The 60822-nt window shown below is 51.2% G+C and overlaps 2 protein-coding genes across 2 annotated transcripts; both read right to left on the bottom strand.

Annotated features, from left to right (window-relative positions):
- Window positions 1-92: 92 nt before the first annotated feature.
- Window positions 93-25124, bottom strand: LBP (lipopolysaccharide binding protein). Its single transcript, XM_060617440.3, has 15 exons — window positions 24932-25124; window positions 23141-23255; window positions 21894-22022; window positions 18435-18590; window positions 17534-17597; window positions 13498-13561; window positions 12775-12866; window positions 12088-12264; window positions 10684-10743; window positions 8532-8699; window positions 7173-7240; window positions 6341-6383; window positions 4022-4085; window positions 3144-3220; window positions 93-1557 (listed from the first exon to the last, which is right to left on the bottom strand). Exons 1-15 carry the CDS (start codon window positions 25053-25055, stop codon window positions 1513-1515), a joined length of 1446 nt encoding a protein of 481 aa, XP_060473423.3. The 5' UTR covers window positions 25056-25124; the 3' UTR covers window positions 93-1512.
- A 7103-nt stretch (window positions 25125-32227) lies between these two features.
- On the bottom strand, window positions 32228-60612 carry BPI (bactericidal permeability increasing protein). The gene is made up of 15 exons (XM_060617432.3): window positions 60444-60612; window positions 57658-57772; window positions 56250-56378; window positions 54679-54840; window positions 53410-53473; window positions 51214-51277; window positions 49718-49809; window positions 45538-45714; window positions 44602-44661; window positions 42611-42778; window positions 41545-41612; window positions 39326-39368; window positions 36852-36915; window positions 35725-35801; window positions 32228-34154 (listed from the first exon to the last, which is right to left on the bottom strand). Exons 1-15 carry the CDS (start codon window positions 60571-60573, stop codon window positions 34116-34118), a joined length of 1452 nt encoding a protein of 483 aa, XP_060473415.3. The 5' UTR covers window positions 60574-60612; the 3' UTR covers window positions 32228-34115.
- Window positions 60613-60822: the final 210 nt, after the last annotated feature.

Genomic DNA, 60822 nt, shown 5'->3' with positions numbered 1-60822 from the left:
TTATAACCGCCCCAGGAAGTGGCTACTGTTATTATTATCCTTATTTGATTTATTGATTTATTTATTATTAAAAAATTTTTTTTTAACATTTATTCATTTTTCAGAGACTTTCTCGAGAGAGACAGAGCATGAGTGGGGAAGGGGCAGAGAGAGAGGGAGACGCAGAATCTGAAACAGGCTCCAGGCTCCGAGCCGTCAGCACAGAGCCCGGCGTGGGGCTCGAACTCACGGACTGCAAGATCCGGACCTGAGCTGAAGTCGGACGCTCAGCCGACTGAGCCACCCAGGCACCCCAATCCTTATTTTATAGATGAGGATCCCGAGGCAGGGGGAAGGGACCTGACCGAGGCCACGTGGCTAGGAATAGACGAAGCCCACGTCTGTCACCTGTGCAGCATAGGGATGGGTGATGCAGGCAGACAAGTGAACAAAAGGAAAGAGGAGGGGGCACGTGAGACCATGGCCCACCCTGCCAGCAGCTGGGTGACAGAGCATTGTCCCATCTCGGAACGCAGCTCTGTCACACACAGGGTAAATGGGTCTATTCCCCGTGAATTATCTCTTAGCCGGCAGCTCCATCCATCTGCTCATTAACCCAATAAAAAAAATATATCAAACGAGCCTTCTGATTCCCAGTCCCCGGGGGCCCAACTACATAACTTGGAAATGACTCTTTAGTAAGTCTGATTAAGGGCTGGTTGTTCAGTGATTAGAAATCATGGCCTCTTCCTCCAGGCTGGGGGCTCGTAAACAACAGTTGGATGAGCTTTTTATGGGGGTCGGACCGAAAACCTAGAGGGATCCATTTCTTCCTAATTTACACCCATTTCAGTGGGGAGAACAGCGGGAGGCTGAGGGTTTGCTCTGGGAGACCCAGCGGCTCCCTCGGCTGCAGCAGGCAGGAAGTGAGGACGGGAGCACATATTGAGGTGCGCCCATGAGCTGCCCAAGCACGGTGATAGACAAAGTGCCTTACAGACCGGGTGTCACTACCAGGTCCAGGGCTGGGTGGGGAGCAGAACCCCTTGTTTCCTCATTGAACTTCCCATAGTAGCAGCCAGTGAGAAAGGGGAATGTGGTCGGGGTTGAGCCTTGCAGAACATGGATGGGGCTGACCATCCAAAGACCCCTCAGTCAAAAGATGGTGGGTGGTAGGGAGGTTCAGCAAGAGTACCAAGTGGTTCCTTCATTGAACCATTCAATAAATATTTATTGAGGACCTACTACGTGCCAGGCACAAGGACCTGATGGTGTCTGCCCTTAAAGATAGTATAGGCCAGTGGGGGAAGATGGTCCAATCTTGGGGGGAAAGTGAAGTCCAGAGTCCGAGAAGGTGTGGGTGCACCTGCTGAAGAGGAGCGGTGTGGGGGCCGGGGCCAGGCAGACCTCTCCCCCAGATCTGAGAACAGAAAAATCTTCATCTTCTCAGAATCTCCGGGAATATGCTGCACATCGGAAAAGCAACTTGCCGATCTAGCTGTGGCCTCCAAGCCCCCGTCTCTCTCCTTGCCCTCAAACTCTCATGTACTGGACATTGGCACCTAGGAACAGGAAGTCCTAGGAGAGACAAGACAGGACAAGATGGTAAAAGCATCCTCTACTCCGAAAAGATGTATCTCCACTTAAAGGGAGGCCCACGTCTGGGGAAACACAAGCTCTGGCAGAAACAGGTCAGTGCATAAATCGCGAACGTACCTCCATCCCCAAGGTCTCCATAAAGCACAGCTTTTGCCAGCCACCTTCTCTAAGGTGGCAATTTATCTGTCATTTCCCAAGCTGCTGCTTCCTGGCAGGCCTCATAAATGTCCTTTGTGTCACCTAAATTTTCTCTCCTTCGTGAATAACACAAAATTGTGCGCGGCTGGGATTTACTCTCCTACCTCCTGGTAACTTTCCATCACCCGGAGGGGCGGGAACTCTGAACTCCAGGCGAAGTCCAATTCTCTCCCACAGTGATCCATCCCATGCCTTTGGAGGTCAAACAAATGACCTCAAAATTCTAATGAGCATGATAGTGTAGAATAAATCTTCTGATGATTTCCCACGTGCCATCCTGAGGCCAGCTGTGTGAATTGTCAGTTTTGACTTCAATAACGAGCTGTCTGACTCCTTGTAATCACTCAGCAGGAGTTGGATGTTGAGCATCTCTGGGCCCAAAAGGACTTTGGATATTTGTTTTTCCAAATATAGCAGTTGGTCAGTGTCTCAGTGTCCCTGACCACTCTGCTGCCCTTCACTCCCTTGAGTGACTGTTATTTGCTGGATATTGACGATGGACCAGATGCAATCTGGCATCTCCTTTACTGCTCACAGGGCTGCCGACCCAGTTGTCCCACCTTGCAGATGCTATTCTAGAAAGATAGCCTGAACCGTGGGCACAGACAGACCAGAACATGCTTGGACAGCATAGTGAAGAGGAGAGTGAACAATCAGACGTGTTCCTTGGTATTGAAATCGTTCAGTAGGTTATGGTCTCTGATGGCCAGAACGGTATTTAACGTTGGAGCGCCAAGGACTAGTTTGCAACAACAACAAAAAAGAAAAACAGCAAAGAAAGAAAAAGGGTCTGGGCACCAGGAGTGCAACTATCCCAAACAAACGAACGAACGCATTTTAGAAATACCTAGAGGGGCGCCTGGGTGGCTCAGTCGGTTAAGCGGCCGACTTCGGCTCAGGTCATGATCTCGCGGTCCGCTAGTAACTGTAGGGGGGTGGGGTGGGGTATGGGGTGATGGTCTATGAGCGGGAGCACATCAAACCTATATTAATAATAACATTCCTCCACTTAAGAATTTAGAAGAAATGTTCAAAGCTTACAAATGGCTTTCATAACCTGGGCTGTTGCCATGGCAGTGTTTTCAAAATGAGCCGGTCTTGAAGTTCCCCATGGTGGGAGGGGGTGGGAGGCAGTGGGGGCAACAGACCGTGTCAAATGCCTCTTGCCCCTGTAGGGGTGCCACCTCTGAAGGACACGTCGATCACTGCACGGCATCTAGCCATGCCCGGGGCATCCCTCCCCAGTCCAGGCCTTCTGAGCTGTAAGGCTGGGCTGGCTCCGACCCCACTGAGCTATGGCCCCTGAACTTGGAAAACTAATCAACCCCCTGCCCCAAATCCTCAAAAGCCCACCTGAGGCCACTGACCTTGTGGATCTCGAGAACAGGGTCATAGAGCTGAATGTGCTTCAGCAGAGGGAGGGGGAAGCCTTCTGCCAACTTCTCTGGAGGTCGAGGCATAACATTGAGAGAGATTTGTTAATAAACAACAATTATAAGGTAAGTTCCTCTCTGCCAACTCTATACACGGTGTATTCCCATTTAGTTATCACCAAAGATTATGAGGTAGATAAGACTATTATTTCCATTTCACCGATAAGGAAATTGAGGCGCAGAGTGGCCAAGGAACCTGTGCGAGGTCAGAAACTGGCAGAGCTGGAATGTCAACCCAGGCAGGCTGCTACAGGAGCCTGAAATACCAGCCACGGTGCCGTATGGGAGGAGTGGCCAGGATGGGGCAGCACACGCTCATGCTAAGCTAGTGGGCACCTGCTCTCTGCCCTCCGCCCCTGTCCTGCCCTCTGTCGCAGCCAAATGAAGCAGGTCCTTGTGGAAACAGTGTTTAGGGCTTTATGCTTTATTTTCTGATTAGGGAGTTGGCAACCGACTGGGAAATTCAGAGATGGGCCGCCTCGTGCCCTCTGTATTAACTTGGTCCTCTGTCTTTTGCCTGCCATTTCGGGGTGTAGGGGGCAGTTCTGTGGGCCCCTCCTTCTCTCTCAGGAGGAGGTTTCCTGTGCTCCAGAGAGCTGCCTCAGTGTCCAAATTTCACTAGAGCCTTGGAGGGAGATGAGGCCACCTCCAATAGGCCCATCTCACAGACGGGCCGCTGAAGCTCAGAGGAGAAATGACTAATCCAAGGTCACTCAACCTGCAGGAGAGCCCTGTTTCCCATCTCCAAGTCCAGCTCCTTTCCCCCCAAAGAGTATTGTCCTTGATTTGGAAAAATCCATAGTGATTCTTACCGTTGACCTGAGGGTAGAGGGTGTTGAGAATGTGGTAGTTGAGCAGCGCCTCCAACAGCTCCACCTGGTGGAGAACAGGAGAGATACAACTGTGACCACACGCGCCATTTTGCCTGGGCTCAGCTAATTCTCTACTTGCTGCCATGGCAAAAAAGACGGAAAAAAAGCAAATTTCAGATAGATGGCTACATCATGCTACTATTTTATGAGATAAAACTATTTTGAGATGCACATTTACGTGCGTGCAGAGGGATAGAAACATTTGAAAGATTACACACCCAACTGTCCTTCCTCAGAAAGAACATCAGGGTTTGGCTTAGCCTTATCTTTTTTTTTTTTTTTAATTTTTTTTTAACGTTTATTATTTTTGAGACAGAGAGAGACAGAGCATGAACGGGGGAGGGTCACAGAGAGAGGGAGACACAGAATCTGAAACAGGCTTCAGGCTCTGAGCTGTCAGCACAGAGCCCGACGCGGGGCTCGAACCCACGGACCGTGAGATCATGACCTGAGCCGAAGTCGGACGCTTAACCGACTGAGCCACCCAGGCGCCCCTAGCCTTATCTTTAGTATTAATTTTCTTCTTCTTCTTCTTCTTTTTTTTTTTTTTTACAATTTAATTTTTCCTTCACAGAATGTTTTCCTGAATGAATTTTTTTTTGGAAAAAATTTCAAAACGAAAGTTATGAAACCCAACTTTAAACATTCACCATGCGCCCGGTATAGGGCTCAGAGCATGACGTATACATCTGATTCAATCTTCACAATAACCCTTTGAAGTTGATATTACTGCCCCCATTTCACAGACAGGAAAACCGAGACCCACAGAATGAAAGTGACTTTCAGAAACTGAGCAGCAGGGGCCACATTTGAACCTGAATTTATCTGATTCTATTATTCTTGCTTTCTACATCCTCTGTTCTGGTAAGATGACTTTTTGTGAATCTTTACATTTGACTGTTCACCTCATAGAACATTTTTAAATTTTTTTAATGTTTATTTATTTTTGAGAGAGAGGGAGAGGGAGAGAGAGAAACAGAGCATGAGCGGGGGAGGAGCAGAGAGCGAGGGAGACAGAATGAGAAGCAGGCTCCAGGCTCTGAGCTGTCACCACAGAGCCCAACGCGGGGCTCCAACCCATGAACCATGAGATTATGACCTGAGCCAGAGTTGGTCGCTTAACCGACTGCATCACTCAGGCGCCCCACCTCATGGAACACTTTTTCATGCCACGCACAGAGGCAATATTAGCGTGTCATTATTCCCTTCCTCCTTTGTTACGGAAAGAGGTCATTGTTTGGGGTCCTTGGGGGTAGCATCTCTCCCCACAGTTTATGTGCTTGTTTCTACTTGGTAAGTTCGTAAGGGAAGGTCTGGGCAGCAGAGGGCAGGGGGTGGTTGGCCAGAGGGGCCAGTGAGGGCGGGATGGTGTTTGCAAGTTAAAGTCTATCCATCTCCTGCTTGGCCTGAGGAGGAACTGCCGTCCTCCTGTCTTCCCTCTTGTCAGAGACTTTTCCCTGATTACTTCTTCCCATGCTGATGTTCCCACAGTCTTTCTTCCTTCAATATGGGGCCATCCATTTCACTGTCTGTTCCTCCTTGTGGAATCACCTCTTGGGTTAGCCTGCCCCACAATCCATTCCTCTGGTTTTAATAACGAAGCTCTTATTTTCCCCTGGGGACCCCCTCCTTTCCAGGCTCAGTCCGTACGGTTTGAGACCCCACATCCTGGCCCCAGGAGTCCAGATGAAACCCATGTTTGGTCAATCGGCCTTGTCCAATTTTTAACCACAGTGAGTGTCTAAAGAACGGCCACGTGATTCAGATTAATCCAATGAGAGCTAGCACCCGATATCTTATCTTGTATTGGGATGTAACTGCTCCTTGGCCCTATGTTTCACGTCTTCGAGAACTTCTACCCTTTTCTAGGGCAGAAAGCAGATCTTCTAATTTTTCTGTTTTCTTTTTTTTTATATTTAAAAAATTTTATTTATTTATTTATTTATTTATTTATTTATTTATTTATTTTTGAGACAGAGAGAGACAGAGCATGAGCAGGGGAGGGGCAGAGAGAGAGGGAGACACAGAATCTGATACAGGCTCCAGGCTCTGAGAGTCAGCACAGAGCCCGACGCGGGGCTCGAACTCATGGACCGTGAGATCATGACCTGAGCTGAAGTCGACACTCAACCGACTGAGCCACCCAGGCGCCCCTAATTCTTCCCTTTTCTACTAATGGGTGCCATAGCATTGCTTAGTAAATGCATGAAATTCACTAATACCTTAAACATTTCATCAATAAAAACAATAAGAACTTACATTGAATACTCCAACTTTAGATTCTTTCAGTTCCACTTGTACCCTGTAACAAATCCGAGAAGATTCAGAGATGTGGTCATTATGCCCATGGGAATTTCCACTCAAGTGATGTGGGGTCCCCAGAAAGGAGGCACTGGCTTGAGAAGACACAGAGCCAAGGACAGGGTAAGGATGGGACTGAAAAAGATGATTAAATAACAAAACCCCCTTATTGTGATACCCCCTTATCGTGAAGGCTTGCAGAGGGGAGATGGGTCGTGTAGAGGAACTCAATCTTTATCTGATATTAGAAAGTCAACAGAGCTGATGTTTGAAATTCACAGGCTAAACAAAAGCAGTATTAGTTAATTCTTTACTATTACTTTTTTAATGTTTATTCGTTTTTGAGAGAGAGAGAGAGAGAGATGGAGTGTGAGCAGGGGAGGGGCAGAGAGAGATACACACAGAATCTGAAGCAGGCTCCCGGCTCTGAGCTGTCAGCACAGAGTCGGACGTGGGGCTCAAACACACAAACCACAGATCATGACCTGAGTCGAAGCTGGGCGCTCAACCGACTGAGCCACCCAGGCGCCCCATTTTTTTAAAAAAATTTTTTCAAAAATTCTTTAGAAATTTGGAAGTAATGGGGATTAGGTGGGAAGGAAGTTTATGGAGGCAGGACCCATGGGGCAACAACTCATGTAAAATTTAAGTTTCCTTCCCCAGTTGTGGGCCCCAACGTTGAGAGGAGGCTCTGCTCACAGCCCCATCCCCAGCTGCAGAGAATCAGCTAGAGGGTCCAGATGGACGAAGCCTAGTTGAGTGTCCCCATGTGAGCGGGAGGCTGACTTACTTTCCTGGCTTCAGGGCCCCAGTGATCTTGCTGGTGTTGAAGGTCAACGTGGCAGACACATTGGTAGCCTGGGAATTCCAGTAGAAGAAAACAGGTTTTTATATGAGAAAGGTTGTCCCTATGGGAAGGGTACCTATTAGTACCAACTGTTTCCTTTAAACAAACAGCTGAGCAAGTTAAAGCAGGAACTTGTCCACTAGACTGTAGGCTCCTAGAAGGCTCATCACAGGTACTCCATAAATGTTTGAACTTGGACTTGAACATTTTTTACTTGAAACTGCTGACTATGAACGCGTTTAAACTGTGAACAGACTACCGCGAAACGGTGTAGGGTGCCTGTCCCTGGATATCTCTAAAGGGATCGCTTTTAGCTATCTCAGGGCTAAGAATCAGCCCTAGTGGTGACAGTAATAAAAAATAATAATGATAAAATTTTGTTTTAGTTTACAATATGTACAATAGATTAAATGTACAATCCATTAAACAACAAATTTGATAACTGTAACAATAATATCAAACTGCAGATACAGCATCCAGAAGCAATTACCCTGCCAGAAATCGGTGTGGTTGAGTTTCAGATCTGAAACAAGAGAGCAAAGTTCTCCATCCGGTGGGCAGGAACCCAAAAGGACTCAGAATCCCTTCTCTCTTGGACAGGAGAAAGGAGAGGCCACTCTCAATATTTAACTCAGCGGGACTTTAATATAGGGAATTGGTTATGCAAGTGATGCAATTGCCAAGAAGCCAAAAAAAAAAAAAAAGTTAGAGGGGTGACTCAGAGACTAGCAAAGGCAGAAAGCTGCTTCTACCCCAGGGCTAGAAGAACCGAAGGAGGAATTGGGGTTATGAAAGCCACCGCCGAGGAGAAATAGTCAATGCCTGAGTCTCTGTCCAGAATCGAAAGAGGAAGAAATATTCTGGCTGCTTCCTTCCTCCCACCTGTAGCCTCTTGATGGTACATTCCATTGGCTGACCTCGCCTGAAACCAGGGTTCAAGGGCGCCTGGGAAATGTCATCTTCAGGGGTCAGATATAGATGCAGAGTAAACAGGTCAAAGACCCCCTCCACCTTCCTTCTAACAATAGCCCAGTCTCACTCAGTGGGAGACACATACATTAAACAAATAAACCTGCCAACAACTGTATAAGTATCTTTATAATTGCTATGCAATTATAATAATAGGGTGCTTTAAGGAAAAAAAATGACAGGGGGCCTAAGGTGGGTCAAGGGTAAGGGGTAATCAAGAAAGGTCTCTCTGAGGAAGCGAGATTTGAGATCTGAAGGAATTAACCAGGTGGTGAGTAGGGGGAAGAGCATGCAGAAAAAGGGAACAGCATTTGCAAAGGCTTTGCACCTTACCACACCAAGCCTGAACACAGGCTCCCTGACGGAGCTGGGCAGGAGCACAAAGCCTTCAATCTCCATCTGGGGGGTCAAGGACAGATTCCCAGGGCTGAGGTTCAGGAATGGGGCTGAGGCCATTGTTCCCTGGAGCTCCAAGTTCATGTTGGGGTACAGTCTGGCTAACTGCGGGGACAGAATGAGGAGATTATGCCAAGAGAAGGAAATATGCAAGTTTGCCAAGGGTGCCCCAAAGGGAGTCAGATAAAGCTGAGAATGCTTTTTGATTGATTTTATTTTCACAAAATAATGCTCTGTTCTTCTTTCTCTTAATGGGTCACCTGGAGATCTTTCCCATCATCAGACATCTGGAGTCTGCATCACGTATCTGGTGGCTGCACTGGGTCCATTGTGCGTGGGTCTGTAACTGATCTAACCACAGTGAAAAGCAGGTGGTTTCCAAGGCTTCGCCATGATAACGATCACCCTTGTGTGTACCTTTGGCTATTTTGGGGAGGTGGGTGGAAGATGCTCCTAGAAGTGGAATTGCTGAGTCAAAGGGCAGGGATATTTTTCAAGCTCTTGACAGGTATTGTCAAACTGTCCTCCAGAAAGGTCGGGCCAATTTTCTCATGCCCCATCCCTCCTGGGGCGTGAGGTGAGAGACCTATTGCGTCTCGGGCCCTCCCTGCACTCGGGGAAACTGTGCACGCGGAGACCAGACCCGCCCCCCCCCCCCCCCCCCACCGCCGTCCGTTTTTGAAATATGACCAGACTAGATGGCACAGTTTCACCAGTGCTCACGGTTTGCTGTTTAACTGGAATTTAATTGGGGGGCAAGACTTGTTCCTTTTTAGGGGAAAGAACAACAGTCCCTGTGAGTCTTTTTTGTTATGCAAATATAAAACCTGCATCCTACAGTAAAAGGGAGATATTTAGAAGGTTGGGGAGGTAAAAGGCTTTACTGAGAAGCTGGGCTGAGTTGCGTCTGCCACGTCGTCGAGGCTGATGTAAGCAGGAAGTGCGAGGGGAAGAGTTTGCTCCTCTTTCTAGGGCTAAAAGGAGGTTGGAGCCACCGAGGGCTCTCCGAATCTGACAACTTGGTAGCCTGATAAGCGGTTCCGGAGCTCAAGGGAGAGAAGGAGCCTATGGGGGGCACCTTATGGAAGGATGCGACCCAGGCACTGCAGGACCTTAAGTTTAAAAACTTTCCCATTATAACCCCCTCAGCCACCTGCAAGGCTTCTCCAAGGCCTGTTCAACACTCCTGACTGTCTGAGCTGTGTCTTGCGGGGGGCTGGGAAGGTGGGGGAGAGGACAGGTGGATTGCTGTCGGGTTAGATGAGATGCCATGCACAGTGAGGTTTAGCCCCACGGTGACAGAGTTGCGAGGATAGTCCCTGCAGCACTGATGTAGCGATGAGGGCAAACAACCCCCGGGTCCCTCAGGGGAGACGGGTTAAGCTACAGAAGTCCACCGGATGGCAGGCTGGATACCCAATGGAAACAAGAGTGAGGAAGCTCCTTATCTACCTCGACGGAATGATCTCCCAGGCCAGTAAGGTGAAAAAGGAAGGTACAAAATCACGTGTGTGGTATGTTTCTGTTTGTGTAAAAAAAATGGAAAAGACTCACGGCGTTTGTTTGGATCCACATGGAACATCCCCAGAAGGATATATACTGGGGGTGGGCACTGGGGGGTTCGGGGCCAGGAGCAGATGGGAAAATTTTCCACTCTAGAACCTTTTATGTGTTTTGGATGTGGAGCTATGAGAATTTAGTGTGGTTATAAACAAATTGCTTATTTACTGTTAGGGTGCCTGGTCCCTCACGTGCCCGCTGTAATTATTAATGTCATTAATAATGATGTTATTATTAATGATGGTATTAATTACGGTGCATTTGGCAGGACGTGTTGGCATTCTTTGGGATTCTCAGGTACCATCGGTAAAAGACCGGGCCACCTGTGGCCCCACGAGACATGGGGCTCTGGCGTCTGTCGTTTGGGCTTTGGAGAGAAGCCCCCAAGCCTCCAGAACGAAGCACCGCCCCCGCTGGGGGCTTCACTGCTGGCCTTGGTCAGCTGAGAGTAGCACCGAGGTTTTAAAGAGAACCCCCCGGAGGCTAGTGAGCCTGGCCTGCACCTGCCCAGGGCTGAGCGAAGGCTTACCCGGGGTGCAAAGGGGCGGAAGGACTTGGTGGTCAGCCGGATGGTAGAGCCAGAAGGAACCTGCAGCAAAGAGACACGGTTTTAGGGTACTCCCGCTGGAGCTGAAGGTGTAAGAATAAGGAGGTGTGGCGGGGGGGGGGGGAAGATGTTCAAGACAGTAGCTTCTTGACGGCCTGTGTTACTATGGCAACAGTCGCCAGGGTCCCGGCTGCTCTCCTTGGGACACAGGCGACATGCGGTGTCCTGAGTGAGGGTGCGATCTGCAGTCACAAAGACTGTAGTAGGTATAGTTCCCGGCTTTGTTACTGTGTGGTCTCAGGCCATTCCCTTCACCTCTCTGAGCCTCAACTTCCTCATCTGTAGCATGGGGATAATAGTAGTCCCTGCTTATCAGGTCATTGTGAGGGCTAAATGGGACAGTGTGAACAACGCACCTAGCCCAAGGCCCAGCACGTAACTATTATAAAACACAGCTATTCTGATCTGATCCACTAAAAAAAAGGGACTGCACCACAGGCAGGGTGGGTTACTCAAATGTGATAACAGAAGTAAAAGGCCTGTGTGCATGTGTGAGAAATCAACGAAAAGACAAAAAGCCACTCCCTCCACCCGCCACACGGCCCCCATCTGTCATCAGAGCCGGCTGGACCTTCCAAGCCGGCCCGCACTCTGTGCTTCCTTCATCATCCCGACGCTGTTCACGAGGCCTCAGCTTTACAAAAAGCGACGAGAAATAATTTTCTGAGACCCAGAAATACTAAAGAAACTTAAGAATTATTAAAGATGTCATCCATGGTAAAATTTAAGACTCCTGACAAAAAAATCCCATTTAAGACAAGTATTTTAAAGGTAAGTCCTAGGAAGACTTTGCCTTTCTTTCTACCATGAATCACTAGATCATGGACCTTTTTCACTTTGGCTACAAGGAAGCTCCCAGAGAGATTTTTTATTAAAAAAAAATCAACTTAGGGGCATAGTGTTTTCTTTAATTGTACTTTACTTGTAACTTGGTCTTAATTTCCCATTCCATGTAATTATATGCATTTATTGGGGTATTTATTATCCTGCCTCATTTACTAAATTTTTTTCATTTTTTTTTTTAAACCTCCGCAACTAAGCATGAGAGAAAATATGAATTAGAACAACAGGTCTAGACTGGGGCAAAAGTAAAACACAGACAAGGAAGCCACAGTCTTTCACAGTTCTAAGGGAGAAAGAATTTTGATTTGAGCTTTCTGGCGGCCAAAGAGAAAAGGGAAATTGTGCCAGTTTGTATATTTCCTTGTCTTAATCTTTTTTCACGACAGGTTCCCATTTCACTGATGTAAATGGGGTAGAAAGGAAAGAAGGAAGAAAGACAGGTTACACTGTCACTCGTGAGTGCTATTCTGCCACCACCCTCACCATGTCATCTGTGATGGAGAAGTTCAGGTGCCCTGCCTCGTGATAAACCCGACTGGCTGTGTTGAAGACATAATCAGAGATGGCAAAGTAGACCATTCGGTTATGCTCCTCAGGAAGACTCATGACAGGAGCAAGGAAGGTGACTGGGGAATAGCGATCGCGGTTAAAAATTTCACCCTGGAAAGAGAAATAGGATGCATTTGAACTTTTCAAAGTCCGTCTCAGAGCTGGACAGCTGAGCTAGGCAATCGCTCGCATAGACTGATGCGGGGGCACTGGCGAGAGTCACTGCCTGAAACTCTACCACGAAAGGCGTTTTTCTAAGGGTCCAGAATCCCTTAATGACAAGCTCCTCAGCTTTGGTATATTAACCCATAGTACCCTCTACACCACCGTCTACACCACCTAGCCGGGTTCTGATTGACCTCACCTGCATGGTGGTCAAGATGAAGGAAGGGAAGAGCGTGGGTTTCAAGGTCTAAGGGTTGTAAGATGCCTGTTGGAACTCTGGCTCTTGAAACCCTCCCCATCACTCCATATCGCCCTGCCCTCAACACAGTGGGCACCGCTGGGGAGATGGGGCCAGATCTGAAGCCGGAGAGACAGGAGGCCCCGAGTGAGGGCCGGCCCTGAAGGCATGCCACCCTGGGGCCCAGCCCACCCCAGCCCCTCCTCTGGGCCTCTCACCTTAAACATCACGTCCAGCATTTGGGCTGTTGCCCGAGGGGCTTCCGTTAAACTGTAATCGATGCCAGCGAAACTGTCGATCTCTGTTGTGACTGTGAACCAGGAGAGGGGCGGAATCAGGAGCCAGGTGGTGGGGGATCTGATTGACCCACACCCTTGTAACTTTCTTCACGGCTCCCTGCCCCTCTGCCCCCAGACCTTCTACCCAGCCCAGCCCCACAGCAAGGAGCTGCTTCTCCAAGAAAGAGATGGCATGGTTCTATTGTCCCACTGGTGGATTAGCCATGAAGAGGGTAGTATGCTCAGCCTGGGGCCCGAATGGGTTCCAGGGTTACACACACACACACACACACATACACACGCGCGCGCGCGCACGCGGGGGAGGGGCAGAAGGCGAGACTCCCAAGCAGGCTCCATCCTCAGCACAGAGCCCGATGCGGGGCTCAATCCCATGACCCTGAGATCATGACCTAAGCCAAAATCAAGAGTCAGACACTCAACCAACTGAGCCACCCAGGCGCCCCTGCGTGTGTATATTTATATTTGCATATATACAAAAGAAAATCTCTGAGAGGATATACCCTAAACAGAGGTTACCTCTTGGGAGAAAACTGGGGGAGAAAAGGGGACTTAAAATGATTACTTTCCACGTTTCTGTCCCGTTTAATGTTTTATGAGGTATGTATATGCGCGAGTATCCCAGGAACGGGTGGGATGGCCTACCTGGCAGAGTTTGGAGATACGGCTGTAGGTCAGAGGCCACCGATTTCTGGATCCTTTCGCAAATCTGCAAAACACGCGAGGAGAAGCCTGAGCGGGTCCCCCGGCTTTGGTCTGCCATCGTGCTAATCGCTTTAGTCACGGCCTTTCACATATTTGCTCATTGACCAACGATTCTACAAAAATGTATCAGTGCTTACCATGTGCCGTGCGTCAGGAAACAGAAACGATCAAAAACATGTAGGTCCCATGTGGACCTCAATAGGGTCCAACTGGATCTTTCAAAGTTGTTCCCGGGGTTGGACATCTGAGCTGGGTGGTCAGTGACCCAGCCTGGTGAGGGGACGTCGGCCGGAGGCACTTCCTGAAATACTACCATGAAAGATACTTTCCTTTGGGAGGCGTTGGCCTCCCAGAATTTAGAATCGAATAGCAGAACTAGACCGTCAGGAGCAATAACCACACAGATAGCTGCATAATTAGTAGATACTTCACTCGACAAGTTGGATGGACTGGTCAGTATTCTGTTTCCCCTTTGTTGAGCGGCATGGTTTTCAAGAAAAGGGAACATATGTTCCCAAGCCAGTTTGCCATACTTGCTCTTGTAATCACTCAAATTATTTATTATGTAAACCCACGAAATGTGGCTGAGAAATCCAAAGATAAATGCCTTGGAAAGGTGAGCTGCTTAAAGAAAATGCTGAGAGAACCAAGAGACGTTCTTGGTGTGAACAGGAAAAAGCTTAGGAGGAAAAAAAGTCATCAAAATCTAGAAGGATTCTGCACTGGGATTGCTTTGCAAAGGTCTTCAAATTCTCATTGTGGTTAGAGAAATCTGAGCCGGAACTTGGGGCAGATCAATGTTTTATGCAAGAAAGACGAAGTCCATTGTCAATCAATCAAGAGACTATTTTCATTTTGCTTGTTTGTTTTAATGTTTTACTCAGTGTTTTGAGGGAGTGAAAACGTGAGCGGGGGAGAGGCAGAGAGAGAGGAGGACAGAGGATCCGAAGCGAGCTCTGTGCTGACAGCTTGGAGCCCGGAGCCTGTTTCGGATTCTGTGTCTCTCTCTCTCTGACCCTCCCCCGTTCATGCTCTGTCTCTCTCTGTCTCAAAGATAAATAAACGTTAAAAAAAAATAAAAAAAAAAGAAGGATCCACGCATATAGGAAGGAGAGGAACATGGCGGGGTGGGCTCTGAGAGCATGGGGTGGGGCCCTGGCTTTGTGTGGGGGTTGCAGGTGCCTTCCTTCAAGAGGTGACATTTTAAGGGAAGGCTAAAGGGTGAGCAGACATAAATCAGGCACAAGGTTGTGGGGAAGGAACTACGCTGGGGGCAGAGCAGGCAAGAGGTGAGATCGTAGCCTCCCTTCGTAGCTGGCTCAGTTTGGGGAGAGGAGCTTGGCATCAGGTTGCTGCTAAAGAGCAAAGAAAGGTGTGGTGAACAATAGTCATGGTTGATTTCACATGAACAAGGAAATGCTGCTGGCCTCACTGGAGCCTGTCCCCTTCTTGTTTTTCCTTCAGACAAAGGCCCATCCGATCTTCCTAAAGGCCCCCCTGGATGCCCCACCCCCCGGAGGGGACCTGCACGATGCGGGGAGCGAAGGCCCTTGGGCCCTCAGGCCCAGACCTGTAGTAGGGCCTCCCAGGGAGGCGGGGTAAGGGTGTAGTACGTGAGCTGAGCAAACCTGGGTTCAAATCCTGTTTGGTCCCCCCGCTGGCTGTGTGACCTTTGAAGAATCTTTCCCTGCTTTCGAGTCCTCACACACAGGATCCAGTGACAAGGCCAATCCCTGCTTCCCAGGGATTTTGGGGGGACTAGGGGAATGAGACAGTATGTATATACGGCCCAGAGAGCAAACATGTAGTAAGTGCCTATTATTTTAAAAACAATTTTTTTTTTAGCGTTTATTTAATTTTGAGACAGAGAGAGACAGAGCATGAACGGGGGAGGGTCAGAGAGAGGGAGACACAGAATCTGAAACAGGCTCCAGGCTCTGAGCTGTCAGCACAGGGCCCGACGCGGGGCTCGAACTCACGGACCTCGAGATCATGACCTGAGCCGAAGTCGGCCGCTTAACCGACTGAGCCACCCAGGCGCCCCAGTAAGTGCTTATTCTTAACCCTGTTGGTCAGATACCATATCCCTTCCTGAGTGAGGAATTTGAAAGGTCCTGTATCAGGCTCTTAGCTTTCCTGGAAGAAGGAGATTTCTGAAGACCCATAAAGGTCAGGGGTCAGGTGAGATCTCCATCTTTCACGAGACACCCAGCCTCTGTGAGGCCTTTGGTACAAGATGCTCCATGTTCTAGGAAGTTCGAAACCCAACCTAGCTCCTCACTAGCAAGGTGACCACCGGGCAAGTTATTCCACTTCTCAGAGCCTCTTCTATCAAATGTAGAAAACAGCACCTTCTTCAAAGGTTGTGGTTGAGACTCAATGGCATATCAATGGTTCAGTGCTTAGCACACTACTTCTGGCCAAACCACAGGCTCAATAAATAGCTGCCATTGCTGTAAATAAGAATAATTAGGGGCGCCTGTGTGGCTCAGTCAGTTAAGCGTCTTCAGCTCAGGTCATGATCTCACAGTTTGTGAGTTCGAGCCCCGCGTCGGGCTCTGTGCTGACAGCTCGGAGCCTGGAGCCTGCTTCGGATTCTGTGTCTCCCTCTGTCTCTGCCCCTCCCCCACTCATGCTCTGTCTCTGTCTCTCTATCTCTCTCTCTCTCTCAAAAATGAATAAATGTTTAAAAAAATTTAAAAAAAGAATAATTATACAGTGATATATTCGGCTCACATTAATTATATTAACTGATCAAAACAATAATTAATAAATTACCATGACAATTATTATATCAACGCTACTTGTAATGTATTACTATATTATATAATATACTAGTCATTATTTGCATCCACACTGCGGAAGAATACTGTGTCCTATTCAGAAAGCCATGGCATCGTGGAAATGGGGCGCACAATAAGGAGGTTAGCATATGTCCCCAGCTCACCTACACCCCAGGACTCCAGAAAAAGGAAAGGAACAGAATCCAGGTTGCCATTCCCATCTGTGGGGTCTGTCTGCTATTCCCACTTAAACCAGCAGGGGACACTCAAAACAACACCAGGGGCACCTGGATGGCTCAGTTGGTTAAATGGCCAACTCTTGATTTCGGCTCGGGGCATGATCTCATAGTTCGTGGGTTCGAGGTCGCATCGGGCTCCGCACTGACAATGCAGAACCTGCCTAAGATTCTCTCTGTCCCTGTCTCTCTCTGCCCCTCCTGTGCTCTCCTTCTTTCAAAATAAATAAGTAAACTTATAAAACAAGACCAGACGTTGGACCAAGTGGAGTGTGTGTGTGTGTGTGTGTGTGTGTGTGTGTGTGTGTTTTCCTCTTTCTTCCTTCATTACTTTCTCCCTTCTCAAGCACAATCGTTGCTACAGACACAGCTCCACATTCATAATACCTCAGGAATGGGATTTTGGGGATGAAATGAGTGTCTAACGTGAAACCTCTTTGTTTTAGCCAGAGGTTTCAAAATTTGGAGATTTCACGTAATTTTTTTTTTTTTTAAATGGGAAAAACCGACCCTCTGTGGCTGCCTTCCCGTCCAAGGCAGGGGCTCATGAACACCCGGTTCTCACGTTCCCCAAGTTTCCTGCCTGCTATCTGCAGGCACCTAAGTGTTAATTTCCTTTTTGGCCTTGTGGTGTGCAGGGCAGTGAGGGGGCAGGGGGAGCACGCCCTGAACAAGTTCAAGCAGAGAGAAGGGGAGGAGTCTGTTCGGTCCCTGCTGTTTTACCATTGGCTGAACTTCTTGCCATTCTCTGCCTGACCACACCCACTTGGAGTCCAGAGACCCACATTTTGCCCCAGCCTGACTGCACACTGGCTCCAAGTGATTTGTCCTTTCTGGGCCTTGGGCTTAAGTATGTCTGGGCCAGCCCTCCTGACCATCTAGGACCAGAAGTCGGTGAGGAATTACACCTCACCCTTGCATGGCACGGCGGGATACCAGCCGCGTGGACATTCCTACCTTGTTTTCCAACGCTTTGCGTAACTTGGACTCAATCTGGTTGTCGAAGAGATTCAACAGCCACCTGGGGAGAGGAGCACAAAAGATGGTCAGCTGTGTTCCGCCGAATGCAGGGGCAGTGAGGCAGCAGAGGGGCCAGGCCAGTCTCCAGTGGAGCCCTCTCAACCCGTCTTGGTGCCCTGCTGTGTGACAGAATTCTGGACAGGATGAAAATCCAGAGTCCCCAGCTCCCAGTACGTTCACTGATTCAGCGCATCTGGTCTCCCAGCCCCCTGCTGCACCCCGATCAGGCTCAGTAGATTTGGAGGAGAGGCTTGAGAATACATATATTTCTTATTTTTAAATTTTTTTTTTCAACGTTTTTTATTTATTTTTTTTGGGACAGAGAGAGACACAGAGCATGAACGGGGGAGGGGCAGAGAGAGAGGGAGACACAGAATCGGAAGCAGGCTCCAGGCTCTGAGCCATCAGCCCAGAGCCTGACGCGGGGCTCGAACTCACGGACCGCGAGAGCGTGACCTGGCTGAAGTCGGACGCTTAACCGACTGCGCCACCCAGGCGCCCCGAGAATCCATATATTTCTAAACAAGGAAACTGAGACTCAAAGAGATGTACTCAAGCACTTGTATATTGTCCGCACCCTCTCCTTTGGCCAAAGGCCCTTGTGTTCTTCCAATGATCAGATTTCACTCCCTTGATGGTGGTCCCCACCAGCATTCCTGGCTTGAAACTACCTCTGTTCATCTCAGCAGGGTCCTCCAAGGAATGACCTCTAAGTGCCTGTGATGTGCCTGTGTATGATGCCTGGACACTTATGCTTATCAGAAGCCAGGCTTCGGGCTGGGTGGATCTCGGGCCGCACCCAGGGATCAAGTTGGCCAGGGTCCTGATGGTGACCTACCCCAAATCTCCCGACACGTCCACCTCCACATCTTGAATGTGGCTGCTGCAGCTGGTGGCACTGACAGTGGGCCTCCCAGAGAGCTCTCTGCCCAGGAGAAGGTTGACTGAAATGGTAATGCCCTTGACCTCCACATCAAGGGAGCCGTGTAGTTTCCTGGAGGAAATGAGAGAAGCAGTCATTGATTCCTAGACTAAGATCAGCCACCATCTGGGGGGAAAATAGGAAGCTCAATTCTTACCCCAAAATAAATGGAGCTGGATCAAAACTTTAATTACAAAAATTATTACAAAGTAAAGATTTATTACAAATAAGACCACAAATGATCAGGAAGAAAGACTGGGTCTAGTTATTTATGGGAAAGAGTGGGCAAAAGCCTTTCTAGGTAGGATCCAAGTCTCAAAAGCCATAAAGGAAATGGTTAATAAACTGGCCAGGATAGAAAATTAAAACTTCAGTGAACAAAAAAACCCTTCCATATTCAAAGTAAAAAAAAAAAAATCGCCTGGTGAGCCAGCCGAAGAGCTAATTTCCGTAACATATGAGCTAATTTCCTTAATACACAAAGAACAGGCTTATACAAATTAATAAGGAAAGGACAAAACAACCCAAGAGAAGAAAAAAGGGATCAAAGATATCAAACAGGAAGTTCAATTGCAAATAAGCATATGAAAAGTTATTAAAAATGAAAATAAAATGATGCCAGTTTTTACCTATCAGATTGGTGAACGTTCTTGAAGCTTGTGAAGGTAACGGGTAAACAGAAGTCCCAGACACCGTGGTTGGGAGAGCATATCTGGAACATAGACTGGTGGGATCCAACCTAACACATGCATCTTTGGCCTAGAGATTTTGTTTCTAGAACTTTACTCTGTGGCTCTTCCTGCCAAGTTATATGCGTGGGGCAGCTCACAGAAGCATCATGGGTAATAGCAGAAGGTGATGAACAATCTAAATGTCAACTGGTGGGGCACAGGTTCAACAAGCCGTGGGCATCTATGCCCTGCGGCCTTTAAAAAGAATGAGGGCTAATGTGGTCTGTCTATACAATGAAATAGTACTCATCAATAAAAAGGAAGAAAGCACTGGGACGCCTGGGGAGCTCAGTCGGTTGAGCGTCCAACTTCGGCTCAGATCATGATCTCGCGGTCCATGGGTTGGAGCCCCGTGTCGGGCTCTGTGCTGACAGCTCAGAGCCTGGAGCCTGCTTCGGGTTCTGTGTCTCCCTCTCTCTCTGCCCCTCCACCTCGTGTGCTATCTCTCTCTCTCAAAAGTAAAAAAAAAAAAACATTTAAAAAATTTTTAAAAAGGAATAAAGCACTGACGCATGCTATGTTGTGGACAAACCTCAAAAACATGATGATAATATATGCCAGATACAAAATGTCCCATGTCGATATCATTCCAATTGTATGAAATGTCCCCAGTAGGCAAACCATAGAGATCTAGTGCAGATTGGTGGTTGCCTGGGGCTGGGGGAGGAGGCAATGGGCCGTGACTGCTTAATGGGTCTGGAGTTTATCTCGTGGGGGGATGAAAACGTTCTGGAACTAGATGGAGGTGGTGGTGGCAGAACATTGGGAATGTACCACATGTCACTGGATTGTTCACTTTAAAATGGTTACTTTTATGCTATGTGAATTTCACCTCAAAAAATATTACATTAAAAAAGGTTAAAAAAAAAAGAATGAGGTAAATTTTCATATGCTCACACAGAAAGATCTTTGAGATCTTTAACTGAAGAAAGCCAGGACAGAAGAGCACGGCTTGATTCCTTTCAGGGAAGTGAATAAATATGTGACTTGTCTACTGAGCATCTTTCTAAAGCCCTGCTGTCCAATAGAAATATAATGTGAGTCCCGTAGGTAATTAAAACATTTCTAGGAGCCACGTTTAAAAAGGCAAAATGAAAGAGGTAAAATTAATTTTAACAGCATATATTACCATTTCAACATATAGCAACATAAAAATCATTAATGGGATTTCTTATGTTCTTTCTTGTACCGAATCCTCAAATCTGGTGTTTCCCACTTACAGCAGATCTCAACTGGTACCAGCCGTTTTTCTTTTCTTCTTCTTCTTCTTTTTTAAAAGTTTATTTATTTATTTTGAGAGACAGAGAGTGCGAGTGGGGGTGGGGCGGAGAGAGAGGGAGACAGAGAATCCCAAGCAGCCTCCTGGCCAGCGCAGAGCCCGGTGCGGGGCTCGAACTCACGAAACTGTGAGATCATGACCTGAGCCAAAACCAAGAGTCAGACGCCCAACCGACAGAACTACCCAGGCGCCCTTGGCTGTTTTTCAGGTACTTGGGAAAGACACGTGGCTAGAAGCTACCATATTGGACAGCGCAGGTCCAAAGTATCAATACAGTCAGGTCACCCAGAAGAGACTGGTCCACCTTCCTGTTATGGGCTGAATTGTGTGTCCCCACCCCAAATTCAAATGTTGAAGGCTTGAATCCCAGGACCTCGGAATGTGACTACATTTGAGACAGAGCCTTTGAAGAGGTGATGATATTAAAATGAAGCCATTAGAGGGATGCTTGACTGATTCAGTCCGTGGAGCGTGCAGCTCTTGATCTAAGGGTTGTGAGTTCCAGCCCCATGTTGGGTGTAGAGATTACTTAAAAAAATAAACTTGAAAAAAAAAATGAGGCCATTAGGGTGGGCCCGAATCCGATGTGACTGGTGCGCTCATAGGAAAAGCACACACTGAAAAGAGGACACAGAGGGACACCCGGGGTGCCTGCACACAGAGGGACCACCATGTGAGGACACAGCCAGAGGGTCACCATCTGCAAGCTAAGGAGAGAGGCCCCGGGAGAAAGTAGGCCTGCTGACACCTTGATCTTGGACTTCCAGCCTCCAGAAGGCTTGTTTAAGCCACCTAGTCTGTGCTATTTCATTATGGCAGCCCAAGTAGACTCATCCACCTTCCATCCAAGGACCTTGGAGGTCAGAGAACAGTTCAAAGGGCCAGAGATTTTGTGCCCCTGGGAGCTGCCCTTGACCAACAGCAAATAAGGAAGAAGGGGTCGTAGTGGCTGAGTTGGGGTAACTCAGAGGTTTGCTCTGCCTGCATGGCTTCCAGAAGTCCCCAGGAGGGCTGAACTCCCATCAGCTGCCAGGCTGACTTCCTTCCCTCCCTGCCTCCCTTCTCCACCCCCACGGACGCTTCCTTCAGTCATTTCCCAGGTAAAGTACTTGCACTTGAATTCTTGCCTTGGGGTCTGCTCCTGGGGAAAGCAAACCGAAAAGAAACAGCATTCTCTCATTCAGCTCTCCCATAACCCCACCAGGAAAGCTTAAGTCTTAACCAAGAGCCAGGGCTCAGGCCCCTGTGGGCTCCTTTCATCTACCGAGTGGCCTTTCTGATGAGCCGGGAATACCTTGGGCCCAAGAAGGATGGGAGAAAGACCAAGGCCAAGGTCCCAAGAGCCTGGGGGCAGAGTCTACTTACACGAAAGATTTGCGCACCCTCCATTCGCTCTGGACTCTGATGAAGGAGTCAGAGATGGTGAAACTCAGGCCCTGGCCGGGAAGGGGTGTCAGAGTGGAGCCAGGCAGCTCACAGCTGTGGATCTGCAGGCTAAGGATTGAGAGGCACGGAGTGCCATGTCAGCCCCAGCTTGGGTCCCTCCTCAGCAGGGCTCTTGCTCTGACCTCCACCACCCCCTACCCCCACCCTACGGGGACTTGGCGGGCAGAGCCTGCTTCAGGCAGGTGTGTGGCTCCCCCTGACTGTGCGGCCATGCTAAGCGCGTTCCATCCATTATGTCACTTAGGCCTCTCAAAGGGGACAGCACTGTCCTCGTTCCCTTGTTACAGAGGGGGAAATAGAACCTCTTGAAAGGGCCGCACTTGCCCAAAGTCACGCAGCTGGGATCAGAGCCCATGAATCTCGTGGTCCTGGGTAGGATCTGGAATTGGGCCCACAGGCACACCCCTTTGCGTTTTGCGGCTCCCTTGACAGATCCGGGTTGAGGGATCAGATCCAGGGAAGGCTGGGGCCAGCCTCAAGAAAAGACACAGAGTGCTGGGAGAAGCAAACCAAGACGACACATATCGTGGGGCTGTCAGTGGGAAAACAATGGTCATTTCATTTTATTTGCCCGGCACATAGTAGGTGCTCAATAAATGTTTGCTGATGGACTGAATAAAAGAAAGAAAGAATGAAGCCATCAGTGGTAGCGGGCAGGGAGGGGGTGATGAGCTGTGACTGGATTGCCCCCCTCCATTGGCTGTGCCTCAATAAGCATTTCATGCCCTTTTTTGGCATCAGCTGCTCATGTCTAACGATCCTCTGAAGGCTCAGCTCCAATGCCGGCTCCTCTGGGAAGCCTTCCTTGACTCCCCCGGATGTACAACCCTCAGCTCTAAGAGCTGGGCTAATGTCTTTAAAGTTTAAGGTCTATCTTCCCTTCCAGACTACATCCAGGGGCCAGACTGGAGCCTAGATTATCACAGTGTCATCCCCATTTTACAGATAAGGGAACTGAGGCTCAGGTCACACAACTGGTGGGTCTTCTTTGATATTTATTGGATGAATGAATGAATGGGGGAACCCAACTCCTCCCCAGGACCTCCCTCTGAATGCTGCAATGAACTCTCCCACTGCTGCCCCAGGGAGGTCCTGGGGTTCTCCTTCCCCTGCTGACCCCCACCCCTCCCCACCCTCTCAGGGCCCCTGCAGAAGGAAGTCCCCACCTATGGAACTCGTAGTGCCCACGGCCGAAGGGCTTGATCTTGAAGTCCCCGGTGAAGTCAGGCAGCCTGATTCTGAGCAGTTCCTCCCGCAGGGTCACCAATCCCTCGCGGGCCACTGTGGACAGGAAAAAGCTATGAGTCAGCCTGGCCTGCCTGCCTGCCTCCCCTCTAAACCCTTCAGTGGCTCCCGCCTGCTCTAGGGAGACAGGCCAACTTCCTTATAAGTATTAATGACAGTTACGGAATCTTGAGCCCCTGTTGAGTACCATGTGACTTCAGGAAACAGGCGCATCACCCCGTTTCATGTGGTGCTGTTATGTGGGTGCCCAGCTGATGGGTGAGGAAACTGTCTTTGTCAGCAACCCCACCAGGGGAGGAGTGCTGTGGGTGTGGGTGGGTGGTCCTCTGTCCTGGCCTTCCCGGCATCTAGCCTGTGCTAGATGTAAAGACTTAAGGACGGAATCCCGGCATTGAGGTCTTTCTAGCTGGCTGACCTTGAGCAAGCCTTCAGCCTTCACTTTCTCCATGGCAATGGTAACAGAACTCTCTTCTCGGGGCTGGCATGAGGATTACAGGAGATCCTTGCAGAGCAAAGAGGGGCCGGGGGCAGATAACAAGCACTCCTAGCTTGGGGTGTGGTGCACATAGTAGGTGCTCAGGAAAGGCCCCGGAGCAGCAAAGCAGGGTTTATGTTCTAAAAATATGGAAAGGACCAAAATGTCCAACTCTAGACGATTGGCTTAAGTAGACATGATACATTCACACAGCGGAAAGGAACCAAAGGCAAATTTTGCCTGACTTAGGGTTTCAAAACACACAGCATTTACCAGGCCCCTTTGTTCGGGTACACGAGGGACCCAGGGTTCTGTCCTCAAGGACGGCATGTGTGCACAGAGGACCAGTGGTCTTCCCTTTTTCCAGCTGTACTCCTGTCTCTAGTGAGTGCGTGTGCCGGGCCTTCTGCCAGAACGCTACCCCTCGTCCCTGGTTAATTCCCACTCACCTCTTGTGCCTCCCCTAACCTCCTCCAGGAAGCCTTCCCTGATTTCCTTTTCTCGTCTCCCAACAGCCCTGCCTGAGGGAACATTATCACCCCATTTAACAGAAAAGGCAATTGAGGCTCCATGGATGTGAGGACAGCCGTGCGGTGACTGTGGGGACTGGTGTATAAATACCTCAGCACCCTGGCCCTTGGATGGGTTAATTTTGACGCTTGGCTTCAGCAAAGCAGTCCTACTTCTCACTCTTTTAAGAGTGAGCTATGACATAGATACAAGGCATTGCCGGGTAATTCTTAAATGTTCGTATACGCGTGTAACCACCACCCAGAGCACATTCCCAGCACCCGGCGGGCTCCCTCCCGTCCCCTCCGGGTCACTGTCTTTCTCTGGCGGCAACCGCCATTCTGACTTCTGGATTTAAGACAGAGGTTTCCAAGCTCTACCAAGAACTTTCCAGGGGACTTGTCCCAGTCACCTCTCCTGTCCTTACACACCTCTCCTGTCCCCCGGCTGCCTTCCCTTTCTCATCTCATGTTCCCACTCTCCTGTGCTGTTTCCTGGCATCCTCCCCCAAATCAACTGCTTGCTCTAAATCCTTATCCTTGTTGGCTAGTGAGGAGACCCCTGGCTCAGACAAATAACGCGCCCGAGTGGCACAGCAGGCGGGTGACAAGGCCTGACCTCGGCTCGCCGCCCCGAGGAAGAGCACCCCGTTGGTGTCCTCCACCGTTCCCAGAGCAGCCTGGTGCCCAGCGGGTCCCCAGTCCAGCCAACAGCCACAGCTTCTTACCATACTCTAGTCCCTTGTCAGTGATCCTGGCGACCAGGCCGGGGTTGGCACCCAGGGGCTCAGGGGAGGATGTAAGCAGCAACCTCAGCAGTAGAGAGGGCAGGGCCCGGGCCAAGGCCCTCATCCTGGATTCCCAGTGGAGTGGCCCAGGCCGGGTCCGGCTCCCATATACCAGGAGGGCTGGGGCAGGGGTGGCTCCCGAGTGGGGGCGGGTTCCTGGGATCCGGTTCGGGGCAACGGGAATGGGAGGTACAGAGCCTGGAACTGGCTTGCAACATTGCTGGGGTCATGGGTCATGCTTAGAAGGTGGTTGCTGCTGTCCCGGGTCAGAGGGTGGGTTGGCCTGACCCTGGGTGACAATCTCCGTCCACCCTTCCCACAAAAAGACCCCACATGCATTGCTAGGAAAGCCCGATGTTACAGACTAGGAAACCGAGGCTCAGAGAGGCCACGTCTGTCCCTCAAGGTCACACACCTGACAGGTAGCAGAGCTGGGAGTGAGCCAGGTTGGGCACCACCCAAATTCTTTCCTCTCGTTTTAAATAAACAGGGTTGAGTATGAAGAAATCTTTCCCCCACGCCCCCATGGAAAAATGGGCTTTCTCAAACCTTGCTGGTGGTAAAATTTTCTGGAAGGCAACTTGGCAAATCTCTAAACACTTGCATTCCCGGTAACCCGCAGTTCCACCTCCGGAACGTAAGTACATAATCAAAGTCAGCGTGAAATATGTCACTGCAACAAAATGCTCATGGCTGTGCAGCATGAAACAGGCAAGGGAGCAGTGGACCCAATCCGGAGTGTCCAACAAAAGGGGATTGGCCAAATTAGTTATCATACATTGAAAGTAATGCCTCCCTTGAATGTATCATAAATGTATTTCTTGATTCCGTATATTTATTTCTTGATGCGGAAAGATGCTCAGGAGGGACAGTTTCCAATGACACCACAGAGTGAGGTTCTGTTCCCACGTTTGCCGGTCTGGAAAATGTTTAGCAAGGAGTTTTGAGGAATTGTCTCTGTTTGGGGGGGCAGGATTTTGCGCGTTTTGAAAATCTTTTTGTTTGTTGATATTCAAAATTTTTATTTTCTTGGGGATACACTGCATCCGCAGTAAGTAAAGATCATAAAATTTCATTTTGGAGAACAAAATTTATAGTAGGGATTGTGCTTAATACATAAGGATCCTCCCCCTCCCCCACCCCCACCCCACGGATCCTATATTTGTGAGTTTTGTTCTGCTTCCACTTCCAGGAAGCCTTCCCTGATCACCCCCACGTTTCCCTGGATTAGAGAGAGGTCCTCCTCTGAGGTCCCAGAATATCTGCACCTCCTCCCTCATAGCATTAACCACTCTCTGCTTCTTGGTAATTGTGGTCCTTTAAAAATATGTCCACAAATTCTTTCATACATGCCATCAAAACGTGGAGTCTCTATATCCTCCCCTTGACCCTGGGCGGGTCTCTGCGACCGCCTCAAGAGATCGAATATGGTGGGAGGAACAGTTTCTTCCCAATGGGTCATAAAAGGCACTGGCATCGGGGTTCGGATCAGAATTTCCTGCGATGAGCACAGGGGAAGCCTCCAGCCCAGGCCTCTCGGCTCCTCTGTCCCCTGTGCCCCAGCCTGGGTGCTCCTGAGGGCAGGGCCGAGGCTTCCGAATCCTGAGCCCTGCAGCCTGGGGCGGGGTGGGGCAGGGACGAGAGGCTGCGAGCTCCTGCCTTGTGCGGGACACTGCGCGGGTCGTGTGCACCTGTCGGCCCTCTAACGCGGGTGTCTCAGTCTTACTTCAGTGGAAAGATCCGAGTCTCAGAGAGGTTGAGGTGATTTTGGCCACAGTCAGCCGCCGGGGGTTCGAACCCAGATCTGTGGGCGCCAATCCAATACGATGGTCAAGGAAGGCTTCTCTGAGGTGACGTGTTGAGCTGAGCCCCCAAGGATGAGAGAGGACCAGGCTCTGGAAGAGCCGGTTCAGGCTGAGCAGAGAGCGAAGAAGCAAGCAGCCTGCCAGCAAGGGCTCCCCGACGTGCCAGGGGGCCCTGCTTCCGGGACTCAGCCTGTGGTGGTGGGGAGGGGTCCTGGGCCGGGAGCTGGGAACCCGGGTTCTGACGTGGCTCAGCTCCTGCCTGGCGTGACCCACGGCAAGCCTGAAGTCCGTGTCCTCCTGGTGCGTCAGTTTGCTTCTGTAAAAGGACGGGGACAGAACGGGTGACTCCCATGTGGAGTAGGGGGGGACAGTCTGGAGAGTGGGGACCTCCTGGGGACACAGGTGTCACTCCTTCTATGGCAGGAGTCTGAGGATGTCCCGGGCTGGGGGCCGTCTGCAGAAGTGGGAATTCCCACAGCAGTGACCCTTGGACCTTAGACCTGCCCAGCCAGCCACATGCCCCACGGTCCCGGGCCAGGCCTCCACCCCCATGGGTTCCCACCCCCCCGCTCAAGGTCCCTGCTGGTGACCCAGAACCCATCAGAGGCTCCTGGGGCCAGCGTGATTCCAACAGATCCCCCGGGCCTTTCTTCTCCCAGGCTGTCCATCCGCTTCCGTGACAGTGATGGGTGCCACTGAGCTCCTGCCACTGCTAAGTCCCACAGCAGTGAGAGCGCCCTTCCTTCTCATAAGGACAGGTTGAAAGAGTTTGGAAAACCCAGCATTTGGAAACCGCAGTGCCTGGAGACTGAGCAGCACAGAGCGGGTCATTGTTGAAAGAGGGAACGAACAGGAAGCAGGAAGCAGCATAATGGTTAGGGGTGTGGACTCTGGCTCCAGACGGCCTGGGTTGAATCCTGACTTGCCCCCTGCGTGACCTTGGGCACTCTGTGACTCAGTTTCCTCATTTGTAGCTGGGCTCAGCCAAAGGGCGGGATGGCAGGAAGTCAGAGGTCTGGAAGAGAGAGGGAACAGGGCACTTGTCCGCTCGCTCTTTGCTTTGGATCTCAGTCTGATAGTGGCTGTGTCCCTTCCACCCGAAAGTGGCTGTAGCCCTCCCTGGGCTTGCACACCGGACCCCTTTCTTTGCTGCTTTAAGCCAGGATCCAGGGATGCTAGTTCCTGGGGGCCTCAGCATCTTTTGCCGGTGTCCTTAAGCCTGTCCCTTACCTCTATAAATAGCCCCTTAATTCAAATCCCGAGAACCATCTGAGTCGGACTCTTTTTTCCTGCCTGGGCCCCGATGGGCACCATTACCACCCTGAGCATTTCTCCCGCATTTATTGATCTGTAGCAAACGCCTTTCTCTTGTGGAAAGCTTTGAATTCTTTTCCAAAGTCTGTACGGGCCTTTTGTGGGGAGACTCGGCTGCAAAAGACGGTACTAAAAATACACAGTGACCCATGCTCTGCCCCCAGGGGAGTCTCTGCGGGTCACCGAGGAAGGCTTCTTAGAAAGGTAGCATCCTGCCGCGTCCTGCCGGTCACACTGAGGTTTTGCAGAGGAGAGAGCAGAGGGCAGTCCAGGAGGAGGGAGCAGCGTGTGCTGGAGACATAGAGCCATAGGAACATGGGAAGGACTAGCAGCGAGGAAGCCTGGGTCCTCGTCTAGGCTCTGCTCCCGACAGGCTGTGTGACCTGGGACAAACCGTGCCCCTCTCTGATCCTCACTTTCCTCCGCAGCCAGTCCAGATGAGGGCGTTGGACCAGGACAGCATTTCTCAAATCACCCAGGAATCTTGTTTATTTTATTTTAAATTTATCTTTATATGAATCTAAGGTGTGCCGTGTGTCGATCTGATAACGTTTATATTTTGCAATTTGATGGCCACCATAGAGTTAAGTGCCACCTCTACAAGGTGACGTAATTATCATTTCTTTTTTGCGATGGGAACAATTAAGGTCTTGTCTTTTAGCAACTTTGAAGTTTGTGAAGTCCTTTAAGAGGACTTATCTACTAGTTCCAAATGTGTCTCCTTAAATGACATCTCCCCAATTCCCCCACCCCCAGCCTCTCTGCTCTCTGCTTTGAGGAGTTTGGCTTTTTTATTTTTATTTTTTTTTAATGTTCATTTATTTATTTTGAGAGAGAGTGTGTGGGGAGAGGCAGAGGGAGAGGGAGAGAGAGAAAGACAGAGAGCAAGTGGGGGAGGGGCCCAGAGAGAGGGAGACCCAGAATCGGAAGCAGGCTCCAGGCTCTGAGCTGTCAGCCCAGAGCCCAATGCAGGGCTCGAACCCACAGACTGTGAGATCATGACCTGAGTTTGGCTTTTTTAGATTCCACATATCAGTAATATCATATAGTATTTGTCTTTCTCTGTCTAATTACACCTAGCACAATGCCATCTAGTTCCATCATGTTGTTTCGAGTGGCAGGACCTCCTTCTCTCTCATGGATGAATACTATTCCATTGTGGGGTGTGTGTGTGTGTGTATGTGTGTGTACAACTTTTGGATGTGGAGATAAAGGAACCCCTGTGCACTGTTGGTAAGAATGCAAATTGCAACAGGTAACTTTTTCCAACTGCGGAAAATCAAAAAATTAAAAATAGAACTACCCTATGTACAGCGATTCCACTTTGGGGTGTATATTCAAAGGAGACGAAAATAGGATCTCAGAGAGATGTCTACACCCTCATGTTTACTGCGGCATTATCTACAACGGCCATGACACAGAAACGATCTAATCCTCCAACAGATGAATGGATTAAAAAGTTGTATATATATACCAGGGATCTTGTTAAATGCAATTCTGCTTCATCAGTTTCCTCTAGGGCCCGAGACTCTGCATTTCTTCTTCTGTTTTTATTTTTTATTCATTTTTAATTTTTTTTTTTAAGTAATCTCTACATGCAAGGTGGGGCTCGAACTCGTGACCTCCCAGATCAAGAGCTGCATGCTCTATAGACTGAGGCGGCCGGGCACCCCTGAGGCTCCGCATTTCTAACAAGCTCCCTGGTGGTCCCACCTTAGACTGTGCTTTGAGAACAAGGGACTAAAACCAGCTCCGATTTCCCTCCAGGCTCGGCGATTCTATAACTCTGTTCGTTCCTATTTCATGCAGAGCTGTCTGTGACAGGACCCACACTCCTGAGAACGTCAGCTCTAGCTGGAAGAGGCCGATGTTATCAAGGCCTGTGGTTCTGGATCTCTGCGGGGTACTTTGGAGTGGAGAGTTTGATATTTATGGCGGCCTCCTTCCCAGCCCCATCATCTGCAGATCTGGGCGTTCAGATTTACAGAAGAGAATAGTACGGTCGGTGATGAGCCAGTGTGATTTGAAAATTGTGTCGCCTACTCGCGCTGCCGGGAGGCCCTCTGGAGCAGCAGCGTGTGCATTCGTAGCCCCTCACCCCAGGGGGACTCTAAGGAGCCTGAGGACCCTCCCATCTCTCCCTCCGCCCTCCCTTTGCCTCTGCAACTGTGGCGGCATCTAAAAATCCCAGCCATAGCCTCGTTTCACTGGGTCTTGTTAGCTTTGGGGACCCTAAGGAGCTTCTGTTAAAATGAAAATTTCTCAGCAGGGAAAGGTTCTTTAGTATTTGCCAGAACCCACCTTAGTGGATTCCTTTCCTGGATTTCCAGAGGGCCCTGGAAACTGAGGACCCTTCCCCTGATAGGGAAACTGAGGCCTAGAGAGGGAGAAGGACTGGCCATACCATGAGTTTGTCACTGCACCCAGGTTTCTGGCCAGCTGATGGTTCTGATGCTTGGGGTTAAGCCTGTCGAGGCAGGCAGGCCCAGATCATACTTTGAAAATCATAACACGGTGGCTTTGAGTCACAAGGAGGTGGATTCAAATCCTAGATCATGAAAAAAAAAATTAGTAATAAGTCTTGAGCACCAACTGTCGGGCAGGCATCAGGAATTCAACTGTGGCACGTCAGATACAGACCTTACAGTACAGGGAGAATTCCCGGGTTTATTAATCTTTACAGCTTATTTTGATTTCTTAAAAAAAATGTTTTTAATGTTTATTTTTGAGAGAGAGAGAGAGAGAGAGAGAGCAGGGGAGGGGCAGAGAGAAAGGGGGACACAGAATCGGAAGCAGGCTCCAGGTTCTGAGCTGTCAGCACGGAGCCTGACGTGGGGCTCGAACTCACAGACCGCGAGATCATGACCCGAACTGAAGTCGGATAATTAACTGCCTGCACCACTCTGGCTCCCCCAGTTTGCTTTGATTTCTATTCCTCAGGTCCCGTGCCACACGTATGTTTGATTCTCATAACAACTCGGTGAGGTAGGGACTCCTGTGTCCTCATAGCTGAAGGCCAGCTAATTGCCCGAGGTCACACAGCGGGAAGTGGCGGAACTGGGACTTGAAACCACCATGTCCGGGACCATAGCTCATGCTGTAAAACTCCATGCCGTGAACTTACTAATTGTACCACCGATTTCTCCCAACCGTCTCACGCCAAAGAGGAGGGCAAGGTTTCATTGTTACTTTTCAGAGAAGGATCAGAGAGGTTAAGTAACATTTGGAAAGCTGTGCAACCCACGAGGGGCTGGGTTGATGTTTGAAACCAGGCTCTGAGCTCAGTGACCTCGAGAGGGCCAGGTAGGCTGTCTAAACCTCGCACGCCCTCCGTCCTGTACCCGGCCGTCTACCTTTGGATGTGGCCATGAGGATTAAAGTTTGAGGGCATTGGCTCAAGGCAGGGCCACCCGTGGCCACCAGTGGGATGTGGCAAACGGTGAACATAGTGGTTAGTCTCCCTGGGACCGCTCCCCATTCTCTCCCCCGGTAGGGTACCCTCCCTTCATATTTAACAACTCACCATTTCCAAAAGGAACCCCCAAAGGCAATGCTTAACCCAGAAGGGAAGCTGCTTGAATGGTGAGCTTTCAGGCAGTCTGGAGTGGCGATTTTTTTTTTTTTTTGGCGGCTTTATTGACACATATTTCACGTACCGTGACATTCGCCATTCAAGCGGACGGTTCGGCGGCTTGTAGCGTGTTGAAACAGTTGTGCAACCAGCACCGCTAGCTAACTTTAGAACGTTTCCAACACCCCCCAAAGAAACCCTACACTTTAGCAATCAATTTGGAGCGGGCAATGCTTAGCCTGCAGGGAGACGTTGATCAAACAGTGGTTTTGGGGGCAGCGCGGCGGATCATTTGGAGCGTGGTGGTCAATACCCTTCAAATCACGCCTCAGACAACTGCCTGTTTCCCCCATTCGAGAGCCGTCCGTGGGGCTCGGTGTGTTCCATTCACCGATATTTAGGTCCAAGAAATAATGGCATTTTTTTTTTTTTCTGTAGAGAGTGGGGCAGGGGCTGCCTGAACGTCAGAAAGTAGAGGGTCAGTGTGTGTGTGTGTGTGTGTGTGTGGGGGGGGGGGGGCAACTATCCTCAGAGAGGTGGTGGGAGAGGATGTGAGGGTGGGGGGGCGCAGGGGTCCCCATCTTCAACAGCACTGTCCCCCCACCAAAGCCAGGTGGCTCTTCTAGAAATGTGAATTGGATTCTGTTGCTTTCCTGATCAAACTCTCCAATGACCCCCCCCCCCCTTACTTTCTTGGAAGGCAAGCCAGAGTCCCTAGTAGTCTGAAGGCCACCAGTTTCGTCCTGCTGCTACTCCCACTCATGGTCTTTCTTCTAGCCTCACCGGCTGCTTTTCTGGTCGTAGTCTGCCTCCATGGCAAAGAGAAAAAAATATGGACCCTCTTGGTGGACAAATTAGAGGAAGGATTTTGTTCTCTCAGCCTGGTGCCTTTTTATAGTGCGCAACGTATGCAACTGAACGCAGCAGTCCTGCTTTAAATACGCCAAGCCCCCAACAGACAAGATTTTGACCGAGTGTGGGCTCTGAGGGCAGATGGTGGGGAATCCCAGCTCTGCCACTTGCCAGCTGTGTGATTCAGGGAGGGTGACTCAGTCTAAAAGGATCGAGTGATTCCCACCTTGGCGGATGGAAAGTGCCTTGAGGATTAAATGAAATCATTGGTGTGCTGTGCTTGATCAATGTCCCTCCCTGTCCCTGTGCGGCCCCAGAATCCCCACCTCCATTTAACAGCGAATCAATGATGTTAGCAGAGCATATGCATTTTTCTTTAAAAACAAAAAATGTTTAAAGTCTTTTGTCCGCTTCTCCTCACTACAAACGCTCCTCTCCATTTTTACGAAACAGTCTGGATGAAGTCTGACTCCTAATTTGTGCCCACCTCCTTCCACTCTTGCCCCTCCAAATGCTTTCAGGAGTCACAAGCAAACATTTTTAAAACTAAATCTGCTTATGTCATCCCATACCCCACCGCCTGCTTCGAACTCATCTTTCTGGTCTCAGACCAAATGTCAACAGTGCAAGAGCCCTCCAGGACTGCTCGGTCAATGCTAGCAGGACCCGGCTAATGACCCGAGATGGCCACCGCTGGTATGCCATGAGGGGAAATGGCCCAGAGCCCCCAAGGAAACTCACCAAGGGCCCGAGGGTAGTCTGGGCTAGGGGTCTAGTGCCAGCCCTGAACGTCATGGGGGAGAGCTATTGCAGCTAAGGATGTGACCAACACTTCTAATGGCATCTGTGCCCTGGCCCAGTGTTCTGCTTTGGGGTCAACGGCTGAGCAGGAGAGCTTGGGAAAAGGGAGCCATATCAGAGCCAAAGGGTGGGGAAAGGAAACAGGCTGTGCAGAACAGCCATTCAACAGCGACACCGTGTGGTGGTGACAGGAGCAACAGGCTCCGGAGGTTGTAGTCAAGACGACAGGCTGCACAGGATAGCTGTTCAACAGCGGCACCGTGTGGCAGTAGCGGAAACAACAGCCCAGCAGGTGGATCCACTCCGCCTGACCTTACTTAGGAGGCAAGATGCGCTCCCTTTGGACTGAGTAAACTCTAAGTACTCTTGGGAAGTGTGGCATGAGGGGTGTCCCCAAAAAGGGAGAAGACTTTCTACTGAGAAGGGCGTGTGGGGGCTGTGCTGTCAGCACCGCAGAGCATGCTGGGTACAGACGGTGAACAAAAGAATGGACATAAAACAAGAAACGACACCATCACACAGAATTCCACAGAGAAAGCAGTGCTTTTTGGGGGGCGGGGAGGGGGGACTCAGGCCTCGCAGGATGCTCATAATCCCTGAAATACACATCCCACGCTTTCTCAAGGAACACAGTTCCTGTATGGAGGTCATTTCCGAATCTGAGTTCCGAGAAATTTGCAAGGGCCTCTGGTGCAAGGGCTGGAGAAAGGCAGCCTCTGCCCCACGGGCACGTCAGGAGCAGGTGCGGACAACCTCTCCCCTCCTGGCGCCCACGGCCACTTCAGCCGTAGCGAACATCTGCACCGAACAGCAGGAAATTCTAGGGAGAGAGGAGAACGCTGCCATCAGCGGGACGTGCGCCCTGGTTTGTGAGCGCGGGGCTGCTGGGGTTTCTGAAGGAAACCTTGGGAGCACCTGCCCGACGGGAAGGAGAGCAGAGCAGGGCCTGTCTGCTGACAGAAAGGCAGGAGTGAGGGGGGGCGGGCACTCGGGGTGTCGCCGCCGGGGTCTGCATGTCAGCGCCGTGATCCTATCAGCAGCCGCCCTGGCAGCTGTCCCCTCCCAGACACGGGTGGGGGACCGCTGGCTGCGGCACAGGCCTTCATTTGTCATCCCTGCCTCATGGCAGCTCAAGGGAGCCTCCTTCCCATCAAGGCTGCAAAACTACTTTTCTTTGCTCCTTCCTGCCCTTCGCTCAGCATTTTCAGAAATGAAGAAATTACATGGTACCATGGAGTCATTTTTTTTTTTTTAAGGATGAACTTGGTAAAACGTGGGGAACATGGGGGGATGTGCGGCCTCTGCTTTCTTGGCTACTGTTCTGTAGTCTCAGCCCCATTGGCAGCCTGCCTGAAGAACTGGGGACTGGGGGTGAGGGAGGGCGGGGAATCTGGGCGATGTGGCCAGGCCCCACGAAGGCCACGAGGTTAACAGGAAAGCCACTGAGCAAGTTAAGGAACGCTATAGTGGGGTGCCAGTGTCATTACCCAGTAGACATGCTGGGTTAAGGGGCCTCAGGGCCGAGACTCCAGGGACACCAGCGAATGCACAAGTTGGGAGCATGGAAGAATCTACGAGTGCAGCTGGGTCACTGGGTGGCACAAAGGCGGCTGCTGGCTTGAGGCAAGTGGGCAGGGAAAGCCAAGAGTGGGGGAGGGCAGAGGCCTGGGCAGGAACTCTGGAGAACTCCTGCTGGTAGGGTGAGGGCAGGGGGCGGAGGAGGGGAAGAGGGAGGGGGAGGGAAGGTGAAGGGAAGAAGGGGAGGGAGGGGGAGGGAGGAAGGAAGGGGAAGGAAAGGGAAGAAGGAGCCAGGAAAGAAGCCGGCACTGACCCCGTGAGAGGCAGCTGGGAAATCGGGAGAGGGAGCCTTTGAGGAGAAGAAAGCATCCCTACGTAGTCTCAGATGTTGTTGTGGGTCTGGCTGGGGGACAGACAAAAGGAGGTCTCCATTCTGGGACTAAGTCCCCTCTTGGTACCTCACTTTTTACCACCACCCCCCCCCTCCTCTCCCCCAGGCCTAGAATGTTGCCAGGCCGCCGAGGGAGTCATGCGATACCCACTTGCCAAATATTTAAATACATCCACTTATAAAAGAGGCCCTGTGGCCCCCAAGTGAGCTCCATTTTTACCGAACACAGTGTGGGAACGCTTCCAAGCCAGTGGTTCAAAGCGGGGGCGGGGAGGGGGGACCTGGCTTTGAATTTGGACTCCATTGAATAGCCACGTGGCTTTTCTGAGCCTTCCTCTTCCCTGCGGGTGAACAGTCCCCCACCTCACGGGGTATTGTAAGGGCAGAGGGTGCTTGCTGCAGGGCTGGCCTGCGGGAAGCTTTGTGGCAACAGGTTGCTGGTGTTGGGGGACATTTGGCGGAAAGAGCCCCTCGGACCTACCTGGTGAGACTGAAGCACCAGATTGAAGAGCTGGACGTTTTTGGGCATCGGGAGAGGGAAGCCTTCTTGCAGCCGCTCTGCCGTGGAGGAGGAGGTCAGCAGGGGGCGGCCTCCCTGAACCAGCGTCCCTGGCTCTGGGTAGGGACTGGCACTACTTGCAGGCTGGACAAGTAGGCTGCCCCAGAGACGCTCTTCACCATGCGCAGGGACCCGGAGCCTTGCCTCTCGCCCCGTCAGCCCCCAGCCCACATTCAGGATGCGTGCAGACCTCTTCCCCAAGACCCCCCTCCCGAGGCTGATGGCAATGCTGGTGTACAAGGTCAGGGGCGGCTGCTTGCTGGGGGTGGGGGGGGGGAGGGGTAGACAGCCCGTGGCATGCGACTGGGGGTATCTACCCGTGTGCACACGAAGCCCCTCGATGTTTAGGATGAAACTAGAGACGGGTGGTAGCCCGGGACCCCTCCCCCCCCATACCACCATATTCTGATGTGAGCCTCTGGAGACTTCTAAACTCAAACCTGGCCTCCCAGATCATTAGGAAGCTACATTTGCCAAGGTGGGAGATGTCGTAGCCTATATCATAACTTTTGTCTCAATTGACAATTTCTAACTATTCTAGTCCCGTGGTATGTGGTCCTCTAAGAGAGGTATGTGCTCTCTTGTCCCTGGCTCTGCAAAGGTTAGGCTTTTATCAGGGCGATGAGCGGAAGCCGTTAGCCGAGGTTAGCCCTTCTCCCAGAGGTGGGCGGGGGCTGAGGGCTCTGGCTTCAGAGGTGGGATCAGATCCCAGCTTCATCTCTCACCCTCCCCCGGGACCTGCAACCAGCCCCCTGTGACTTCTCGGATCTCCCATTTCTTCCCACAAAAATTGGAGAGATTACTAACCCGCATGTCATGGGGCGGTCTTAAAGACTGGGTGAAATGGTGGATGAGCACATGATAGGAGCTCAGCCCGTGGGGTCCCCTTTTTTTCCATCCCCTTTTCTGGGTCAGATGCCACGTGAGGTTCATTGGAGTGACCACCCTCCAGCCTCCATAACTGGGGCCAGGTGTTAGGCGGCTGTAGGACTTAACTCCCTCCGCCTCCCCTAGGACTGAAAGTCAACCGTTTCTCCAAAGCGCCTTACCGTTGACCTTGGGAATCACAGCAATGGGTACAACATAGTTCATGACAGCCTGCAGCACTTCAACCTGCAAATCAGAAAAGGACGGAAGCCATGTCAGGGCGCCCGGGCATCAGCCTCCCTCCCCGACAGGACAACCTCCGAGCTGGCACCCAGGTGATGCCAGGCAGATTCCGCAGCCCAATCAGGTCACCCAAGTGATCTCTTTTGCACTCAAAGGTTCCAGATGTGAATCGTGTTCTAGATGGAAGGTACCAGGCCGAGGAAAGGAAGGTCATCAGAGAGTATTTAACCATGAAAACCGTTGTGTAAGAAAATGCATCACCTCAGACACTGCCGGCGACGGGGCAAACTGGTTCAACCCTTCTGAGGCTCTGTTTGGCAATGTTCAGCAAAACCCTTAAAAATGTGTGTGCCCGCCCGGGTGGCTCCGCCGGTTGAGCATCTGACGTCGGCTCAGGTCATGATCTCACAGTCCGTGAGTTCGAGCCCCGCATCGGGCTCGAAATGTCTAACAAATGGGGGAATTTCCTAGGGGGCCCGGGGGCGCTTTAATTCTAGGAAATACTATGCAACTGTTAAAAATAGTACCGTAGAAATTTAATTGTCCACACAGAGATATTCATGTTATATTTTTGAGTGAGGAAAAGCAGGCTATGGAAACCACACAATTCTGTTGTGTTGTTGGCTATGCACAGCAAAAGGTCAGGTAGGATATACTCCCAATGATTAAGTGGGAATGGCTTTTATTCTCTTTGGTTTGCACACCTGTAGGTTCTGATTATTCTATAACGTACATGTTTTGCTTTTGCGATAGTAAAACACTATTCAAAGGTAACGTGGCACCTCAAGATGATTGCCCGGTGACATTTACAGCTTGTAAATATGTACATTTTTGTTCTGGGAGCAACTGACTTTCCTTCTCCAGGCTGTAAATCCCGGGGCTCATAAAATGTGGTGCCCTTCTTCCCATGAATCTGAGAACTTTAAATTTTGATCTTATGCAGAAGCAGACGTTGGTTACCGACGGAGTCAAGCCACCATATATCTGGAATATTCCCAATATTCTGGAAATACTGGGAAGAAGCAGGCCCACAAAACCCTGGCACCAGTAAGTCTGTGAAAATACAATGAGGACACTTTGGGTCCTTCTGTTCGTTGTAGTCCTTTTGGGTGGGAATGGCTGGCTGGATTTCCATCCAATGTGGAGGGATGTTGGGATGGTCTGACGTCGGGGCCAGACCCGACCCACTTGGTGGGGCTCTTGGGGGGCATTTCAGGGATCCAAGAAAATGCTCTTCAGGGGTTCAACAGGACGCCCCCTGGGAGATTGGGCCGTGTGTAGGACAGAATCAGCATGCCGTGGCTTCTAATGGAAGTCACAAGGGCGACGCTCATTCAAGGTGGCTGGTGAAGAGTGCTAAGCTGCTATTTACTTGGGCAACTCCAGTGCCCTAGAGGGAGTGAGGGGGGTGGGCAGGGGTGAGTCTGCTTAATGATGGTCAGTGACTGCAGGCAGTGGAATCATCTAGCAGGCTGGCGAGATACCTACTGTCTCCCCTCCCACCTGCCCCTCTCCACCTCTACACGACTCCACCCTTCACCCAGCTGCTCAGGCCGAAAAACTAGGAATCATTCTTCACCACCCCCTCCGCCCACATCAAAGTTCTCACCACGCGGCCTCGAATACCACTTCCAAAGTGTGGCTCCAATCCACCATTTTTCTCCTTCTTCACCCACAAATGCACTCCATCTCCCTGCTGATCCACCTGGGCTGGCTCTTGTCCTCCCAAATCCATTCCCCCCCACCCCAGCCAGGGGCATCTTTAAAAAGCTACAAACCAGAGCAGGCCGCCCCCTGCGTGGAACAGTTCACCGGCTTCTCACTGCCCTTTGAACACAATCTACTCCAGGCCAGAAGGCCCAGGATGAGCCAGCCCCACCTGCCTCTCAAGCCGCATCTCCTCCTACACCCCCACACCCAACTTGATCCGCTCCAGCCATGCAGGCTTCCCTCCATTCCCCAAACATGTGGAACTTGTTCTCACCACAGGGCCTTGGCTCCCGCTGTTCCCTCTGCCTGCAGTAGTTCTTTACCTTGCTGGCTCTTTCAGCCCAGATATTACCTCCTCAGAGAGGCTTTCCCTCTCTGAGCCTTCAGCTCTCCCCGCGACTTGCTACCGCACCCTCATTTTGCCCTTCGTGCAATTAGGAAGGATTATCCTGGGTTTGGGGGAAGGTTGGAAGTTCAGAGAGGGGAAGTGTGGAGCAGTGATTGGAGCTTAGGTCTGTGGGCCCACAAAGCTCCACCCACCGTGACGTCACATGCAAATTACATGCAAACGGCCAGGTGGCCTCCACACCGGATGCCATGAGCCCTGGTGGCTCTGAGGACAGTTCATGAGCCTTAGGGGCCCTGAGGACAGTTCTCTCCAAATCAGGGGGACGGAAGGAGCCACCAAGGGCCTCAGACTCACCGAGAAGGGGCCGATGTCTGAGTGCTTCAGTTCTAGGAGCAGCCTGTGAGAAGGGGAGGAAGAAACTGAGACCAGCACTTGGCTGAGCTGTGTTAGAGCCCTGTTGCTGGGGAGAAGGGGCCCTCTCTGGTGGATGCCGTCTGGTTGTCCCACCCAGTATTCATTCCCCTTCCTCTGGTCACAGCCCCCTGATTGTTTCTTTAGGGTACTTAGGGTATCCTACGTTGTTAGCCCTGAGCTCTGGGGTAGTCTGGCGAAAGGGCAGAGTCCACCTTCCCTGCCATTGTGATTGTTGGAAGGAGGGACCTGTGACCCATGCTGGTGCAACGAGAGTTGGCCCTAGGACTTCTGGAAATATTGGGGAGGAGGTGTTTTCTTTCTTCCGGGAAAGGAGAGCTCCCGGTGGCCATTTTTGTGGCCCCTTGGTGACAGCCTGCTGTAAAATGGAGCGCGCGTAGGGGAGAGCAGAACCGAGAAATGGAGAGAGTCAGAATCCTCAGGATATCATTTGAGCACTGGGATCCACCCTTGCCTGAAATCCTTAGACTTCTCAATTACCAATAAACTGTCCCCTCTTTACAGTCTTTATGACATTTTAACAGTGATCAAAGAGGGGGGGGGGACCACGTGGCTCCTTGTTGAACCTCCATCCCTCACTATGTTGTGTGCTACCCTCCATGGGAAATCATAGAGCCCCCAGGAGGCAAGGGCCATCACACTCGCAGGTCACAGATAAGGAAACTGACGGAGCCGCTAGGCAACTTACAAGGTCTCACAACTAACAATCAGCAAAGTGGAATCTCAATCCAATCTCTCTGATGCCTGAGCTCTTGTCTCGAATACCCTAGAAGGGGAGCTTGCAAACTCACCCTTGTTCGGCGAGAGGTGGGAGCCCCGGGACTCCTGCCCTGTGGACTCTCGCACCCCAGCCCCGCGTGTTTGAGAGTCTGTTCAGCCCTCACCCAGCTGTATCCTCTCTGGCTCCCCTACTTGGGAGGCCCATGGGCGTTCAAGGAAAATTAAATCCACATGTATCTGAGGCAGTAACACCTGTCAGAATGACGCCCGGAGAAATAAGCCGCGTGTAAACCTCAGGAGCCAGTCTCAAGGTTAAGAAGGACAGCTCTGTGCTGGAGAGAGGGCGGAAATGGGCAGGAATGTAGGTCAAGACTCAATCCGAGCAGCGCGAGCGTGATTAAGAGGCAGACAGCAGGTCTAGCGGTTGGGGCCATCACATCTGCTCTCTGAGGATCTCCCTCTCTGCTGTGTGTGTGTGTGTCCTTCTCTCTCTCTCCCCCCTTCTGTCTCTCTCTCTCTCGGTCTCTTTCTTATCATGCCTCTCCATCATCTGTCTGTCTGTCCCTCTCTGTCTCTCCCACCCCCCCTTTGTGTGTATCTCTCTCTGAGAGTTTCTCCATGTGTCTCCGTTTCTGACTTTCTCTGTCTCTCGCCTATTGCTGTCTTTCTCTTTTCCGCGTGTGCCTGTCTGTCTTGCTTACTGAGCACTTAGATTTCTTGTGTTCTCAATACCTTGACGCGTTTGAATACCTGATTTCATTCTCACCTACAGTGCTGCTGGCCAGGAACAATTATTGGGCTTACTTATTTGTTTCTTCTAAATCAATGGCCTCTTCTGCAGCCAGGGCGACAGGACCTTGGTGAGTTCAGTGTTTGCAAGGTGAGCTGCGCTTTGAGGGCGGGCGTCCTCAACACCAGAGCCCGCGCTGAGCCACAGTGGCCTCTGTTGGGGTTTTTCCAACACGAGGCGGCTGACAAAGTCCCAAGGATGGGGTAGGAAGAAATCGCTGTGGGTTTTCCGAGCGCTAAGGCAGATCAGGGATGCGGGTGGCTGGGCGCTGGCGTGGCTCAGCGCGGGTTGGAGGCACCAGCTGGCATCACCCAGCCACGAGTCTGCCCAGGACGGAGGGGCCGTCCAGGGTGCAGGACTTTCAGTGCTAACGGCGGGGGGCTGCGGGCAAACCAAGATGACCGGTCACCTACATGTATGACCTTGGGCGGGGCCCTTCTCCTCTGCACACCAGTTTCACTGTCTGTAAAACAGGGCTATGGGGCCCGCTGTGCACCATTTGAGGCTTAATTGCCACCGATGAACAAGAAAGCAACGACACTGTGCTCGTGGTGTTGTGGGGCCACTGCTGGCCCACGGGCCCCGAGAACGGATGGGCAGCCACTCCTGTCGTCCCCACAGGCCCACTTACCTGTTCAACCTGAGCTGTCCCACAAGCCTGTCAGGCGTGGCTCCGACCGTCACAGAAATGTTCATGCTCTGCAAAGCAGCAAGCCGAAGAGTGAGGTCCCCGAGCCCACGCAGAACCCGAGGGGGAGGGGCTCTTCCTTTTGCTCCGTGCCTGTCGGTGAGTCCTGGGTTGTCAACCACTTACCACTTTCTCCCGCTGCTCTTGGATTCCATTCCAGAGTTCCCAGGCCGTTCTCACAGGCTAGGTGAGACAGACCTCGGGGCTGGAGTCCAAGCCAGCCCTAATGTCAAGATATTCATTCATCCATCCATTCATTCATTCATTCATTCAACAAATATGGACGGAGCCAGAAAACCGAGCTCCCCGCCTCAGCTTTCCTGCCCACTGTCTGTAAGACCCGGGACGACCCCCCTGGGAGCCCATTTGATTGGCAAAATGGGGAAATGGGTCTCGACTTGAGAGCCGGCAGACCTGCCTGAGGCCTGCGAGCACCCCCCGGTGGGGAGAAGGTCTGGCCTTCGCCTCCATGGTCACAGCGGGTGCCACCGAATGTTCACGGGGAGACAGAGAGAGGATGAACCCGCACACCAGCAATAGAACCCAAACTTGAACGAGCAAGGGCTTACACACGCAGATGAAGGAATCGACAGAGATGTGCGTCAGCAAATAAAAGATGAATGGATGAACAAATATACACATGAATGTTTAATTGAACAAAGGTATAAGTAAATGAATAAATGAATAACGGCACAGATTAATGCATGTATGCACCAGAACAGATCTAGCGCATTTCAAGTCAGCAATCTAATGAATACTTGAATGAATGAGCAAATACACAAACGCTTAACTGAATGACCAAAGATACGAGCGAATGAACCTGAAACGGTACACGTATTTCAAGGCAGCGACAGAATGAAGAGTTGAATGTATGAATGCCCGCAGAAGCCAGAAACAGTACCGTGGCTCTGGTCTCAGACCCTGGAGCGTCTGAACCTGGGCAGGTTCACCCTGGTCCCCCAACTCCCAGGGCGCTGCCCTCGTCTGCCCACACCTGCGAACCACTTACCAGGCGAAGCATGAACAGGGGGGCCAAGGAGGAGTTCGGGAGGACAGCAAAGGCCTCGGCATCCAGGGTAGGGGTGAGGACAAGGCCTTCGGGGTGCATGGTGAGGTGCGGCGGGGAGGAGGCCCAGAAGACGAGCTGCACCTTCATGTTGGGGAACATCTTGGCCACCTGCAGTCCCCAGTGGGGACAACAAACAAAATGACGATTTTATTAAACTGTTTCTAAATCCTATCTTGTGTTGGCCCTGCATAAACGCCTCCAATGTATTCTCATTGTTTTTAATAAAAAAAGTTTGTTTATTTATTTGTTCATTTATTTATTTATTTTTGAGAGACAGAGAGAGAGAGAGAGAGGCAGAAAGAGAGGGAGAGAGAATCCCAAACAGGCTCCACGCTCCGTGCACGGCCCGTCACGGGTCTCGATCCCACGACTCATGAGATCATGACCTGAGCCGAAAGCAAGGGTTGGATGCACAGCCGACTGAGCCCCTCAGGTACCCCTTCCCATTGCTGTTGGAAAGATTGCACTCTCTGCACTCGGTGTCCACGACCTCACCCCACGGGCCCCACTCCCTGCTTTCCAGCTCCAGCCATACGGGACTCCTTTCTGTTCCTCAAATATATGACCCACTCTGTTCCTGTCCAAGTTCCCCTGCTGAATGCTCATTCCCCTCCCTCCTCCCCCCCCCCCCCCCCCCCCGTTCTTTCCCAGTTTGGCTCTTTCCCTTCCTTCAGGAGTCAGCTCAAATGTCACAGAGCAGTGGTGGCTTCCTGGGGGAACTGAGGAGGGCTTTGTGACATTGCCCCTGTCTCTCCTAGCTTCCAACCCTCCCCCAGGCAATTCATGGTTAGGCCATAAAGCTTCAAGGAGAGTCCCCTGGTCCCCCTACCAGTCACACTTCCCCACACCAGTACCTCCTGTATAGAAATTTCTGGAAGGGCCACCACTGGAGAGGCTGTTATGGATGGAATGTTTGTGTCCCCCGAAACTCATGCATTGAAGCCCTAACCCCCTGTATGGCTGTAGCTGGAGATGAAGCCCTAAGGAAGAAATTAAGATTCAACAAGGTCATAAGGGTGGGGCCCTAATCCAACAGGATTAGTGTCCTCGTAAGAAGAGACACCAGAGCTTGCTTGCTCAGAGGAAAGGCCATGTGAGGACACAGCAAGGAGGCAGCCATCTATTAAAAAAATTTTTTTAATGTTTATTTATTTTAGAGAGAGACAGAGTGCAAGCAGGGGAGGGGCAGAGAGAGAGGGAGACACAGAACCTGAAGCAGGCTCCAGGCTCTGAGCTGTCGGCACCGAGCCCGACGCGGGGCTCTAACTCACGAACTGTGAGATCATGACCTGAGCTGAAGTCGGACGCTCAACCAACTGAGCCACCCAGGCGCCCCAAGAAGGCAGCCATCTATTAGCCCAAAAGAGGCTCTCCCCCAAACCCAAATGTGTGGGTACCTTGATCTTAGACTTCTTGGCCTCCAGAACCATGAGAAATTTATTTCTGTTGTGTCAGCCACCAGTCCGTGGCACCTTGTTATAGCAGCCTGAGCAGACTGAGACAGAGGTCCTTGTCTAAAGTGACCTCATCAATCTGTTGGCTTCATTTATCTTGGCGTGCATTTTCTTATTTGTTTTGGGTACCTGAATAAGAATTTTCTCTCTTCACTGGACTGGAGCTCCAGGAGGGCAGGGAGATGGTCTGCTTTGCTAGACGCCAAGAACAGGGCCCTGGGCACATGGTGAGCCCCCAATAAATATTTGTTGCATGGAAAAGCCCCCAGTGTCTACCCTCATGCCTGGTCACCTGGGTGCTCGGAGCCTTTCTCTGCATTGAGGACGGACTACACAAGGCTACTTCCACTCCCAGGCTGGGTTGCCGCTAGATCTGGAGAGGGGGGCTCTCATCAAGCCATTCGGCAGAGCTTAGTACTCCCCGGCACCCCCAGGATGCCTCGTGAGTGGACAAAAGGGGAACAGACTCTTTCTTACCTGGGGTATGAGGATTCCAAAAACTTCGGTTGTCAGTCGGACTTTGGATTCCTTTGGTATCTGTAGCAAGAAAAGAAGAGAAAAAGATCTTGGGGGATTATGTTATAGATTGGGGGGGGGTCCGTAGGAGGGGTGAAAGACTGAATCCACAAATGCACAACGGCCAGTCTACACGTGACAATAGAATGGGGACCCCCAACTTCTGCAGCAATCAGCCTGGAACAGCCAGGACTGCCAGCTTCCCCCCCTTTTTTTTTCCCTGAAAAACTCGGATAGGCTCTCCAAACCAATCACATAGGATGCCCAGCTTCTCTTAGCTCACCTCCAGCTTCCCCGTGCCAAAACTCTCTTAGGAGCACACTTGTAAAGGTATAAAGCCATCACGTTCCCCCTCCTCTGAGTGTGTTTGAGTCTCTGCTAAATGCAGGTGTTGGTGGCTGACTCTCTCACCCGGAAGAGTTCTCATTCGGGAGGTCTTTGTTTATCTTTCCAGGGGACACATGGTTGGTGACCTGGTTGCACCTGGACTCTGGACAGGATGGTTATTTCCTCATTTTACAGATGAGTGAACTGAGGCCCAGAGCAGGACTCAGCTTTGAATATATCGATAGAGACACTGAGGTTGATGATAGTGGTGGTTTGAGGCTAAGACTGGATCAGGGCACAAGGGCGAGGGCAAGGGCGGTGTTGGCTGTAACTTTTATCCTCGTCCAGGACTTCCTACGTGCTAAGCCCGTGCTGAGTGCTTTGAGAGGTTGACCTACTGCTCTAAGGTCACCCAGCTAGAAAAGAGGAGGCTGACATTCCAACTCAGGTCTGGCTGCCCCTAGAGGCTGGACTGTGATCTCCCCCATGTAAACACAAGTTCAAGTCCAGACGGCCTGCTGTGCTCCGAGCCCCGTGCTCTTCCCGCATCCACCCCCAGCCTGGCCTTACCATGTTGTCCGTGACGGTCAGGTTCAGGACCCCGGCCTGTTGGTACACGAATCCCGCTGTGTTGAAGAAGTAGTTGGAGATGCCCAGGTACACCATGCGGTCGTGGTCGCTGGGAAAGGCCAGTGGTGGAGGGGCAAAGGGAGGGGGACTGGGGTGGGCCCACCTGAAAAACTCCCCCTGGGGGCGGAGGCGACAGGGTGAGCCTGGGCTTCCTTCAGGAATTATAATTCAACGTCTTCATTCCAGGAGAAAATGGGCTGGGGGTACCAATCACGCACTCACAGAGGAGGAAGCCATGGCAGAAACTAACAAGAATGTCCTACGCCTCCTCGGTGCTAGTTTCTAGGGCCTCTTCCTGCCAGTCCTGCGAGGGGGATGTGATTATGCCCATTTTGCAGGAAAGCATACTGAGGCCCCGGGAGCTGAATAGGCTTGCCTGAGGCCGCTCGTGCGACACTCCCAACCTCCCGGCCACTCCGTCGGCCCAGCTTCAACCTTGCCAACAAGTACGGAAATTCTACCAGAAGAACAGCGAGGTTCTGTTTGTTTGCTTTCATCTGTCAAATTAGCAAAATGTTAAAGGGAGAGGTAAACTGTTTTAAGTGTAAGCATATTTCAAGCTCACACCATCCAGTTTTGGGGGAGAGTGTTCAGATGCTGTGGGGGAATATATGTTTATAAGTTTCTGAAGAGCGACTTGGCCACACGTTGCCAAAGCAGATCATTTATTTAGCTAAAAAAACCCAATGCTGAGTTATAAAAGAGTAAGTTGTAGATACATATGGTAGAATACCATTTATGTAAAATTTAAAGGCATATAAAACGTACTATTTAAGAATTATCGACACATAGATAAGCAGTAAAAGTGTAAACACCACAGGTAAGAAGGATACACACGGGCGTCTTATCCGTGTGGGTTCCCTGCGGGGTACAGGTGCCCAAGGAAGCCTCGGTGTTTATTTTTCGAATGTTTCAAAGAAAAAAATCAGAGGCAAATACAGCAAAATGGTAACATTTTTTTCCCATTTTTCTTTCTCTCTCTCTCTTTTTTAATGTGTATTCATTTTTGGGAGAGACAGAGTGTGAACAGAGGACGTGCAGAGAGGGAGAGGGAGACACGGAATCCGAAGCAGGCTCCAGGCTCCGAGCTGTCAGCACAGAGGCCGACGTGGGGCCTGAACTCATGAACTGTGAGATCATGACCTGAGCCGAAGTCGGACGCTCCACCGACTGAGGCACCCAGGCGCCCCTTAATGGTAACATTTTTTAAAGCTCGGTGGTAGGTACGTCAGTGTGTAATCTTCTCTGTACCTTTGAATCGTTTCGTCATAAAAAATTAACCACCCTTTCACCTATCTTACAGAATACCATGCAACTCTTTAAAATAATAAATAAGTGAGGGGCGCCTGGGTAGCTCAGTCGGTTAAGCATCTGACTCTTGGTTTCGGCTCAGGTCATGATCTCATGGTTTGTGAGTTTGAGCCCCACATCAGGCTTTGCACTGACAGCGTTGAGCCTGCTTGGGATTCTCTCTCTCTCTCTCTCTCTCTCTCTGCCCCTCCCCTGCTCACATGCATGTGCTCACTTTCTCTCTCTCTCAAAATAAATAAATAAGTGGACCCATGTGCCAACTCTAATGCAGATTTTTAAACGAGAAAAGCAAGTGAAAAGATGCTATGTATCCATTCATGCAAACAGATTACCAGCAAAACCGGATGGGCTTGCATTTATGTGAATGTTTAGAACCAGGGAGCCTGGAGATTCACATATAACACACCCTGAGCCTCACAGCCATGACCTCTGGGCAGGAGACTGGGGGGGTCAATAAACAGGTTATTCTCATCCTTTATTCCATTGTACCACTTAGATTTTTTTTTTTTTTTTAAAGTATACTATTTGGTCCAGCAATGCCACTTCTAGGAGATAGCCAAGGATGGGCAGAGACCCAGATACAAGGATGTTCACGGCAGTTCTGGTTAGGGTATACAGTGTGCTCTTGGTTTGGGGGGCAGACTCCCATGATTCATCACTTACATACAACACCCAGTGCTCATCCCAACAAGTACCCTTCTCCTCAATGCCCATCACCCGTTTTCCCCTCTCTCCCTGCCTCCCCCATCAACCCTCAGTTTATTGTCTGTATTTAAGAGTCTCTTATTTATGGTTTGCCTCCCTCCCTCTCTGTAACTCTTTTTTCCCCTTCTCCTCCCCCATGGTCTTCTGGTAAGTTTCTCAAGTTCCACATATGAGAGAAAACATATGGTATCTGTCTTTCTCTGACTGACTTATTTCACTCAGCATAATACCCTCCAGTTCCATCCATGTGGTTGCAAATGGCATGATTTCATTCTTTCTCATTGCCAAGTAGTATTCCATTGTATATATAAACCACATCTTCTTTATCCATTCATCAGTTGGTGGACATTTGGGCTCTTTCCATAATTTGGTTATTGTTAAGAGCACTGCTATAAATATTGGGGTACATGTGCCCCTTCGGATCAGCACCCCTGTGTCCTTTGGAAGAATTCCTAGGAGTGCTATTGCTGGGTTGTAGGGTAGGTCTATTTATAATTTTTTGAGGAACCTCCACACTGTTTTCCAGAGTGGCTGCACCAGTTTGCATTCCCACCAACAGTGCAAGAGGGTTCCCATTTCTCCATATCCTCACCAACATCTGTTGTTTCCTGAGTTGTTAATTTTAGCCTCTGAGTTGTAATATTTGGGTAATCTCTCTCCCTCTCCTCCCTTCCCTCCTCCTTTCCTTCCTATTTGTTTATTTCTCTGCTCTGCTTCTCTGTAGTTTCTAAATTTTCTTTTTTATATCAAATGTATTTTAGAACCAACAAGTAAACAGTAAACAAACAAGCCAATCACCAATCGTGGAGGGACTGAATGAAGTACATCCAGAGGGAATTCAAGGGTGGGACCCACTCCAGCTGGGGTGGTCAGGGAAGACTGCTTTGGGAGTGACATCCAAGCACAGACTCACCTGGAGTAGAAGAAGCCAGTGGGTAGAGGGGGGCATGTGAGGGAAGGCAGTTCAGGCAGAGGGGATGGGTAAGACAAAGGCTCTGAGGTGGGAACGAGCTTGGTGTGTTGAGAAAGTGCAAAGCCCATGTTCCTGGTTGGAGGGTGGTGAGTGGGGGGAAAGTAGCATGAAATGATACTCCATCTATCCACCATCCATCCATCCACCATCCATCTACCATCCATCCATCCATCCATCCACCATCCATCCATCCATCCATCCACCATCCATCTACCCATCCACCATCCATCCATTCATCATCCATTCACCATCCATCCATCCACCATCCATCCATCCATCCATCCATCCACTATCCATCCATCCATCCACCATCCATCCATCCACTATCCGTCCACCATCTATCCATCCAACATCCATCCATCCATCCATCCATCCATCCACCATCCATCTACCCATCCACCATCCATCCATTCATCATCCATTCACCATCCATCCATCCATCCATCCACTATCCATCTATCCATCTTACCAACCATCCATCCATCCATCCATCCATCCACTATCCATCTATCCATCCACCATCTATCCATCCATCCATCCACTATCCATCCACCATCTATCCATCCAACATCCATCCATCCATCCATCCATCCATCCATCCATCCATTTGTCTGTCCAAGCAGAATATTTACTGAGCAGCTAATAGATACCAAGCATGGTTCTGGGTGTGCACCTATAGTCAGGAACAAAGCAGCTATAGTCCCTCCTCTTTCATCATAGTGAGGGAGACAGACATGTGACTCTGTGTGTGTGTGTGTGTGTGTGTGTGTGTGTGTGTGTGTGTGTTGGGGGGTTGTTAATAATATGTGATGTTGAGAAAAATAAATCAGGATATGGGGGGGAAGAAGGAGCTATTTCAGTGGGAGTGGGCTTTAGTGGGAGGGATATTTAAGTAAAGACTTAAAAAGAAGGGAGAGTTTATGTGAATATCTGGGTGAGAGCATTCTGGGCAGAGAGGGAGCAGGTGCAAAGGCCCTAGGGAGCGAGCAGGGATAGAATGGTTCAGGAATAGCGGGAGGCCAGCCAGTGTGACCAGAGCAGGGAGAAGATGCCGAGATTAGGATGTTGGGGAGCCCCAGGAGGGCCTGTGGCAAAGGCATGAGGGTATAAGTTCCCCAGTGTAAGTCTCACCTTCAGCTGCCCATCCAGGTTGTCAGTCGTGGCTGTTGGAGGTGCCACCAGTGAGTAATTGATCCCAGCGACATGATCTATTCGAGTTGTCACTAGACGGGAAGAAGATGAGCCATGAGCTGCCTCCCATGGCAGCATCTTTAGGGCCTGAGATGCAGTGTTGGCATCTGCCAGAGTTGAACGGCAAGGAACTGCAGTGCAGGTTCCATTCCCACCTCCTCCACGAAGCCCTCCCTGGGCTCCCTTTAAAGGAAAATGAACCCCCACCCTACACAAACAGACATTATCTCTTCCCCTGCTTCCATAGCCCCAAGATGTAGCTAAAACACAGGGTCAAGAAGCAGAGAGACCTGGGCTTGAATTGAACTCTATCTGACCTTGGACGAGTTGCTTTCATTACTCTAAGCCACTTTTTGTCACGTGTAGAATGGGGCAGTACTGGTGACCCCACAGATGCCCCGGACATGGGAGGGGCTCAAAAGCCAAAGGGACCATTACTACCAGTGATAATATCCCAGGCTGAGCCCAGGTTGGTTCAGGTCTGAACAGTGTCTGTGGTTCCCAGCAGTAACAAATGAGAATTAAATAAATGCCGGTCCCTCCTTAAGCCCTTCCTTCCCACATCAGAGGGGAAGACGCGGGGCTCGGAGATGTCACTCCTCCAAATGGCACAGCTGGAGAGTGATGGAGCCGGGACTCAAACCAAAGTCATTTTCCTGCCTGCTGAGGCCAAAATGTGGACAGTGTCATTGCACTGAACATGCCCAGGTAGGGCCCATCCCTGGAGGGTCTGGGGCCGTGCCTGGGGAAGGAATGCATCTTGAATGGGCTCGCACCATGGGCTGCCATGACTGCTCCACCGGGAGGGAGCCTGGCTAGCAGATTGGGGTACAGGCTCTGGAGTAAGAAAACCCCAATTAGGATCCTGCTTCCGCTTCTTTCTGGCTTTGCGACCTCGGGCAAGTCACAGTTCCTTTCTGAGCCTCAGTTTCCTGGCGGTAAAGTTGGGAGACTACACCAACCTCCGTGAGGCGTTGGGAGGCTGAGAGGAGACAGTTCCTCTGGGTGCGAGGACATGGGAAGCACTCAGCCAGTGGGAGCCTGCCCCCCAACCTGCAGCTCTTCAGTTACTGGGAGGTATGGAGAATTGTCCCCATTTTAAAGATGTGAAAACCGGGGCCCAGAGAGACGAAATGACCAGCGTCAGATCTCAGGGCAGCTATGAGTGCCCGACCACAGAGAGCTGGGATTGTTTGTTATTTGGCCCCGGCACCACCGGTGGGGGAATGAATGGGCATGGGCTGTTCTCGCACCTGCCACGAGGGCCTGGCCCATTTGGGGTCCGATGCGAGCTGCCGGTTGAAAATCGTCCGTTCTACCCGTTTCCACCCAGACCCAAGCCTGTCTGGGAAACTTGGGGCTCCATCACACTCTCCTTGTTGTCCTGTGCTCCTCCCCCTTCTCTCCCTGTCTCCTTGACCTTGCCCAGCGCTCACCTGGCAGTGTCTCTAAATACTGTTGCAGTTTGGAGGACACAGAACTGGTCACCACCTTGCAGATCTGGAAAGAACCAAAGAAGTGGCCAGTGAGGGCTTCCCGTGGCGGAAAATGTCTTTCGGGAATGAGGAACCGGGCACGTTTTGCTTTCTTTGAATGCTTCTTCGAAGGAAGGGGGGAGGGCAGGAGGGAGGAAAGAAGTGGCGGAGGGAGAAAATTGGTTGCCCTGACTGTGTTTCTATCACACGCGCAAGACTCTGCACGCGCCTAGAATATCGTCCTCTGAGGAGCCGGTACCTCTGCCGCGAGTGGTCTGGGGAAGGGGGTGGGGAGGGGGTGGCACATCTGGGAGCTGGGGCTGCCTGCCCCTGGGCTGCTGGCCTCCAGTGCCACTCCCCGACGAGGGCCACCAGATGGCTCCAAACCACAGCAAATCGCATCACAGCCTAGAGCCCAGCTTCCAGCGGCTGCTTGTGTCGTAGACCGGGGCTCTTCCTTCCCTCAGATGCCCACCCTTCACTCTGTATTCCCGGGAGTTAACTGCCCAGCTCACTCCTCGTCATTTCCAGCCCTTGCTACGATCATGGACACCCTGGTACCTCGTTTATCCACCCATCCATCCATCCATCCGTCCATCTGTCCATCCGTCCATCCATCCACCCATCCATCCGCCTGTCCACTCAAGTCAGTACTGTCTTCTAAAGAGTATCTTGCTATGATCAAGAGCTTCACCTCGGAGGGGGGGATAGCCTGGGTTTGAACCCCAGTCCCATCACTTCCCCCCTCTGAGCCTCAGTTTACCCATCGGTAAAATGGAGAAAACCATGACACCCCCTAGCATAAGGATTTTGTGCGGATTAAATGCTGGGATCCTTGTAGAGAGCTCGAGACATAGGGCCAATTTCACTGCAAGCACTCCGTGTATGCAGACATCCTCCCCCTCCCCCTCCCCCCCTCCTCCTCCTCCTTCTCACGTTGTTGTCTAACAACAGGTGCATCATTACTTTTTAACTTGGCTGCTCCTGAGGGCCACTCTGAAGGTGTCACCAAGAAATACTCTGTTTTAATAGTTCCAATGTTAAATGCTGCCATTGCCCTTGTACTATGACTTAACTACAAGGACAGTTGAACCACGGGTTAGTCAGGCTGGTGGGTGAGTGCACCGCCTGCGTTGCCTGAGCAGCTGGGTGCAAGGAGGTATTAATGTCCCCATTTTACAGATGGTCGAACCGAGGATCTGAAATTTGCTCAAAGTGGCAAAACGAATTAGACCCGGGGGCCGGATTCTGCCGCTAAAACCCATTTTATAATCTGCTGTGGTACACATTTCGACAACCACGCACCGCTTTTGTTTTGTTTTGTTTTACAACTTTGACAGAATGCCGTCAGACCAATGATCTGATCTGACTGATGTCTCCCTGTCCCCACTGTCAGTGCCTTTGACCGAGAACCCAGTGGCTGCCCTCTAGAAGACTGTACAGCTTCCTTGGGCTCCGTGAGGTCCCCTGCCCCATCTTTTGGCTCCTCCAGTCATTCTCACGGCAGCCACAGAAACTCTTCCAAAGCACAGATCTGGCCGGGTCACCCCCTTGCCTAAAATCTTCAGTGGCTCCCCGCTTTCCTCAGCTCACTTGGCCTGGGAGACAGGCGCAGGGCATTCCTGGCAGCTAATGGTTTATTCATGGAAAACCAGCCCGATGAATGGCCCCTTTTCTCAGCCGAAGAAGCTGGCCTGGGTGGATTTAGGGCGAGGGAGGGTTGGGGAACGCTAGCCAGTGACCCTTTTCTGTTCCAGCCCCAGGGGATACTTTGCTGGCACTCTAGCCTAGCAGCTTCATCAATCGTGTGGTTTCCGGGTGGGGAGCACCAACAGGGGGGGTTGGGGAATGGCAGGGATGGGGGAGGAGGCCAGAGAGCTGGGAGAAGGGACTTGGGGAGAAGGAAGTTTGCCTGCGGGAGGAAGGCAGGGGGAAGAGCAGAGGAGGTCCAGGCAGGGCGTGGGGCGAGTGCATGCTCTGTGGGTGTGTGCTGTGACCCTCGTTTCAGTCTCTTGCTGGACTCCTCACGACTGGTTTCTAGAGCCGAGCCGGAGGTCTCCAAGAGCTATGAGGACGGCTTCCAGTCCTCTGGTCCGAGAGCGGAAGGATCCAGCGATGCCTGCGCTGAGGGCCCCGCCCACTCTGAGCCCGTCTTACCTCGCTGGTCATCCTGTTTCGGAGCGAAGATTCAATTTTGTCGTGGAAGAGGTTGATCAGCCACCTGGAGATTGACATGTGGGGACAGGCGTGAGGCTTCCCAGGTGTCCCTGGGCTGCGTTGGAGGCTGCCTCATCTGGGACACCTTCCTCCCTCCTTCAAGTAACCTAGGCACCCTCGTGCCCGGGCTTTAACTGTGCACACCCCCATTAGATACTTGGCCCTCGGGGTGCAGTGACTTGTTCATGAGTTTGTTTCCTCAGCTGGTGCACGGCTGGGGCCCCACCCTGTCTCAGCCTCTCTCGTCGCTGCTGCTCTCCCCCTTGACACTCCAGCCGCGCTGCTCTGCAGTATCCTCCTGTGTTCTATGCTGCCTCCCACCACAAGGCCTTTGCACATGCTGTTCCTGCTACTGAAAACACCCCCTGTCCCCCACATCTGCCTAATTAACTCCTACTTATTCTTTTCATTTCAATTCAAATGTCGTTTCATCAAGGAAGAAGCAGCCAGACTGGGTCAGACCCTTCCGTTCTATGTGCTCATAGCACTTTGTACCCCTTTTTCTTAGTTCTTACATTCTTTTGTGATCCTTTGTGAATCATCCATTAACGCAATGATTTGATTAATGTCTATCTCCTCCAGTGGGTCGGAAGCTTCAAGAGAACAGGGGCTGAGTGGCTCGGAGCCTGGGGCCGGATAGCCGTGGGCTGAATCCCTCTTCAACACCCACGAGGTATGAAAACTCAGGCTCTTTTCTATCCCCTCTCTGCCTTGGTTTTCCCTTCTGAAAACGGGGGCAATAACGGACTAACTTCACCGTGCGGCTCGACTGAGACAATTCACAAGCTGAAAAGCACGCTTGGCTCACGGTAATGCTAGCTGACGTCCCGCTGATGTTCGCTATTGCTAAGTCTTTATCGGCCACTGCTGTTTCCTGGTGCACAGCAGATTCTCAGTGGACATTTGTTGAATGGGGGAATCAACGCCTACAGAACGGTGGTGAGGGTTGTGCGGTTCAACGCACGTCAAGGGGTTAGCCAGAGCCCGGGGCATAGTCAGGGCTCAGGAGAGTCTGTTGAATGAATGTCGGATGACCAAATGACTCCTGGAGGCGGGGGTGGTCTCTGTGCTGTCTGCGGACCCTGCCCCTCCCCTACAGCGGAGGCCTCTGAACAAGGCCCGGCAAGAGGTGCACTTGGGATGTTCTCTGAATGCAGGGCAGTGCTTCTTAAGGTCTCTCCTCCCGCCCACGGCCCTAGGAGACCATACCCCAGGCTGCTGCCTGAGATGTGCACACGGACACCGTTGATGTGGTTGTTGCATCTGGGACAGGAGACGGTGCAGTGGCCGGAGGCGGGGTCAAAGCCCAGCTTCAGAACGGCCGAGATGGAGACGCCCTCCACACTCAGGTCAAAGTTGCCGCTGGTTTTGCTGAAGGGAAACACAGATCAGAGTCAGAGCAAGCCGTTTCTTCCCTAGTGCCATTCAAACTTCAAGCCTGGGCCGGAAGGTAGGTTTTGCTGCTTGAGATGGAATTCAGAGAGGGGAGGCCGCCTGCCCGAGGTCACACAGCACGGAGGGACGCGTGGATCCGTGTCTGCCCGGCAGAACGCTGCTCTCTCCCCTTGCCTCTGCCCTTGCTGAGTGGCTTTGGGTATGTTTCTCAACTGCTCTGATTTCCAGTTTCCTCGCCCAGACCCTTGACCGGCAGTTGATCACCGGCTTTGCCCCTAAGAATCTGCATGTTTGGAGACTTTCACTAATTAATGTCCTCGTTCATGAAATGGGGTCAATAAATGGGTTCAATAAATGGGGTCAATAAATGGGTTCAATAAAATGGGTTCATGAAATGGGCTCCTTCAGGGATGGAACGAGTTTGGGGTAAGACGGTGGACGTGAGTGTGTTTTGCCAACTCTCCTTTAACATAATGAAGTACATTACCTTTTGCGCCATCAGCGAGTGAAATGAATGACGCAAAAGAGCCCACGCGAAGAGCTAAGCGATGTTTACTGTGGGGAAGGGACAGGAAGGCAGACTCACGTCCCTCTCCCCAAAGTGTCTTCTCCCCCGTGATCCCCCTGGAATCGCCACAAAGTCGCTGAAGTGATTGGTCGTTCTGAGCCGCCACCCCTAGAGGGCAGGCTCACCGTGGTGAGAACCCAGTATTTCGATTCAGAGTTGTGGTTTGGATGATTTGCCCCCATTTTCCATTCCTTTGCCTATCCTGGGGGGGAGGTGCATGCGTTTCCAGGCTCTTGCCTTTGGGCTTGGCCACGTGACTTACTTTGGCCAATGGTGGAAGTGAGTAGAAGTGACCACGGGCTAATTCTAGACCTTAGAATGTTTCTGGTTGCCCTTTTCGCATGTCTGCCACCACCGAGGACATGCTCTGAGTAGCCCGCAGGTCTAAGGAGGAGGACGAAGAGATACGTGTGGAGAAGGGCTGCCTCAGCTGAGCCCAACCCAGATCAGCGGAACCCCAGCTAACACACAGATACATAGTGATAATATATGACTATTGTTTTCAGCAGCTGAGTTGGGGTGTTTTGTTACACAGCCATAGCTAACTGATAAAGGGGTAAATTATAGGTCCCACTGAGCCTTCCATCCTACGCTTCACGTACCAAACTCAATCTTGTCAATGTCTTGCGTTCTGACACGGACAAATGCTCAGCTATTAACCAGGGGCTATGAAAAATCCCCCCCAGGAGCCCTGTGGGCACAAGTGGTGATGGGTAACGCAAAAATTGAGTGTTCCTGAGATCCTGGCCCTCACCCCTTTCAAGTATCACCTAAAGCTCACCCACACACTCAGTCAACACCAAGGTTGGAAACGCACATGAAGTTCTTTCGTGCCTTCCATTTTCCACTAATCTTGACATTGGCGTCTGCGATGGAGAGATCGAGGCCCTCACTGGGAGCTAGTTTTATCTGGGAACTGGGAAGCTGGAATCCACGGATAGCCAGGCTGTGAAGAAGAAATGCTCAGTTAGCCTCCTGGGGGCCCACACAAGAACTCAGTTAATGGTTAGTGCAGACTCATCCCACCCCCAGCCCTTCACCACATCCACTGCAGAAGAACCCGGAAACTACGAGAGCCACCTTGGAAACTCTGTGGGCATTGGGCAGAGCGGCTAGGCTTTAACGTCAGACAAATCTGCATTTGAATCCCGTTCCTCAGTGTACTGTTGTGTGACCCTGAGTATGCCACTTGATCATCCTGAGGCTCAGTTTTCTGGGCCACAATAACCTCCATCTTGCGGGAAGTGTGACCCATCAACGAGGATAACCGATGTAATCTCGCCTGACTGCAAGTTCTATGAAAGGGTGGAGTGTGTTTCTCTCGGTTCACTGTTGTAGCCAAGCCTGTTGTGTCAGACACATAGTAGGTGCTCAAAAATATCTGTTGAGTGAATAGGTGTATAAAATTCCGTAGTGGACATTTATGGGTTTTCTGCCCGGCACCCACACTCCCTTCTTGTGGTAACAGAACTCCCTTTTTCCTTTGGGGGCTCCACACAGCTACTCCATGTCACTCACTGCAAAGGAAGTTGACTTTCCATGTTCACGGGGTGGAGCTTTTGACTTGGGCGTGAGCTAGTTAGTGTAGGGTATCCCCTGGCCACGGTGACTGGCTCAGGGACGTGTACGTAACCTAAGGTGGGACGATGAGAGTGAGAATCTTAGTGTTTTTGCTTGAGATTCAAGGGAAAAGTGCTCTCCTTCCACAGGATTCAGAGTGCTGAGGAGATGCCGGTCGCCATCTTGCATCTCTGAGGGGACACCCCACCTGAGAATTGGACCTCCTCAAGGGAAGCGATGCTGAGAAGCGGCAAGGAGAAAACAGGGGCCAATGTCATTTGGGGCTACCTCAAGCTGAACCTGAGGCCAGACTACTCCAGAGACTTCTCAGACACGTGAGCCAATAAATTCTGGTTTGAGCCATTTTAGATTAAGCTTTCTGCTCTTGAACCCCCTCCTCCAAATCTTGCTTGCTATATGGACCTGGCACAGAGTTTTGGGGTTTGTGACACATTCGCCCTGCCTTGGGAGTCATGGTGAGCACCTTCTGTGGCCTCCTCTACACTCAGCTTGGGGGACTATATCCCCTTGGGGTGGGGTCAACACTGGACGGGGGGTCTTAACCTCTCTGAGTTTAGGAGTTTGTGGCTCTGTGATTCTAGGTCTTGGTGGCCCCAGGACACTACAAGTTCTGTACACTGAGGGTTGAGTTCGACAGGCCTCACCTGTAGAAGCTATAATGCCCTTTCCCAAGATGCTTGATCTTGAAGCTTCCTGAGAACGTGGGGATGGTGATCTTCTCCAGCTCCTTCTGCAGCACGGCCACTCCCTGCTGGCAGGCTGAGGGGCGAGAAAAGGGGTGACAGTCAGAGGCACAGCCTGTCCCTGTCCATATCAGGGGTCAGCTAGGGTTTTCTGTAAAGGGTCAGATAGTGAATATCTTTGGGTTTGTGGCTCACACGGTCTCTGTCACAACCACTCAGCTCTGCTGTGATTGCACGAAAGCAGCCACAGACAATAAGCAAGCGAATGGGTGTGGCTGTGTTCCAATAAAACTTTAAAACTTCATTTACGGACACTGAGATTTGAATTCCAGATTACTTTCACATATTATTCTTTGACTTTTTTTCAATCATTTAAAAATGTAAAATGTAAAAGCCATTGTTTGTTCACGGGCCGTACAAAAACATGTGGCCAGCCAAATTTGGCCCGAGGACTGTCGTTTGCCAATCCCTGGTCTAAAATGTCACCCCAAGGGGCACCGGGGTGGCTCAGTCAGGTCATGATCTCATGGTTCATGGGTTCAAGTCTGGGGTGGGGCTCTGTGCTCACAGCCCGGAGCCTTGCTTTGGATTCTATCTCCCTCTCTCTCTGCCTCTCCCCTGCTTACGCGCTGTCATTCGCTCTCTCTCAAAAATAATAAACGTTAAAAAACATTTTTAATAAAATAAAATATCACCCCAAACACCCAGTCATGCATTCTATGAGTATTCACGGAACACCTACTCTGTGCCTCGCTCTGTGCTGTGCCCTCGCAAACACTCCATCTCTCTAACCTTTGGCCTCTCTCCACAGGACCTTTGCTTGTGCCATTTCTGCTGCCTAGGAAACCCTTCCCTCCCACCTTCACCTGGTTAACTTCTAGTCCGCTCGATCCTCACTTCCTCCGGGAACCTTCTCTGACCCAGGAGACGAAAGCAATCCTCCTTATCATTCTCATGATGCCACGGGCATCTCCCAAGGAGCCCCATGACTGTTTGTAATTGTACATCTATTCATGTGACGCTGTGGTTACCACCTCTCCCAACTGCTAGACAGGAACCCTTCAAGGCTTGCAGCGGCCACATCCGTTTTGTTGATGAATGTGGCCCCTCCATTTACCGTAGTGATTGGCACTTACTATTAGAAGGCACTTAATATCGGGTGAATAAATGAACGAACGCCCAAAGTCAGGAATCCTGCCATCAGTTAGGTGGCTAACGGCGTCCAAGGACCCGTCGAAAGGCAGACACGTTACTTGAGAAGGAGGAAGTGGTAAGAAGAGGATTCCCAGGCTTTGTGTTTTCCAACAGCCAGTGGAAATGACATCTCCCCCACATTTACTCTTATTCTGTGCCAGGCGCTGTTCTGAGCTCTGTACACGTATTAAGCTATTGAATCTGAAAACCCTCGGGAGGAGGTCCTGTCACCACCCCCAAGTCACAGGTGAGGAGGAGGAAATTTGGGAAAGTGGCCACACAGCTGACAAGTGATGGGTCAGGATTTGAATCCTGGCCCTTCCGGTCCCGGAGCCCGTGCACCGGGCCAGGTCTTAAAAGGATCTCAAATGCCATGCTAAAGGATCAGGACATCTTCTGACGGCAGGGACACGAGCAGATTTGCCGTATTTCAGGACACCCACTCTGGTTGCCACATGGGGAAACTGAGTCTGCTGTGACAGAACACGAAGACTTCTGGGTTTAAAGGCTGAGCCCAGGCCTCTGCTCCCAGGAAGCCTTCAGGGCCACCCGGTACTCTTGCCTCCGAGCTCACGTGGAGCCTTCTGCCTGCACCTGGGATTCAGAGACGTCCTGCCTGGGCTGGGGAAGGAATTCGGGGGTGGGGTGCCAGGTCCCCCTGAGTTCTGTCCCCATTCCCTCAGCGGCACGCCAGCCCACGAGGGTCTGCCTTCTCCTCGGTCTGACCTCTGCGCGCCTGGGTCTCCCGCACTGTTCCACAGTTCATCTCTCTGCCACTGGGGGGCAGCGTCGAGCAACCCCGCGCGGGGAAGGTGGGGGGCATGAGCCAAGACTGGAGGCGAGATCTAGGCGCGCACTTCCCCAGTGCCCCCTCCAAGCTTCAGTTTGCTCATCTGTGGATGTTGCTGGTGACGGTATGTCCTACCCAGGGTTGAAATAAAGATGAAATGACCGGCACAGAGTGGAGCGGCAGGGGCTGTTTTATGCCACTCTTTCCTCTGTCTGGACCTGGATGAGCGGCCTGGGGGGACCCTCTCTGGTGCATCCAGATGGGTAATGTGCGCAGTGTGGCTGCCAAGCCCCTGCCCTGGGGGGAGACCGTGAAGAAGGGCCCTCCTCCCCCGTCCCCGTCACTTAGCCTCCTCACAGGGCCTGGGCTCTGCCCACGCTGAAGATGGAGCCAGGAATCTCAAGGCAAAACTCAATCTCAAGACTGAGAATCAGCTTTGGGGGGAAGAGAAGGGCCTAGAAGCCTGAGCTGGCAGTTGGGTAGAGAGAGGGAGGAGACCATGAGGACCCTCAGCGGCCTGAGCACTGGACGTGGAGTCCTCCAGATCGGCACTCCAATCCCAACCCTGCCGGCCACCTTGCAGCTCTGTGACCTTGGGCCACTCACCTTGCCTCGGTTTCTTCATATACATGACAGGGGTCAGAGGGCCTCCTTTGAGGAGCTGTGAGCAGGCCATGCACTGGAGTTAAAGGACTGCACACAGGAGGTGCTCGATAAGTGCTCCTTAGGGGCAGGAGAGGAGGGAAGGAAAGCGTCTGATTACCGTAGTCCAGGCCTTTCTGGGTGATCCTGGCCACAATGCCGGGGTTCGTGGTCGCGATCGCAGCTGTGCCCAGGGTGGCCAGCACCACCAGGGTCGCTGGTGTCAGTGCCTTGTCAGGTTCCCTGGCCATGTTCTGTCCTCCAGAGCCGCCAAAGCCTCGAGGCCTTGGAGGGGAGCCAGGCATCTATAAAGGATCTGGCGGGGGTGGGGGTGGGTGTGGCGGGGGGGTGTGTGTGTGTGTGGGGAATGCAAACTAGTAAAATGTAGAAAGGAGGAAGGAACCCAGGCAGGGGCGGGAGAGGGGGAAGCCACAGCCCCAGAGATGGCCAGCGTGGAGCCTGAGAGCTGGGGGGGGGGGAGTGGGGGAGGGGGGCACTGT

This window comes from Panthera onca, chromosome A3 (assembly GCF_046562875.1).
Source record: "Panthera onca isolate mPanOnc1 chromosome A3, mPanOnc1 haplotype 2, whole genome shotgun sequence".
Taxonomy (NCBI): Eukaryota; Metazoa; Chordata; class Mammalia; order Carnivora; family Felidae; genus Panthera; species Panthera onca.
This window is presented reverse-complemented; position numbering and strand designations above follow the sequence as displayed.

What these genes read in the sequence shown, in the direction of transcription:
- LBP (XM_060617440.3), bottom strand. Translation starts at nt 25,055, where the DNA reads ATGAGGGCCTTGGCCCGGGCCCTGCCCTCTCTACTGCTGAGGTTGCTG. An exon ending in GACGTGTCGGGAGATTTGGG is followed by an intron (nt 17,598 to 18,434) that starts GTAGGTCACCAT and finishes TCCTCTCCCCAG; the next exon opens with GTGGCTGTTGAATCTCTTCG. An exon ending in CCTCTACCCTCAGGTCAACG is followed by an intron (nt 3,221 to 4,021) that starts GTAAGAATCACT and finishes CTCGACCTCCAG; the next exon opens with AGAAGTTGGCAGAAGGCTTC.
- BPI (XM_060617432.3), bottom strand. Translation starts at nt 60,573, where the DNA reads ATGGCCAGGGAACCTGACAAGGCACTGACACCAGCGACCCTGGTGGTG. An exon ending in GGGCATTATAGCTTCTACAG is followed by an intron (nt 56,379 to 57,657) that starts GTGAGGCCTGTC and finishes TCTTCTTCACAG; the next exon opens with CCTGGCTATCCGTGGATTCC. An exon ending in AAGGCACGAAAGAACTTCAT is followed by an intron (nt 54,841 to 56,249) that starts GTGCGTTTCCAA and finishes GTTTCCCTTCAG; the next exon opens with CAAAACCAGCGGCAACTTTG.